The sequence below is a fragment of the Setaria viridis genome, chromosome 3 (assembly GCF_005286985.2).
Source record: "Setaria viridis chromosome 3, Setaria_viridis_v4.0, whole genome shotgun sequence".
Lineage (NCBI taxonomy): Eukaryota > Viridiplantae > Streptophyta > Magnoliopsida > Poales > Poaceae > Setaria > Setaria viridis.
Window position 1 is genome coordinate 27,267,672 of NC_048265.2, and position 72,089 is coordinate 27,339,760.

General features: G+C 43.1%; 2 protein-coding genes and 1 pseudogene across 3 annotated transcripts; 1 reads left to right on the forward strand and 2 right to left on the reverse strand.

Annotated features, from left to right (window-relative positions):
* Positions 1-18,765: 18,765 nt before the first annotated feature.
* On the reverse strand, positions 18,766-31,990 carry LOC117849192 (uncharacterized; annotated as a pseudogene).
* Positions 31,991-37,445: 5,455 nt separating this feature from the next.
* Positions 37,446-48,325, forward strand: LOC117849711 (uncharacterized). Of its 2 annotated transcripts, none has more exons than XM_034731356.2 (15): positions 37,446-37,724; positions 40,065-40,192; positions 40,279-40,411; positions 41,352-41,508; positions 41,598-41,676; positions 41,897-41,937; positions 42,093-42,209; positions 42,332-42,412; positions 43,678-43,740; positions 43,862-43,913; positions 44,094-44,174; positions 44,780-44,827; positions 46,965-47,000; positions 47,473-47,547; positions 47,874-48,325. In XM_034731356.2, exons 1-15 carry the CDS (start codon positions 37,565-37,567, stop codon positions 47,940-47,942), a joined length of 1,320 nt encoding a protein of 439 aa, XP_034587247.1. In that variant the 5' UTR covers positions 37,446-37,564; the 3' UTR covers positions 47,943-48,325. The 2 variants fall into 2 exon arrangements, with proteins under 2 accessions (XP_034587247.1, XP_034587248.1); XM_034731357.2 differs by having other exon boundaries at positions 44,094-44,168.
* An 822-nt stretch (positions 48,326-49,147) lies between these two features.
* LOC117849710 (leucine-rich repeat receptor protein kinase HPCA1) lies at positions 49,148-54,917 on the reverse strand. Its single transcript, XM_034731355.2, has 19 exons — positions 54,557-54,917; positions 53,558-53,684; positions 53,399-53,470; positions 53,194-53,265; positions 53,026-53,097; positions 52,761-52,922; positions 52,601-52,675; positions 52,461-52,532; positions 52,303-52,371; positions 52,147-52,215; positions 51,988-52,062; positions 51,829-51,900; positions 51,611-51,748; positions 51,106-51,527; positions 50,898-51,029; positions 50,669-50,808; positions 50,355-50,574; positions 49,965-50,200; positions 49,148-49,829 (listed from the first exon to the last, which is right to left on the reverse strand). The coding sequence occupies exons 1-19, from the start codon at positions 54,654-54,656 to the stop codon at positions 49,311-49,313; spliced, it is 2,844 nt and encodes a 947-aa protein (XP_034587246.1). The 5' UTR covers positions 54,657-54,917; the 3' UTR covers positions 49,148-49,310.
* Between the last annotated feature and the right edge of the window lie 17,172 nt (positions 54,918-72,089).

Genomic DNA, 72,089 nt, shown 5'->3' on the forward strand with positions numbered 1-72,089 from the left:
CAAAAACCATTTTTGAAATGAAAAATCTCTTGAAAAAATTATATGATGAAATAAAGTGACGGCCAGCATTTTGGGATCCATGCCACTTGAATTATGAATTCTAGCAAAACATTTTTTGAAGCGTGGATGTGGACAACTAACCTTGAGGGCAACAATGAAAGCTTTTTCAAAACTCTTTAGCATCTCTAGAGAATTTGTTGTCCACTAACATTTTGCAGGGAATAAAATGATAACTAAGGAGCAGAATACAATAACTCCAACACTTCTACATATGCCCCTTGGCCCAATAGGGAGAAAGATGCACGAGGAACCAAGCAGAATAAATGCAAAGCTGTATTGCAATCTTAACTTTTGGACTCTGTTCTGAGCTTGGGAAGATCTGTCACATAAGTATCCCAAACCTTATGCATCCTTTCCCCATGTTTTCACCCTGCTAAGTTACCCACCATGCTCAGTTGGCCATGATAAAAAGAAAATAAAAATAAATAAAATAAAGACAAATTTAACAAAAAGAAATTTAGGCGCTTCAAACACTTCATGTGCCTTTATTCAATAAAATTTGGACTACCTGGTATTTAAAACCAGCAGAGTTGCTTGTTTCCACCTTTGTTCTTTTGTTGAATAAAAACAGTTACAAGAATAAGTGTGGGGGAAATCTCTCAAGCTACCAAACTCAAACTTATTCAAGATCTCCCACCAACATGTGCACAAACATCAGATGGTCCAGCGAGCAGAAGAGTAAGACATATGGATTTAAAGAGGATCGGTCAAACCTCTGGATCAACCGACCCATCTCTGACTCCCCTCGTCTGCCTCTTCATCCTAAAATGATGGTTTGTGCAACACTACCCTCAAACTTCCTAAGTTCTTGAGTTTAAACAAATTTTATATCGCTCTATAAAATTAAAATTAATGAACCTTGCTATATCCTCATGTTGAACATGCCTTTCCTATGGTTGGCCTGCATATTCTTTATTCCTCGCCTATATTCCTTATACTTGTGAACAATTTATCGTAAGGAAAGCATCTCATCTAAGTAGTTGATGAATGAGATATGGTATGATGAAAGAAACCTTTGCTTCTTCAAGCAAAATGCTTGGGACTTTTATCTTACAAATATATATATATATATGTATATATATCTTGGCTCCTCAATGATTTGATAAATTCCTACCAAAGCCATATGTTGATCTCATTGAAAACCTTATACATATGCTACTTGTTTTTGCTTTGAGCTCTACCAAACTATTGTGACCTGTGTGAGAAACTTTTCATACATTTATGATCAAGATCACGTACACTCCACCTTCATATGCCGACTTCTACACTAGAAGTTGCACAAAACATGCCATCCATCCATCCATCAAATAAATACTCTGTATGTATTATGACTCATTCCAATTACCTTTGCAAAAAGATACGGGCTATGCAAAAAGAAGAAAAGAAAAAAAAGTACATGCTCAAAAAGCATGAGTTGAAAAGAAAAAAAAGAGTTGGACATATGAAGGTCCAAGCTAAAGAAAAAGAAAATAAAGATAGCCCATATTCAAAAAGATATAAAACCAAAGAGAGAGTTGTGCAAAAGGGGGTTCAAACCAAAAGTCCACAAATTTTCACACACTTGCACATCTTGATCAGATTGTATGATTTGCTTCTCCTTGGATCCGGTTTTCACTTTGTAATATATGTTATACAAGTATGCTTCCTTTTCATCCCCTACCTTGAGCTCCACAAAAACCTTATTAGAAGTAGGAAGAAAAGAGGCAAACCAACACCTTGGTAAGGAACCATACACATTGAGCCATCTGAGAGAATCATTCGAGGAGCAAGGCTATGTTTTGATTTGAAAAACTTTCAAAAACCCAAGTTATCTGCACAGGAGAAGTTAAGGCAACTTGATTCCAATCCATTCCATTTTTCAACCACCCAAAATAGTGTGGTAGACACTTCAAAGTTCGCAAGTACACGTGAGGCTTGGAATAACTTATATGCAAGCGCTATACCAGATGAGGAGATGTTCCACCTTAGTCCTTCAACCTTTACTCGAGGACAAGCAAAGGGCAAAGTGTGGGGGTGTTTTTGATGATCCTTATTACCAAAATATAACCATCAACTCCTATAAAGAACAGTTGGATAACAAACACCAAAATAGAGATAGGGGTTTAATTCTAACTATTTTCACAAGCTTTGGTGAATCACTGTATATAGGAGATCACATATGCACACGGGGATAAACATGCTCAAAACACACTCAAGGTGCAAAGAAACACACCCTTGACAAATCAGAGGGAAGCACACGGACCAAGGGCCCACAAATAGGGGGAAATCAACATAAGTTCGCACCAAACCCTATGAACCCACTTGAGGGCCCACAAGACAATGTCTCAGATGAAAGGCAATACAAGGGGCAACCCCGGGGGTTCGGCTGAACCCCCAGTTCGGCCAAACCACTCTAGGCTCGTTCCGCGCCCATCCTCCTCATGTCGCTCCCTCTGAATCTCCCTATGGAGGTTGCGTGGGGTTGGCGCGTTGAATATGTACTGGACCGGGAAGGAGGGAATAGAGGAGAATATTCCCTAGGATCATGAGGAGGTCCTCGACTACCCCAAGGCACCTCTCCACTATATAAGGACCCTTCTCCTCCATTCACCACCCACAACACACCAAGACACACAAGAGAAGAGAGGGCCTCCACCACAAGAGCTACTTCGGTAGCATAGGATTGGGAGTGGTTGAGGATGTAGTCCGAAGGAGTCCCGGATTTGTCGGCAACCTTCCTAGATTTGTACCTTGTTGGATACGATCCACTTGAGTAAGTATCCAAGTTCGTCTATGGTGGTGAGTTCCTTGGAAAGACTACACTTTCATTATTATTCACTTGCGGGTTCATTGTTCATCCATACGGCGGATGCACTAGTAGAGGACTCCTGATAAAGATGGTTAATCCGGTACAACGGTAGAGTAGTAATCGATAGCATAGATGTGGTGTTTAGGCTAGAGGTTACCTTTGTTTGCTACCTTTCCCCACAGTTTGAGAGTTAGGCAGCAGGTGGTGACAGCCCTGTCCGTCCTTTGTATCCCTCCACGTTCGGGTTCGGTGTAGGGCTAAAGGCCGGAGGCACTTGGCAGACTAGGTGTAAACTGCTGCTCCGAAGTAATCGTGTAGTTTCTAAGGTTACGCTTCCATGATCTCTATCCTTATACAACCTCGCTACCTAGGCCATTCTACCTCTTGTCATCTTTGGGTTGAACTAGCTAGAAGACCTGTACACTTCCGTTCCCTATGAAAATACAATACCCTAAATACTCAAGTGTGAAGTGCTACAACGATATATCCGTGTGCTTGTAAATTTATTTGTGAACATTAAGAAATACCAACACCAAGCAGGTAATAATAATGGTAATTATAATTCAAATTACAATTCAAACCAACCTTCATTAAAAGACCTTGTTCTTGGCCAAGCTAAAATCAATGAATCTTTTTCTAGTAACCTTGCTGCCAATGATAAAACTTTGGAAAGCATCAGAGTAAAAATGTAAAGTCTTTCCTCTACTTTGAAAAATCAAGTGAGCTTTAACAAAATGATAGAAACACAACTAGCCCAAATTGCTGTTGTTGTTCTTATTTTTGAACTTGGGAAAATCCCGGGGCAACCAGAAAATGTGAGTGTGGTTATCGTTAGATGGGGCAACCCATCTTGGAACCCACTCTTTACTAACCATGCAGGAAGACCCAGACATCAATGAAGAAACTCATGGAGGAACCAGTAGCCAAGAACGAAGAACTAGGGTACCTGACTATCAGCTGCTCAATATGGGACTTCCATGTTGAACGAGCCCTCTGTGACCTTGGTGCAAGTGTCAACATCATGCCTAAGGTTATGTTTGACACAATAAACTACCGCACTCTTTCTCCTACCATGATACGCTTGCAGCTAGCTGATTCAATGATTCGCTACCCCGAAGGGATAGTAGAGAACCACTCAGTAAGAATCCAAGGTTCTATTGTCCCCGTGGACTTTGTGGTCCTTGATACGGCTAGTGACTTGGGAATGCCGCTCATCCTTGGGTGACCATTCCTACACGCTGCCAAGGCAAGGATCAATGTCGGGTCCAAAGTAATCTAGCTCCAGATTGGAAGGAAAGACAAGGTATTCAGGTTCCAAACCACGGTAGGGGAATGCTACCAAATCGACCTCAGTCTGCATCCTAGTAGCCGAGAAACAACAAAGAGACACAAGGGGAAGGTGAAAGCACAAACCCCTACTTCTGAGAAGGCACCAGCCACACCTCCAGCCGCAACTCCAAAGAAAACCCAGAAGGCATGGAAGCTAATGGACGAACAATCATCCGTGTCTTCTTCTCCTGGACTGAATGCCCCATCCATGAGCTAAAATGCTACAGAGAAGGTCTCACTCAAAGGACTTAAAATGGTGATCACATGCCAAAGGTAAATTGGTAGTTCTCTCATATTTTAATTCTCAAAATTTTGATTCACTAATATTTGATTTTTCAAATGGCATATTTGATTTCCAAAACTTGCATTTGCATGCTAGAATTTATTCTAGCTAGTTTTCTTTTTTCAATAAAATTTTCTAAAAATCCAAAACCAATAAAAACTATCTGAAAAATCATTTTTGAGAAAAATTTCAAAGCACCTTTGGCTGAGCCCCTCTGTATGAGTCATATAGCCGTTGGGGGGCCTACTGCCAAAGGGGAGGACCAGCGGACCTACCTAGGGGTCAGCCGACCCAACAGTTTGACGAAACCCAGAGGGCCATTGCTCGGGCCCACCTTCCTCCAACGGCTAGTAGCTATTGCTCCCGGTCCAAAATTGACCATTTGAGAGCTGCTGGCTATAAATAGGGGTCAAAGATGTGAATCTCTGCACTCACACTCCACTCCTTTCTTCCTCTCTCAAAACTCTTGCTCAAACCTTTCTCTCAAAATTTTCACAAAGTTTTCAAGCGCAAGAAGCCTCTCTCTCTCTCTCTCTCTCAATTTCTTTGCTGCAAGAATCAACCAACCTTGGAGGAGCAACTCACAATTAAGAGCTCATTTTGATTTCGTTAACCCCGTGTGCATGCTTTTTGCTCCATCCACCATGAAAGGAGTTGGATGGAAGCTCTTTGGCACATTCTGGAAGGTTACGGGATCAAGCTCAAGTTGTCCCCACGGAAGCGCAAGGACGCACCACTCCACGCCAAGTCTAATGCGGGAGGAGGACGTGCCACAAGAGGATCAATCCGGACCACTAGCCATGGAGGTAAAAGGGCCACCACTCGACCTACATCAAGATCGGGAATTGCAAGCCTACGCACTCATCAAGGACCGAGTCTTATCCCACGCACAAGAATTCGACTCAGAGCTCATTGAGAGGACAGGTATGGACGTCGACTTCACTACTGTTTGGCATACAATTGGATGGGATAATTTCATGCCCATTTCTGAGGAAGGTTCCCACCTCCTCAGCATCCAATTCCTATGCACCTTGAAAGAACCAAATGATGGTATATCCTTTCATTTCTTTGGAAGGGAATACTAACTTTGTTGGATAAATCTTAGTCTACTTCTTGGGTTTCATAGAAAATGTGTAGTCAACTTTGACAAAGCTGTCTGCGATTTCAATCGTCATTCCTTTTGGACAAGCATTTCTGGTCAAGTCGTTGTTTGCAAGTTTGCTCCTCATTGCAAAGATATTCATAATCCTACTTTGAGTTTGATGCATAAGTGGCTTGCTTTATCACTTTTCCCTATGGAAGATGTTAGGCTTGTTCATAATGATGAGCTTAAAATTCTTTATGCCATGGTTAAGAAAAATAGTGTTTCTCCTGTTAAGCCTATGATTGCTCAGTGCTTAGAACATTTCAAGATGACCTGTCCTATTGAGTGTATCTCTTTGATTACTCGCATTGCTTCAAAAGTTTGGGCGTTAGATGGCATACCTATTCCATTCATTCAAATGCCCCACCCTATCATTGATGAAGCATATCTTATTCAAGGTCACACTCTTAAGCATGATGCGAACCAGTCTCTTGTGTTTTTCTTCCGCGATTATTCAAGGTCACACTCTTAAGCATGATGCGAACCAGTCTCTTGTGTTTTTCTTCCGCGATTATCCAAATGAAATCCTGTTACCTAACCCAGGACTTTATTTTTATAAGTGTTCGGAGATAACCCTTCCTCTTGCACCATAAGAGTAAGCTTGTAGGAGTAATGTATCTAGCAGGGTAACTCGGAGTAGGTCCAAGAATGAAGCCACTACTACCTCATAGTACCAGCCCCCACAGTCCCAGCACATCATGCAGCAGATGCACAGAACCTGAGAAGACGCACGGGACTCAAAGGTCACCTCTTGAATGATTCACCACCTGACCTTCCACCTTCCAACATGGAGAGTTTAGTTCATACCTATCTAGGAGGGTTGCTCCTAGTATAAATAACCCCTATGTACTACTAGAAAAAAAAGTTGAATTTTGATGAATAGATAATCTCATATGGTTTTGCAGCCGAGCTACTAAGTGCCTTGCACATCGTTGTTCTTCCTTGTTCTTCAAGGACTTGTGAAGAAGATCTCTCTGAGGTCCCCTAATGCCTCCTCTATGGCTTCCAGTTAGGCTGCACCATTTGGTGTGGATTAGTCCCAGATTGTGGTTCTACGGTCATTCGGTGATCGAGTCAAAGTCTTCAAGGTTTCGGTGCCTCTCACCTCGTCGCTTGGTCGCATCCACTCAGAGCAGCCCGATTCATGCCACTGCTCCCGCGAGGGACCGCACGCCGTGGGTTTAGCCTGCCCTGCCAGGGCCTCGCCCTTGCCGGGGCAGCGCGCCACCGCCGAGGACCAATCCACGCGGGCGGCGGCCGCCGCCGCCATAGTCGCTTCCTGGTCCGGCGTCACCAGATCTGCCTCCCACAGGCGTGGTCTGCCCTCCCCGGGGTAGTGCAGGGGTTGTGCCACCGCCGCAGGTCGCCACCGCTCCCTCTCCCCCGCCTCGTCACCTGTAGGGTCCATCAGATACGATGGCCTGTGGCGGGCAATTGCGGGGATTTTCAGCCGGGGCAGCGCAAGCTCCAAAGTTGTTCCTTTCTCTTCCTTCTACCCCTCCACCCCTCACGCCACCTCACTTGAGTCATGCTCCGGTTGCTCATCCAGAACGATCCGAGGGTGACCCACTTGCCGCTGGTGCCTCCCACCCTGCCGTTGTGGGTCGCTCGCTCTTAGGTTGGTCGCTCTTTGTCTGATGGTTGTTGCTCGTGGGGCCATACCTCCTCCAGTCATCTTCTTCGGTGCCATGGATGGGAGGATGGGTCTTCGTCCTTCCCATGGTGCTTTGGGTTGCCGCCACACCACGATGGCTGCTGCTACTACGGATCATCCCCAATCTTCATCGTCAAGTATTGCTGGGAGGAGGGATGGCTTCGGCTCCACTCGTCTTCCCCTTGGTCGTATTTTGGTCACCATGGTTGCCCCTGGATGTCTTTTGGGTTGTCATGATGGCGGTCGCTAGCCTACGGATGTTCCTCATTGTCGTCGCCATGGATTGCTCATTGTTATCCCATCGATTTGGCTCTCATGCAGGCCTTGGCGATCTGCTACGTGGAGTTGGTTTTGGGGGCCTTAGTGAAAGCTTTGCCTGGCATTCGCTAGTGCCGATAATGGTTGCGTTCCTTCACGTAGCTTACCTCGCTGGGGCATTGTTGCAACCAACAAATCCATTTGGTTTTTTCGTAAGTGAAGACTTGGGCTGCTCCTCCATGGACAGACGCGTGTTGGCGTCGCTTCCCCCTTGGAGGCATCGTTTTGCATGAAATCCTCGCTCTACCTCCACTGGCTCTTGGTTGTTAGGCAATCGGTGATGTGCGTGTGTTTATAGCTTTCCTTATCTCCTAAAGGTCTCAGTCGTCTTAGGTCGTGTTTAGTGTGGTGGTGGTGCTATGGCTTCCTATTTTGTTGTTGTGTTTCTGTTGCTGGTCGCAGGTGGTGATTATTGTAACTCTACACTTTGGAGTCGCTCCTGAAGTTGCATTGTTGTAACTCTCTTCTTCTTAATGAAAAACATGCTACGCACATCCTAAAAAAATTCATGGGCATATCACAACCACTAAAACAATAGAGCAACTAATTCTCGGAATGAATTAAAATTCAAGTACCCATGTTGCATTTAGTCAAAAACTCAAATTTGGATTGACATAGTCCACTACATAAATGCAACTAATTGAACTAATTAGCATGTTGATTGCATGGACACTAGGAATTTAATGTACCTACACTATTCACAAATGTTGTTGATATACCTAATTTGTCACCGTTGTTCAACTTTTTACCGATATATATGCTTGATGATTTAAGAAAACATCTACATCCTACGACGATTCTTACTATAACCCGCTGACACAGATGCCCACATACACGCATGCACACACACTTAACCCTATGAATACACACATGCACCCACTATAAGAAATCTTCAAAACTATCACGCAAATTTTATGACAAATATCAAAACATCATAAATTTATGACTTTTTTCCTTGGAATGTCATAAAATATTGCATCTGAGCAAATTTAGTGACAAAGATACTAAACATCATAAAAGTTGCTACTAAAGTCAAAACAAAAATGTCACTTACTGTTATATAGTAGTTTTGTGATGATATAAGGTCTCTGAAAACATCGTAAACCGTCCAGGGTCATCTCACATGTAAGACAGGCGACCCGAGAGGCCACCGCACCTTGCCACTACTAGGCCCGCCTCCCCTACTTCCTGCCTCCGCTGCCGCTAGAGCCACGAGCCGGAAGCCCAGTGAGCGGTAAGGTGGCTGCTGGCGGGGCCACCTCTATCTCCTAAATCCCCCAACCCCCAATCCTAGATCCCGTGGCCGTTGCCACCACCGCTGGGGCTTGGAGCATTGCTCCCCCCTCCTCCGCGCCATCGACTTTTCCCTGCTGTGCCACGGCTTCGGCCCTACTGCCTGGACGCCTCCCCCGAATCCCGGTCGCACGGGCTAACATCGCTCCGCCACCGCCAACACGGCGGCATGTGTTGGACGCGGGTAGGTGTGGCGGCTCGGGCAGCTGCCACTAGGTCCACCACCCCCGCTCCATGCCTCCTCTGCCGCCAGAGCTGAGGCTTCGACGGGCCATGCTAGGGGTTGGCGGTGGGCCGAGGGTCATGTCGAGGGTCGTGTGGACGACATGCTATGGACTCGGGAACCCATACACCGCTGCGGCCGCCTATGCCGCGGCGCGCTCCCTCCAACTGGCCCTGGATCTGGCCAGGGAAGGTTGACTCCTGCCAAAGGCTCATCCTTTTCTCGAGCACCGTCACAGGGTGGCCACGGGGGTCGCCACTAGTGGAGGTCACAGGGGTCTCCGGGTGGCGACCGCATGCAGGCGTGGAGGCAACACCCTTGGTGGGGTCATGCTCCACTCCTAGTTCTAGTGCCACGGGGCTCGTTCACATGGCCAACCTGGACAATGTGCTTGTCGGTGGAAGACATCCCTCACCCTACTCCATGGTCGTTGGTCGCTCTTCGCCAGCTTGGGCTCCTCTGGCGGGTACCTTCCCGAATCCATGCTCCCCGAGCCATTAGGTGCCAACGGTGGCGCCGATGCCAGCAGCCGCGCATGATCCTAACCCCTTCCCACCTACCCTTCCCTTCCTCTTCCCCATCCTCCCTTCACCCCATCTCACCCCAGTCATGCCCCGATTGCTCATCAAGGATGGCCTGTGGGTGACCCGCTTGCCGCCGGTGCCTCCTGCCCTACCGCAGTGGGTCGCTCGCTCTTCTGCTGGTGGTTGTCGCTCGTGGTGTCTGTAACAATCCTATCTAAATTAGCCTTGCTTAAACTTGGATAGGATGGTTAGGCACTAATGTAGTACATGAAAGGTTAAAATTGCCCTTTAAGAGCTTATTTTGGGGTCAATTCAAAACTTGAAATTTTACATAGCAACTTGAATTTTTGTCAATCTAAGAGTTGTAGAACTTTGTAATACAAACAACCTTGCTTTTGTACTTTGGCTAATCAAGAGAGGAAGAGGTTCAAAAACTAGATTTAAATTCAGTAGCAATTCAAACACATCTCCAAAATCACTAAGTCCTGAAAATACAGCTGATTAGAGTAGTTTAGCTTCGGTTATGTAAGATTCTAGGCTTAGTCTTAAGCTGGAGATTTTACAAAGGTTGTAGAGTACACTTTGGAGAACAAGTTTGTTAATTGGAGCTGGAGCTTGGGCTAAATCACCCCAGAACCCTTTCAACTTCTAGCCTAAACTCAGGATTAACTTCTAATTCAGCACATCAGCTCTAAGTCTAAAACAGTGAAAGTCTTCAACCTGGCATGATGATTTCTCCTAAATTTGAGACTGAACTCAAGCTGAACCTGTTATAAAAGTTGGAGTATGCAACCTAAACTACAACTTCACCCAGTAGGTCTTGGCCAAAATCTCAACAGAACCTGTTCAAAATTTGATCCAAAGTCGGCTAAAACCTTCAGATCAGCGCCAAATTGAAAATAGCTAAGTCTGGCAAACCGGCATTCCCAAGAACTTTGGCATCAAATAACCTCCAATTCAGCACAAATTACCGAATGTCTTTCTAGGATTTGTAGAGTGCAGTTTGAACTACAAGTTTTATAGTTGGAGTTGGTAGAGTTTAAATTGAAAAACTTGCACAATTTTCACTCAAACCTCATCCTCTCGCGCTGCACTTGTGCCAGATGGGGCAAATCGCACCCGGCGTGTCACCTTGCTCCGCGTGGCACTGCCCGATAGGCATCCGTGCCTTGCCCAACTGCGGCCAGGATAAGAGCATACGGGCACCGCAGCTAGCCAACCGTGCGGCGAGCACATCCCTATCCTCTGCACGCTATCTCCCCTGCCCGGTTGCGCGTCGTGCCTTTGCCCCTCGCGCACGCCGTTGCGCTCCATGTCGCCTTCACCCACCAGAGTGCTCCGCCTTGCCCAACCGCAGTCCAGACGTGACAACTCATGCCCGAAGCTTGCCCAATGCACGCGCAAGGCAAACCGCTCTCGCAGCCTTCCTATCTCGCGCGCCCAATCACCGAAGGATCGTCCGGAGCTCCCGCATCCCCTCTCGCCAACCATGGCTGCCAGCCAATGGCGCCACCCGGCTCTCCTCGCCCAGTCCCCTCCGGCCACACCTCTCACGCTTGCTGGCTCCACCCCGCTCCCCGCACGCTCCCCGGCCTATATACGGCGCGTTTGAGCTGCTAGAGAGCTCCCTCCCTACGCGACCGTTCCTCTACTTCACCGCCGGCGCGCACCTTGCCATCGACAACTCGATTTCGCGCAACACCACTGCCCGCAAGTGCCCCCTTTCACCTCCGTGCAACCCTGCGAAGCTTCCTGAGCCGCTTGTTTCCCACAAGAATCCTCACCGGCGCCAGAACGGGAAAGCTCTTCATCGCCGCTGCGGTTTTCATCCCCACCGCTGTTGTTTGTCAACGAACCCGCTCCATCACCACCACCAGCACCGAACTTGCTCCAGGTGAGCTCACACACGCGCCTAAGCCATTCGTTCCCTCGATTGCGCAGTAGTTTGCCGAAATCTCGCCGGACTTGCCACCGGCCGCCGCGAGGGCATTTCTACGAACCTTTAGTTTTGTCCAAGGACCTCTGCGTTAGTTTCAGGGACCTATCTACGAGTGTTTGAAAAACTTTAGGGGCCTCAAGAAAAAGTGCCATGCCTTTTATGTTTTAAATCTTGAATGAATAACCTGAACTTTGAAAATGCATAACTTATTATAGAAAAATTAGAAAAAATGTCAAACCAGTTTTATTGGAATCCTTAGGATGTGCAGTTTCACAGAAAAATATTTGTAGACATGTCTCTGTTGTATTTTGCTCCCTAAGATTTATTTCTTGTTTCAGCCATTAAATGCATAGTAAACCAACGAAAAATGCTAAAATAGCAAAACAACTTTTGCTAGGTTTGTATCAGTGAGCATGAGCTTAGAAAAATGATTTGGACCCTAGTTAGATGTTTAGAATACTGTTTGAGAATAAACTTTGAAATCCTAGGAAGAATCTTACTTTTTGCGTAATAAATGGAATAAGACAGAGAAAAATATGAAACCACTTTTGTTGGGTCACAAATGCAATACACTCTCTAGGAAAAATAATGGTTACTGCAGGAGACCAAGTGAAACATGCTTAACTTTTTGCAAATGTAAGTCATAGGAAAATATGGAGAATAGATGTCCTTCACCAAAAATCATGGAAAAATTTCTGGAACCTCTATTGCACTTGCATAGCTCATTGTTAAATTTTCAGTGCCATATCTCACTGTTTGCATGCAGAAATAAATTTAAACCAGGAATAAATGAATAAAAACAAATTAAGTAATAGTAAGGGTAATATGGAAAATATTGGAAGAGGTAAAAAAACATTTAGGATAACTTTCCAAATGAATCTTGAGCAACCCTAGAGTGACCCCACCTTTCTTTGTGAAGTCTAAATTGTAAAACATTATATGTGTACACAATCAGCATCAAAGTCAACTCCGGATTTTATATCATAGCACACCTTACTTCATGAAGATAATGAAAGTTTAGAACCTTGTTTAGGTGAATGTGGTCGAAATGCAAATTACACTTCAGCAATATTTCATGATTTGCATCCTGCATGTGAAAGCATGGAAACTTGAACTATTGCATATGCATCTCGTGTAGAAGCGAACCTCGCAGACGGAACGTATGAGCTGACGCCTACTAAGGAGGAAGTATCTGCTGAGCTGCACCACATTAAAGCCGAGCAGGAGATTTCCGAAGCTTCCAACGACCCGCTAACTAACATAGTTCAGGAAGGCAAGCCTCGAAGCATAACCTAGTTTTCTAAATTTATGCACTACTTATGTTGCTTATGTTTGTGCATTTAAGTTCATAGGAGTTGATTGAAACCTTATGTTGCTTATGTTTGTGCATTTATGTTTGTGCACTACTTATGTTGCTTATGTTTGTGCATTTATGTTTGTGCACTACTTATGTTGCTTATGTTAAGTCGAGTAGTTGCAATGCTTACTAGGGACCCGGTAAAAGTCGAGTGATTTCCTGTCACTCGCGAGCTATAGGAGTTGCCTGTTTACTTACGCTGCAACCATAAAGATGATGGACAGGGATGGGCTTTGGTTTTCGGTGGAATTTTTCCCCGTCTGTCTAGGAAATGATGTTAAGGTTGAAATGTGTTTAGAGCTGTAGTCAAGTGTTTGAAAGTACTAATCTCATACCTAGTATGGGATAGGGAAGCCTAGTACCTGATTAAATCGGGACATGGGCATACTCCCCGCTCTCTCTGGAACGGAGTTCCCTTGATGCATCATGTGGGTACAAGTGCAGTCATGGTATGGCGATGTTCCGGGACCATGTGGCCTTGTATCAAAGGGAAGTGGACCCTGGCCACGTGCCTGGGAATTGATGGGGACGGCTGACATGTGTGGACCCGTTGTGGAACGCAATGTCGTGGTATTAGCTTCACCTTGCAAGGTTAAGAAACTTGATTCGAATCGTCTACGTCTCACGGTTTGAGACTGTTTGACCCACTTCTACGCTGAGTAAGAAGAGGAACAAGAATGATGACAAATAGTGATGCTTGAATTAAATTGTTTGCTCCACTTGCTTGCTTAGAACAGGTTGCTTACCTAGAATAAATAATCTACTAGAACCTGCTACTAAAACTTGAAAGTAAGGATCTACTTAGATGCTTTTGGCAAAAATAAACCTCTCAGCCAAAAAGCCTTGCATGTCTAGAAGTCGGTGGAGTAGTTGCCACCCGACGGGTAAATCTTGTTGAGTATTAGAGTGCCTTTGGTTGAGCTTTTCAACCTACTTTTACTTTTGCAAAAGCCAAAAGCCAACCAAAGGGCTTAAAAGCTCTATGTGCTTTTGCCCAAAAGCTGCTTTTGCTCCAATACAAAATCAAAAGCACCTTCCCCCATGCTTTCAAGTGCTTTTGAGGTAAATAATTACCCACATGCCACTGATTATGAAGGTAACGGTTCATCCTCTCCTCCCCCATCTATTTTTTCTCCCAACTCGCGCAGTCCCGTCCGCTCCTCCCCGCGTCAGTGCGCCTCCGTCGCCGGTCCGCCGCCCCCGAACGGCCGCCGCTCGCCGCCCCCAGCCCCCCGCCCCCGGACGGCCTGCCGTGAAGCACAGAAAGCGCCTTTCCAGCTTGCTCCGAAGCAGATAGCCTGCACCTCTCCCCTCCCTAGAACCCTCGTCAATTCGCCGGCGACCTCCGCCTCGCTTCGCCCGGCACCGCCGATGGGAGAGCTCCTGCAGCCAATGTCATTGGTCGCCGTCCTCTCGAGCGATGCCCTCTTCCCCTTCATCCTCCGGTGCCTCTCCCCTGCCAACCTCATCCGCGCCGCGCTCGCCTGCTACAGCTTGTGCTGGCCGCCTCCCTCGATGCCGCCCACGACGGTGACTGCAGCTGGCGCGCGATGCCGCACTCCGAGGAGGTCATTATTGGCTTCGACCCCTTTCTGTTCGACCACCACTGCGTGCACGCCGCCGGGAACATCTACTGGCACATTTGCAACTCCAGCCGCCTGCTCACGCTGGACCCTCGCACGCTCGAGTTCTCATTCCTGTTGGCGCCGGCCAAGCTGGGGAGTCACTTCAAGAAGTATCGTATAGGGGAAATGCCAGGGAACGGACGGCTGTGCATCGCCACTGCTGAGGAGCAGCTGCAGCTCTGGGTGCGTGGGGATGCCATTGGAAACGACAATGGTTGGGTGCGGCAGAGGCAGATGAACTTGCTGGCTCTGTCTATTTGCTATTGCAGGTTTCACTCTATGTCTAACAATACCCAGTTTAACAATTCATATGCTTAACTCCAAATGACAGTACTTATTATACTGAACAGGTTTATGGCTGTAGCTTGGATACTGACGATGATATTAAACAATGCTTATGTTTGCATTTGAATGTTTATTTCTGATGAGAATCACTTGCTGATACAATGTAGGCTATGAGTAAACTATATTGATTTGTTTGGACTTGTCAGCATGGTTCAAACTTGTTAGGACAAGGAAATGTTGTGACAGTATCTATAGGCAGATTTACATGCAAATAAACATGAGCAATTGATTTCAATATTTGGATTATTTTCAATTTGGGACTACTTTCTTTTTAATTCACTACGTTGGTGGATATGTGCTTTGAATATTGTTTTGATATTAATAGACCAATAACTTTGGTGGATCAAGAATATATAAAATTTAGTTTTTTCCTTTCTAAAATAGTCATTTACATGCGAATTAGTGAACACATTATTTTGTTATGAGCAATTTGCATATAAACACACCCACAGACCTTTAGGGGCATTACAGGTATTTCTTAAACAGCCTACAGTTCACAGCTGCTCTAACCAAACGGTCTTCTGCTTTTCCCACAGCAGTTTTCTCGCAGCTACTTTTCCACAGCCCACAGCTCACAGCAGCTTTTCCAAAAGCCACAGTCCAACCAAACACACCCTTAGTATACTCAACCTTGCTTGTGGCCTTGTGAACACTTTATTGGAGTTGTTCATGTAGATGATACTAGATTTTTGTCACTTAAGGAAGCTATTGAGGGTTTACTTGTTAGTCATGGATTGACTATGACTCAAATTAGAGGTCAAGGTTATGATGGGGCCAGTAATATGAAAGGAGATATTAAACGGCTAAAAACATTGATCATGCAAGAATCACCTTCTGCGTATTATATTCATTGCTTTGTAGATCAACTCCAACTAGTTCTTGTTGCTGTTGCCAAGAGAAATACTAATTATAAGAGCTTTTTTGATCAAGTATCTAGCTTATTGAATATTATTGGAGTTTCTTGCAAGTGTCATGGTATGCTTCGAAATGCTAGGTTTGAGAATATTAAGAAAGCACTTGAATGTGGTGAGCTTGAATCAGGGAGTGGATTAAATCAAGAGATGAGTTTGCCTAGGCCTGGTAAAACTCGATGGGGGCTCTCATTACAAAACTATATGCAACATCATTACTATGTATTCCTCAATCCATGATGTGTTCATTGATCTTGGTGATGATATTTCACATAAGGATGATTGGACAAAGATACATTTTGTGCTTGGAGCATTTGAAACCTTTGAGTTCGTTTTCTTTGTGCACTTAATGTATGTTATTCTTGGATACACAAATGAGTTATCCGAGTGTTTGCAGAGAAGGGATCAAGATATTCTTCATGCAATCTCCCTTGTTAATGTGGCAAAGAAAAAAATACAACAGTTGAGGTCTGATGGTTGGGCCCACTTCTTTGAGAGGGTCATTTCTTTTTGCATTTAACATGATGTTGAAATTCCTACTATGGATGGTGATTATGTGCCGTATGGAAAATCAACAAGGTATGCCCGTGCCTGAAACCAAACAAATGATGACCATTTTAGAAAAGAAGTATATATTGGTGTCATTGATCAAATTAGTCAAGAGCTTAATAATCGGTTTGATGAGATCAATACGGAGCTACTTTCTTGTATGTTAGCCTTCAATTCTTCCAATTCATTTGCTTCGTTTGATGCACAGAAGCTACGTAGATTGGCTGAATTTTATCCTAAGGACTTCTCCGATAATGATTTGCTAAAACTTGAATTGCAACTTGATAATTATATTGATGACATGCGATGAGATGATAGCCTCAAGGGTCTAGACAACTTCGTTGATCTCTCAGTTAAGCTTGTTCAAACATGGAGGCACAAAATGTATGATATGGTTTACTTGCTTCTCAAATTGATATTGCTTTTACCAATGGCAATAGCGAGTGTTGAAAAGATATTTTCTGCATTGGTTAAAGTGAAAACAAAGTCAAGGAATAAGCTAGGTGATACTGTTTTGGATGATTGTCTAGTCACATTCATTGAGCAGGATATTTTCTTCCAAGTGAATGAAGATGATATAATGAAGACATTCATGTCATTCAAAAAGCGGCGGGTAAACAACGCAGACAAGTAATATTGTAAGTTTCTTTTATGCTATATTTTGAACTATTTGTATTTCATTTGAACTATTTATATTGTGATTTGTTATTTTTTTAGCTTAATCTTTGAATTTAAGACTTATCATGTTATTTAGTGCATGTGGTTTACCGAATTAGAATATGATTTTAGCATGAGTAACTTAAAATGTTCGATTCGTACCTCCACAGAAGTACCGTTGTAGGAATGTAAATGAATGGAGAGGTAGTAATGGTGATGCAACTAATGCACTAAAGATACATGTGCCCGCCATATCCCCACATACCGTGCTTTGAACTTGATTCATCAAGAAAAATAAATTAATTTGCTATATGTGTGTTGTGCCAACCCAGTCTAATTTCTCTCCTGGCAGTCGACTGAACCAAAACCTCCGATGAAGTGATATGGATCGACCATTTTAGAACCAACAAAATTTATAATAATAGTGAGGCACCAATGAGAAACAATATCTGCATTTGTTGCGACCAGATGATAGTTGCTAACTGACACGCACACCAATGCATGTTCTCTAGTACATTCCATGAAGCATCTTGAGAATTGTTACATGTACCTGCAAAATAAATAATTGAGAACCATTAAAGAAAATCAATGGAACAGACAAAACACTGTATGTGCTATTTTCTAAAAGAAATTTGGCAAGACAATTGCTTTGACAATTCAGAATATTCTCACTGATACAAGACAAGGATACCATTCACTTGGCAAATGGTAAAAAAGAAAACCTCTTTAGGTTGCATTCAACATGGTGAACGGACTACACATATTAAATATATAAATTTCTCTCACACTAGAAATATTTCTTTCGCACAAAAGAATAATGATGGTCATCTTGTATACAAGCATAGTGCAGACAGTCACAGAACCATGGGATGGATCTTAATGGCTCCTTTTCAAGATGAAGTACATTAAGGAGTCCAGATTCCACTAGTATTAAGGAGAACCCTACAATTGATACATGCGCCAAATGCTAAAGCAAGAAAACAAACCCAAGCAGCACAACTTTTCAGTATTCATTCAAGTTATTTGCAATAATCTACTGTCAACTTATAAACGAAATACATATTTGGTTGCCACAAATAAATTAATTCTATATCAGTTCTAAACTTTGTTAAATATCAACCGAGTCCTCTGCTAGCAGGGAATCGGGTACGTAATACTCACAGATGAAGCAATGAACACAAAGTAACACAAACCTAAGTAGCATAAGAACAGGAACACCAGTGCAGAAAGCAAATTTCAGTATAACTGCACAAGGATCCAGGAGTAGTGTCTCATGACATCTCACCTTGTCCTGCAATATTAAGAGTCGTGGGTGGATTGAACGAGCTCCATGGTGTAACTGGCCTCTATTACCATATCCGTGGAGGAACAACCTTGCTAGGTGTTGGAACTAGCCCATAAAGGGGTTCCAAGAGATAAAGCAGGAGGCTCCATGTAACAATCATTTGCTCTTTATTTAACATCTTGAATCTAGAAAAGCAAAGGCCTCATAATTTTCAATAACGATTCAATTTTCATGCTTCCAGTGATAGGAGGTTGCAATTAGGCAGAGAGTACCATCTGTAGAGCTTGAGTCTTTGGGATGCTTCTTTTTCATTTATTTTTACAGCATGGTGTCCCACCACATGGTAGGCTGCTATTTTTCCTTTCGTTCTTCTGTTTCTTTTATTTCACAATCTGTACTCCGACATTCCTCCTTTCACAATAAATTGGAGAGATCCTCCCTTTCACTTCAGGAAGAAAAGGCAGCATGCTTCTGTTGCGTGCTACACCAGATCAAGGTTTGGAACATATCCCTGAAGTCTCATCTCATCTACAAGTATGTCTATAAGTTGATACATATCTTCTGCACCATGCTGTGGTTCAGCGCTTGCATAGAACTCAAGGACTTTGCCTTTAACCTCAACCAAGCTGCAACCTGGAGTCTTGCTGACACCCCTCTCCCTCATTAATCCTATCATCCTTGCTGAGTCATCCATTCTATCCGAGGTTGCATATATTTTGGATGACACCACATAGTTCCAGGAGTTTGATGGCTCCAGCTCCATAATCCTATTGATGACCCTCTCACCAACCTCAACATTCTTGCATTTCCGACAAGCAGCAAGCAAAGCACCCAACATCACAACATCTGCCTTGCCAGAGATTTTCTCAGCAAAATCCCATGCTTCTTCCAAATGCCCAGCACGTGCCAACAAATCAACCATGCAGGAGTAGTGCTCAATCTTGGGTATGATCTTAAACACAGGTGTCAAGGAATTGAATAAAGAGCGACCATATTTAAGGAGCCCTGCGTGCACACAAGCAGAAAGCACTAAATGACATACGAATTGTATTGTAGGATGGAAAAATGCTTGTAATATACAGATTTTTTTTTTGATGAAACAGGAGGGGATGATCATCCCCTGCTGGATATATATTTAAGAGAGAACAAAAGTTGTATAATTACAAATCAAGAAACAAAGAAGGAGAGAAAGAAAATCAGAAAAACTACAATGAGTGCTCTAGCCATTCAAACATTGGTTGTTTCCAAGCCTCTTTTACTCGTAGAACAACTTGAGTAAAAACAGTCCTAAACCTCCTCGTAGCATCCTGGATGGAGGGAGTAATATTTCTGAAAATCCAATCATTTCTTGCCATCCATATACACCACCTCATGAGCACAATGATTTCCATAAAAAACGGAACTTGCAGCTGAGTTTTAAAGCTGGTAAGAATTGTGTAAGGTTCATCTTCCAGGTTAGCAAAAAGACTGATATTGATCCAACACTCTTGGGCAAAGGGACATTGCAGTAAAAGATGGAACAAGGTTTCCTCACTATCGTGCGGACACAAGACACAAGAATAAGATATACAGATTTTTTAGATGACTACTACTAGATTACACTCGATATGACTGCTGCTATCTACTATTGTATGTTCATACTAGATTACAGTTAATAAGACTGTTGCTATCTTCTGTTGCTCGTAATGTTCTGTACCATTCTATGATTGTACTAATATGTTGGGTGAGTGCTGTTGCAGTTGACTTGTTACAGGAAGAACTGCTCTAGTTTTGTGTTTTTGAAATCCTACAGTTCTAATAGCTGTACAAAGGATAGGATAATTTACCGATGATATAGCCTTGTTTCTATGAACAATGAAATACTCTTCGAGGGCTACAACTAACAATGACATGTAACGATTTACTTCCTAAGCATAGAAGTGTAGAACTACAGTTTATGGCCATGCCTCAAAATCCGATAATAATCTTTCTTGATGATGAATATGTCCTTCGTTTATTAGGTGAACACCCCAGCCACTGCAGATGTTGTTGACTGCAGCAATCCAAAAAATTCAAAATACTATGTTGTTGTTGTTCAGGTAAGCTTTAAGATACCAGAATACCATTCTGAATTTATGACCTTGTATTTATCTTGAGAAAATGAATATCCAGAAGAAGTTTCAGGTAGCAGTGGAGAAGAGATGGCCGGAGAAGCTTAAGGTAGTGGTAGTGAAGAGATGGCTTCATTCAGAATTCGGACATCCCTTCTCAATCTGCTGCGGAGCCTGAACAAGCAGAGGATATGCCTTGCAGCAAGATGTTCAGTCTGAGGACTCTGAGGGTGATCATGCTGATGGCAAGGAGGATCAGGAAGCCCATCAGGGTGATCAGCAAGATGTTTTGGAAAAAAATAATAGAGGATGGAGGATTGCATTGTTCTGTTAGGCCACAGTGAACCCAACATATTGCTCTGTGAAATCTAGGTGTGAACCTGTACTTGAGACGAACATGAGTAATCTATTGAGTCTTTATGACTAATATATTGAATCTTTCTTATATTATCATATTATGTATTGTGAAGATCAATTATTATAAATATATATTAATTTATGCTTCTATGTCAAATTCATGTGTCCATAATATGAGGTAGCATGCATTGCATTGAGTGAACAAGCAACAAAATGACATACATAGATCATATTTATACCTAATCCCCTTAATTTGAATGAATTAAATAACTTGCAGATAATTTAAATATTAAATCATTGTACAAACTGTCGGTTTCACTGTTTATATGTGACTTACAGACGGCAGCCATCTAAACCGTTGTGCATGCCCTTAGATAACTACAATTTATTTTCCTAGAAAATAAGAAGATCGAATTAAAAGTGATATTGAAACTATCGAAATTAGCCGGAATAACCGGTACAGCTAGTCAATTATGTTCGAAGGCAGAACTCGATTAGACGCCAAGGCAAAACAGAAACGGAAGGCAGCGGCATATTCCCGCCCCCGCCGACCCACCACCTGCCCCTTTTTCTCCCGTCACCACCCTGTAGGCTGTAGCTGTAGGTGACCGTCCCCTACACCTTTCTTTTTCTTTTCCATTTGGTAGTTGATTCAACGCATGCTCAATGGATTAATCAAGTCTCAACAAAACCGTAGAGGACGGAGCTAGTGACGGCTGCCTCTAGTGATGCGAGATAATATTTTCTTGAATGGAGATTAAACTTTGGATCTACGGGTCACGATGGCTCCTTTCGTATTATTTAATTAAAGATTGTTGTACGGTACTCTATAAGGTATTGAAAAGCCTACTTTTCTAATACTAAATCGTTGTCGTCGAAAAAAAATACTAAACCGTTGGTTAACTCTAAACTACCGGATTAAAATAATCGTTCATTCATGATATTCTACTCTCTGAAATTGGAAAAGTAATACAAATTGCTGAAAGCGGTGCATACAAGTAGGGTCTATTTGGGAAAATAATATAAAGTGCTAATATAATTGTTCATTGATGTTACACTTTCATAATCTAACTTGTGATCCAAACTTTTTTGCTTATCTTTATCAAAAAGGAACTTTAATGCTTATGATCAAGCTTTTTACGATCTATCGACCCTAAATTATAAAATCCCATAGGCGGCCTTGACTTAGTTTGGACCAGCTTATGGACAACGAAAGACTAGACTATTCATTGTTACTTGAAACTTCTAAAAAACCACTATTGTCGGTGTTGACTAAAATGTGTATTTTGATATTTTGAAATTATGGAAGAATCGTTCACTAGTTGCTAATATTTTCCCTTTGTTCACTAGGCTCCATTCAACGGAAGGTCTTAAACGACTCACAACAAAGAGAATATAGTAGGTGATCATGATTACACATTTAATCTAACCTGATACTATATACACTACTCCCTCCATTCCAAATTGTAGGTCGTTTTGGTTTTTCTAGGTTCATACATATTATTATGCATTTAGACATACACTATATCTAGATGCATATTATGCATCTAAAAAGTCAAAACGACCTACAATTTAGAACGGAAGGAGTATAAACTATATAAAGGCATTACGTAGTTTTTGTGTGGCATGTCTATTTTGATTTTGGCCATTCATATGATAATCATATGGTCCACGGATCTTGGACAGTTGATGGTTAACATGCACTGTAGTATTTGTTGATATATTCCCTCTGTTCCAAATTGTAGGTCGTTTTGACTTTTCTAGGTTCATAGATATTATTACATACTTAGACATACAATATATTTATAATTAAAAAAGCTAAAATGACATACAATTTGGAACGTTTGGCCAGTAGAAATGACATGTTTTTTAATAAAAAGAGGTTATATTGTTATTTGCATGTCATTTACAAGGCTACATATATACTAGGCACGGTGTTTGTCCATTCTACAGAAAAAGGAGAGTACCGTGGCAAGAATAAAGTAGGTATGTCATATGTTGGAGATTGGAGCAGTGGATATCTTCATCAAGCATCGCTGGATGTCTTCTAATGATTTTTGTGCTTTAATTTGTCATTTTAGTTACATGTGGCAAATACTCCGTAGCTCCCTACAGCTGCGGTGCATACTCCACCCGTATGGTATTTCTTATGACAACTTCGTCAGCGCTCCCCCTTCCGGAGTTGTTGGCATCAAAGGCTACATCGAGCGTTGGTTATTAATTTTCCTTCTGGTGTTTTTTTTCCCATCCTCGACCCAATTTCGCTTTAATTTTGGTTTCTTCATAGACATCATGTATTCATGTAGTTGGTTGTCAGCGCCAAAATGGACGTCGCTGCTATGAATGGAGACTAAATATTCTATCCATGAACAAACTATCTTCTCTCGCACAAAATATACCATCCTCCCATTAGCACTAGCTCTACAAAATCCAACATTATTCGATTGAGGTAATGTCCCTCCTATTCGACTCCTCTACCAATACTGATCCATAGTAACCAATGTTTAACATTTTCTCTTTTTTTTAAAAAAAATGTTTAACATTTCTTTGATATTCAAACAGTCCCAAGCATATCCACACTTCTTGTGCTCGATCATACATAAACTTTATGTGCTTAATATCTTCACATCCAGAGGGACAATTAGGGATCAATCCAAAATGATCGTTTCTACGAAAAGGCCTCTAGCCTAGTGGTTGGAGCACATGAGAAGTTCTTAGCAGGTCTGAATTTGACTCCCCATACAAGCAAATTAAATGGGTTTGGAATAAAAATAAAAAAAAGTTAGGGATTTTCCCTGCTTGACTCGAAGAATCCGCCAACTAAATTTTCCTTCTTTCTTGGGATGTCAAGCTTCCACAATTTATCTCACAACTCCACTTGCAATATGTGGATCTGGCCGTAAAGATACCATTCCGAGTTTGGCATCATGGTGTCAAAGCAATGCAAATCTTGAAGGCTCATGCCTCCTTTCTGGCTTGGACAGTTCGGCGGGGGTGAGGTCAGCTAATTAGCGCGCGCCATATGTACTTCCAACCATCGATTCCCGACGGTCCCGAATTTTTCATTTTCGGTAATGCTCTGGAGCGGACGTCCGACGCATCGGATGCTCTAATCCCCGTCACCTTTATGTTGTTAGTTAATTAAATTAGAACAGTATAAAATGATGTGGCCTAACTTGCACCACATATTTTTCTACTTTCATTCTTTATCTCTCCCAACTGCTCTCTCTCTCCAATTTCCAACCATTCAGCTCGATGAGACTCCGACGAGCTCAGCGGCTGCATGGGGCCAACGACATTGGGGCAGCGCTCGGACGGGCGAGGAATAAGCAGCACGCCATGGCACTCCGACTAGCGTGGCAGCGAGAAGTGGTGTCAGTGTGGTGAGCGCGACAGCAACACGGGCAGCACTCCGACGAGCAAGGCAGCGGATTGTCGTGATTTTGCCCGTTTCCTGTGAGCTTATGGATTCTGTGGGGCAAGACCGTGGTCGATCTACGCACATTGCCGGAGCCTGGGAAGGGCGTCGGGTGCTACTCGAGCGTCGGGGGCGTGGGCCGCCACTCCCCCGCGGCCAGGGGGCGAGCCACGCTGGCCGCTAAAGGAGTTGCTCCTCCCACAATGAGCTTGGCCGTCTGGGAGATTCACGAGGAAGGTTGTCGGGCGCTGGGGCGCTGGCGGGCGCGGGCTGCAGGTCCCCCGCGGCTAGGGACGAGCCGCGCCGGCTGCCGCCATCCTCCTCCAGCACCATTTCCTAGCGCCCGATCCCGTTGTACAGTGCTCCTCCTGCTAAGGTTTGCTTCATGTTGCAAGAGTATGTTTCAATTGTTTTAGAAGAATGTTGCAAGTGTTTCATGTGGATGTTGCAAAGTAAATCTAGATGTTGCATATGTTTCACACATGTTTTATCTAGATGTTGCATTTTCAATAAAATATTTGAATGTTCCATGCAACATGAAACAGATGTTGTGGCGGGTTTTTTCCTCATCATCAACGGATAGCCCCCCGACTGCCATGTTGTAATAGGTATCTCACGATGTTGCAGTAGGGATTCTTGGATGTTGCAAGCGCTGTAGATGTGCACGGGTGTTGCGGATGAACGTATCATCTGATGTTGCACGATTGATTTTCTGAGATGTTTCGATGTTGCAATAGTTGGCTTTTGTTGTTTCATCTATCAATTTTTCATGTTGCAATATTTCTTCCGTACGAGCTCAACCCCAACTCAACATATTATGATTTTTTAGAAATATTGCATGAAACATGTGTTCAATATTGCGGTGGGAATTTTCCCTCACAAATATTATGTTTACATTGAGCTATTTTTTTCGCATCTTTTTCATGTTGCAACCATAGATTTTCGATGTTGCAGCTATTTTGTTTTGATGTTGTAACGGAATGTCGGATCTGTAGCCGTCAGATTTAAAACGGATGGTGATACATGTGTCCAACGGGAGTTGCTCCCGCCGGACGTCCGGGCGCTAGCAAGCCCCTTTCATTTTTTAAAGTTTTAATTCTCTCAACTTTCCAATTCTAAGTATCATGACTTATACATATAGCTTAGACAGGCAATTTTGTTCTAAGAACTTCTTATAAGATAATTTTTCAGCACAACTTTGATAGCTTACACAACTTATATGTACAAGTTCTACGCACAATTTCTAAAAGATAACTTTGAATTTTTATTTTTAGAAATTTATAACTTCTACACACGATTTATACGTATAAGTTTTTCCTAATAACAACCTACATGATAAATTTTGTACTACAACTTTTGTAATATATATAACTTATACGCATAATGTTTACTACAATATTACGTTACTACAATATTACGATAATGTTGTTAGATAATTTATTCACATCACAATAATTGAATAGGGAAAAATAAAGACAAAACGCACCATCAGCGCCACGATCAGCCGGAGGCAGCAGCAGCCCATCACATCGGCGTTGCAGGTGTGTGATGGCCCAGCTCTATACACCCCTGCAACTTGCTGCCTCGCCTCGCTAGGAAACGTGCTGGAGCGTGAGGGTGGAATCAGCTTCACGCAGCTGGGGTTCCTATAGGCTAAGCAACGTATCTTTAAAGTTCATGGAAAACATTTTCTTTAACATTTCTATATATCCATCAATATTTGTTAACATTCATCAACGTTTTTTCTAAATCTATCTAATTGCAACCAACATTTCTTGATATTGACCAACCCTTTATATATGTACCAATAAGTTTCTTTAACTTTTTTTACATTCAATAACATTTTTGCACAGCATTTTTTTACATGCACCAACTTTTTTGCACACATTATTTTTGCTCAATATTTTTTGACATTCACCAACTTTTTTACGTTAAAAAATGTGAGATAGTTCATCTAAAATGTTGATTTTTAAAAATACAACAAAACATAGTGATCTCATTGTGCTACATTAACTCTCAATTCTCAAGAACATAGTAGTTTAAATGGAATCCAAAACATATTTATGATTTTAGAGAAAAATGAGATCAAAGTTTTAAATTCAAAAGGATTCTCTCCTGATATGCACACGCCTATGCAACGCGTGTAGCAAGTTGTGTGGCCCGATCTTCTCGTAGGATCCGCGAACTTGATAACTTGTTGCTGCATGACCTGGTGAAGAGGCAGTGCACCATGAGGCTGTCCACGCGACGAACTACCGAGACAATCACCCTTCCACGTACCGACGAAACAACCCACGCAATCACGCCCTATAGACGTGAAGGCACGAACTGGATGAACCGCAGTTCAGCGTTCTACAACTCCCTCAGGAATCGAAAGAACAAGTGTTGCAAGCCTCTCAAGACTCACGCATAAACAAAACTCCACGAGTTTGTGTATTCTGAATTTAGTCAATCAAGATCTGACCTTTCATTGTCTAGTACAAGTTACATATAGAGATAGGGGCGTTCAGCTTGGAGTAAATGGCAGCATGCGCATGCACTAGTGGATTTCGTGGCTGATTCGCGCGTCTTTCAGCTTCTGGCAGCAGTTACTAAAATGAGCATAACTCTTTATTGGGAAGTCCAAATAATGAACCATTTGATGGAGTGGAAAATAGACTTGAAGACGCTTCCATCCACATATATAACACTGTCTAACTCCTTGTATTCTGTCCACGGTGATGCTTGGAATTTGTACCATGTGTCAGTCATCTAGCTTCTGGTTGCATTCCCATGCAAAGGTGATGAACCACCATTTTATTCATGCACACCATAGGCTTCTTGGTTCAAATGTCCAGAGGCTTGAATCCATCTTCATCCCATGCTGGTTCATACACTCCATCATTCCTAAGGACATTGGAACAAGAACTCAAAAGCATAGGCTCATTCAACATAAACTGATTATTAAACATAAGGTTAGCATTCACCTGAGAATGAATTTCCTTCTCCAATTGTTTAGCTCTACTTCTTGTAATTGGACCAGCTATATCAAGTGGAGTTTCATGTGAAGATGAGTGAATGCTAGGATGTCCTCATTAGCCTCCCCCTCTTGAGAAGGAGTCGTCCTCGACTCTGGCTCACCAACAAATGGAAGCAAGTCTTTGACATTAAATGTTGTACTCACATTGGAATATTCAGGTGGCAGCTCAATTTTGTAAGCATTATCATTTATCTTTTGGAGAACCTTGAACGGACCATCACCCCTAGGAGATAACTTAGTCTTGCAATGTTGGGGAAAACGATCCTTGCGTAGATGTAACCACACAAGGTCCCCCGGCTGGAATGTAACCTTCTTCTTACCTTTGTTCGCCTGCTTTGCATATTGTGCTGATTTCTTCTCAATATTTTTCCTTGTCTCATCATGTAGTTTCTTGATAAAGTCTGATCTCTTTTATGCATCCATGTTAACTTGTTCCTGCAATGGTAAAGGCAAAAGATCCATGGGAGTATGCGGTTTAAACCCATAAACAATTTCAAATGGACAAAAGTTTGTTGTGGAATGGACTGCCCTGTTATAAGCAAATTCAACATGTGGAAGGCAGTCTTCCCACTGCTTCAAATTCTTTTTCAACACAGCACGCAACATGGTGGACAAGGTACGGTTGACAACTTCAGTTTGCCCATCGGTTTGCGGATGACAAGTGGTGGAAAATAACAACTTCGTACCAAGCTTAGCCCATAATGTCTTCCAAAAATAGCTTAGAAATTTTGTATCCCGGTCTGAAACAATAGTCCTTGGCACTCCATGTAAATGAACGATCTCCCTGAAAAACAAATCAGCAACGTGTGAAGCATCGTCATTCTTATGACATGGAATAAAATGTGCCATTTTAGAAAATCGGTCAACAACAACAAAGATAGAATCCCTCCCCCTCTGAGACCGAGGTAACCCCAAAATAAAATCCATGGATATATCTTCCCAAGGTACATTTGGAACTGGTAATGGAGTATAAAGACCATGGGGATTAAGGCGGGACTTAGCTTTCAAGCAGATTATGCAACGTGCAACATGTCGCTGGACATCACGTCGCATATGTGGCCAAAAGAAATGATCGGAGAGCATGTCCAATGTCTTTTTGACGCCAAAATGACCAGCTAAGCCACCAGCATGTGCTTCTTGCAAAAGAACTTGACGAATCGAGCAGGCTGGAATGCATAGTTTGTTAGTCCGAAATAAAAACCCATCATACACATAATACTTGTCCCAGCCTTTTCCAGCAATGCAATGAGAGAAAGGTTCTTTAAAATCAGAATCAGCTGCATAGAGTGTTTTAATGGATTCCAAACCAAGCACTTTTGTATCTAATTGTGTAACCAAACCACATCTCCGTGATAAAGCATCGGCAACAATGTTATCTTTTCCACGCTTATGTTTTACAACATAGGGAAATGTTTCAATGAACTCAATCCATTTAGCATGTCTACGGTTCAGTTTGCCTTGACTTTTCAGATATTTCAAAGCTTCATGATCAGAATGTATGACAAATTCTTTAGGTAACAAATAATGTTGCCAAACTTCCAAAACTCGAACTAAGGCATAAAGCTCTTTATCATAGACAGAATAATTCAGATGTGGACCATTCAACTTTTCAGAAAAGTAGGCAACAGGTTTACCTTCTTGAAGTAGTACACCTCCTATGCCAATACCACTTGCATCACATTCGATCTCAAATGTCTTATCAAAATCAGGAAGTTGTAGCAGCGGTGCTTCACAAAGCTTTGCTTTCAGCTCATTGAAGGCTTGATCTTGTTCATCACCCCACTTGAATGGAACATCCTTATTTGTCAAATTGTTGAGGGGTGCAGCGATGGTGCTGAAATCTTTAACAAAACGCCTGTAAAAACCTGCAAGACCATGAAAACTTCTAACTTGACTCACATTTGTAGGTGTAGGCTAATCCTTTATTGCTTTAATCTTTTCTTCATCAACTTGAATTCCATCTGCAGAAACAACAAATCCAAGAAAAACAACATGGTCTGTGCAAAATGTGCACTTAGCAATGTTTCCATACAATTTGTCATCTCTCAAAACAGAAAGAACTTGACGGATATGATCAAGGTGTTCATCAAATGATTTGCTATAGATCAGGATATCATCAAAATAAACAACAACAAATTTGCCAATGAAAGCTCTTAACACATGATTCATCAAACGCATAAAAGTTGAAGGAGCATTCGTCAAACCAAAGGGCATCACAAGCCATTCATAGAGACCAAATTTAGTTTTAAATGCTGTTTTCCATTCATCACCTATTTTCATTCGAATTTGATGATAACCACTACGTAAATCAATCTTGGTGAAAATAGTTGAACCACTCAGTTCATCTAACATGTCATCAAGCCTTGGAATGGGATGTCGATATCGAACAGTTATAGCATTGATAGCACGACAATCAACACACATACGCCAAGAGCCATCTTTCTTTGGAACTAACAAAACAGGAACAGCACATGGTGATAAGGATTCACGAACATACCCTTTGTCCAAAAGCTCTTTTACCTGTTGCTGAATTTCCTTTGTCTCTTCGGGATTGGTGCGGTAGGCTGGACGATTTGGAAGAGAAGCACCTGGTACCAAATCAATTTGATGCTCAATTCCGCGTAGTGGAGGAAGTCCAGCTGGTACCTCATCGGGAAAAACATCTTTGAAGTCATGTAAGAGATCAAGAACAACACTAGGCAGCGATGAAGGTAAATCGGTAGTTGAAAGTAGGACCTCCTTGTGCAAGAGCACAAAGAATGGGGCTGTGGTGTTCTTCACTTCTCTCAAAGCACTCCTGCTCACAAATAAGAACTCCTGCTCACAAATAAGCACTCATTTTGGCGTAGCTGTTTTGAAGTGGAATGAGGCTTTATATGGCTGGATGGCGTAGGAGTCTCTCCCTTACTAGTGTTGGGGGCCTCACTCAATTTTCTTTTCTCAGATTCTTCTCTTTTCATGCGAGCCACATCTGAAGCATGTATCTCCTCTGGAGATAAAGGAACAAGAACCACCTTCTTGTCATTGGCAATGAAAGTGTATTTGTTAGACCGTCCAAAATGCACCGAATCCACATCAAATTGCCAGGGCCGACCAAGCAGCAAATGGCATGCTTGCATGGGGACAATATCACAATCAACCTCTCCATGATAATCACCAATGGAAAATGACAAACGAATCATGGCTGAAACCTTAACTGTCCCGGAATTATTCAACCATTGCATATGGTATGGATGTGGATGGCGACGTGGCTGCAAACCAAGCTTTTCAACAAGCAAAGCACTAACAATATTATTGCAGCTCCCACCATCTATGATGAAACGGCACACTTGTCCTTTCACTTTGCATCGGGACTGAAACAAATTATGGCGTTGTCCTTGTTCAGCAGCAACAAACTGAGTGGAAAGAACTCTCCTAACCACCAAAGAAGGAGATGGTGTATTCATTGTAGAAGGCTCCAAATCAGGAAAATCAGCAAGCAACTCATCAAAATCAGCACTAGTAATCTCATCAGAAGATGGAGAAATAACATCTTGTAACATGTCATTGTGAGCAAAAGTTGGAATAGTTTGAATGGCTAAACAATTCAGACCTAGCTCAAATGTACCATCCTCAGCTGAATACTCACAAGTATCAAGATTTAGGTCTGCAAATACATTGTTAAACTCTTCATCCTCTTCACTTTGAGAATCATAAGAACCATCAGCAAGTGCAATAATGGTACGCCGATTGGGACATTCAGCTTGTTTATGACCATGACCACCACACTTAAAACATTCAATCTTGCTTGTCTTGCGTTGGGTGGCTTTAGAAGAAGAATTGGAGTGATTTGAATTAACAGCTTTACCTTTCACATCCAATTGTTTGGAAGAAGTTGAAGCAGATCTAGTATCTCCACGAAAGGAAGATTTGGACGTCGCAGCTCCTTGCTGCTGTGATTGAGGCCATGAAGTAGAATTTTTAGGAGAAAAGGAAGCATTATGTTTGTAAGACATAGCAAGTTGCCTTTCAGCCCTCTTTGCAAAATGAACCAATTCTGTGAGAGTTGTGTAATTGGTCATATCCACCTTATCAGCAATGGGCTTATTGAGACCAACCAAAAACCTAGCCATAGTTGATTCCTCATCCTCAGTTATCCCTGTATGAAGTAAGCACATTTCCAATTCCTGAAAATATTCATCAACACTGCGAGTACCTTGCACAAGACGTTTCAGCTTCAAATGTAGATCATGAGAATAATATGCAGGAACAAAACGACGTCTCATTTCCCTCTTCATGTCTTCCCAAGTTATACGGTCATGCCCAACTCTATGATATTCAGTACGGATCTGATTCCACCAAGTTATGGCATAGCCTTTGAACTCAATAGCTGCAAGCTTTGCCTTCTTTTCAGCAGGGTATTCATACAAATCAAATATTTGCTCCACTTTGGTTTCCCATTCAAAATAATCATCAGCATTCTCCTTGCCGCTGAATGGAGGAATGGACACTTTAACCTTGCTCAAACCATCATCATTGTGATGTCGTTCATGATGACGCCGACGGTGATCACCATAACGACCACGGGCTCCAAAACGGCCAAAGTTGTCACCACCATGATCATCATATCCACCACGGCGACCATAAGGAGCACCTCCATGTTCAGCACTATAATTTGAAAGCATTTCAGCATCAAAATTAGTAGGATCACCAACAGGAACACGTCGTGCACGACCAAAACCAGCAGCAAATTATCGGCCACGGCCACCTGCAAAGTTATCAAAACCAGCAGCAAATCCTCGGCCACGGCCACCACCACGGCCACCAGCACCACCACCGCCATGGTGATCATCATCCTCATTATCATGAGGTGGAGGTTCCCCACGTTGTTGCTGAATGGATTGCTGAAGTTGTTGCATTCCTTGCATCAATTGACGCATTTGTTCACGCACCTCCTGAAGCTCTTGAGCAGAAACAGTATGGGAAAAAGAGTCTTCATTACCAGCCATGTTAGTAACAAGGAGACAAAAAATAATAGAACAATGAATATGTGGAATCACTCCCTCACCACTTACAACGCGTGTAGCAAGTTGTGTGGCCCGATCTTCTCGTAGGATCCGCGAACTTGATAACTTGTCGCTGCGTGACCTGGTGAAGAGGCAGTGCACCACGAGGCTGTCCACGCGACGAACTACCGAGACAATCACCCTTCCACGTACCGACGAAACAGCCCACGCAATCACGCCCTATAGACGTGAAGGCACGAACTGGATGAACCGCAGTTCGGCGTTCTACAACTCCCTCAGGAATCGAAAGAACAAGTGTTGCAAGCCTCTCAAGACTCACGCATAAACAAAACTCCACGAGTTTGTGTATTCTGAATTTAGTCAATCAAGATCTGACCTTTCATTGTCTAGTACAAGTTACATATAGAGATAGGGGCGTTCAGCTTGGAGTAAATGGCAGCATGCGCATGCACTAGTGGATTTCGTAGCTGGTTCGCGCGTCTTTCAGCTTCTGGCAGCAGTTACTAAAATGAGCATAACTCTTTATTGGGAAGTCCAAATAATGAACCATTTGATGGAGTGGAAAATAGACTTGAAGACGCTTCCATCCACATATATAACACTGTCTAACTCCTTGTATTCTGTCCACGGTGATGCTTGGAATTTGTACCATGTGTCAGTCATCTAGCTTCTGGTTGCATTCCCATGCAAAGGTGATGAACCACCATTTTATTCATGCACACCATAGGCTTCTTGGTTCAAATGTCCAGAGGCTTGAATCCATCTTCATCCCATGCTGGTTCATACACTCCATCATTCCTAAGGACATTGGAACAAGAACTCAAAAGCATAGGCTCATTCAACATAAACTGATTATTAAACATAAGGTTAGCGTTCACCTGAGAATGAATTTCCTTCTCCAATTGTTTAGCTCTACTTCTTGTAATTGGACCAGCTATATCAAGTGGAGTTTCATGTGAAGATGAGTGAATGCTAGGAATGTCCTCATTATCTCCCTTCCACCCCTACAAAAGAGCAAACCGCATAGCAACACGTGTCTAGGTCCACCCCCAAAAGCCATGCGAACTCTTAGTGCTCTTCCCCTCAGCTCCAATCTCAACCATTGGTTGAAGTTTGCACCAATCTTAAACAGTGGAAGGTGAGTTGAATTCCCAGTGTTCTCCTATACCCACGAGATATATAGGATTCCCGATGTTCTCCTACATGGCCATTTAGTCCATTTACACGCCGTACCTAGACGTATCAGTATAATCACCTGTTTAGCCCTTTTAATGGCTGTTTAACCCGTTTTGTTAGTCGTTTAGTTAAAATAAAAAGATAAACGGTAGGTGACCGACTATTTAGTCTTTAGGTTAACATTAGCTTTGGTATGCATAACTTCCACCATGCTTTTCCGGAAATCTTCTTATGATCATCTTCACCAACCTACCAGAATTGAGAGATGATATCAGAAGTTCCTTTACATATTCTTTTTTTTTTAGAATTTTGAATACTATCGTAGCATTGGTTGGTAGCTTGAGTGATGGACTTCGATTTGTACTTCCTCCCTTACCCCATGTTTAGCATCTTCTCCTTCCAACCCTTTGTTATTTCTTGAACTCTGTCAATCAGATGGGAAAATTAATCACTGCTATCAGCTCCTCCAAAGGGTTATTGGTGTTTGCGCTGAAAAAAAAAACTTGATTTCACTCACTTATCTTCTGAGGTGAACTTGCAAAATATCTATCGGGTATTGTTTTCGGCTTTTCTCCATTGCGCATATCTACAAGCATTAAAATTAGAGAACCGTTTGCAAATAAAAAATAAAAGATGTGATACTTCTGGTGCGTCTTGGCAAACCTTATCTCCTCCGCATCTCCTACAAGTATTGTTTAGAAAAGCGATATACAATTTGAAACTCAGAGAGTAATTTTTTTCTCCCTGCGACATACACGACATGGCTTTTGCTACTGGCAAAAATAAGTTTCCTCCAACTCTCCTGTATTTTAGTTTCTGAATAGAAATCATTTTCTTTACTGTGCGGTAAGTGCGGCGAGCAATCTCTCAACCATGAAACTCAAAAAAACCATACTCCCTCCATTTTAAAATCTATACATAATATTAAAGTGCGGTTATTTCTTCCAACCGTCTCAGTTGTGTTGCAAAAAGTACCTCAACTTTTTCATAATCAACCCTCAGTCGGTTGTAGTTCTTTGACGATTTGCAAAAAGTCCCTCGCCTTTTTTAATCATCCCGTTATCCCATGAGTTAAACAGGCCGCAGTTCTTTCTTCCTCGCCTACCGTGCGTGTCTGCAACCACCGACGCATCCGCGGTGCACCCCTCCGTCATCCTCATGAACCAGTCTGTTGTCACGACTTGCCTTTTTCGTAATCAACCCGTTATCCTGTGAGTTAAATTGACCGTAATTCTTTCTTCCTCGCCTTCCATGCGTGTCCGCGGCCACCGACACCCCCGCGGCATGCGCCCTCTCCGCCGTCCCAACGAACATGTCTGTCATCGCGACGTGCCCTCTGCCTACACCGGTAAAACCTGAAGTGCCGCCGACCGTCCCTGTGCTAACTTCCACTCGCACGCATTTGCGTCAGGTTTGGCGCTAGTAGATCTCCTGCAGCCACCGGTGTGAGAAGCATGGGGAGGCTAGCCACTACGACGTAAACTCCACATTTATCACTACTAGCACCAGCTTCCCCTCCTTCTCCGCGGCATCACATGATTTATCATGCGTTCGCACTAGCATCACCAATGGCAGATGCTCGATGGATGGCTGCACCCTATTTGCAGGAAGAGGGAAGGAAGTGGAGCGGGATGCTGAGGAGGAGCTCAACGAGGAGGCTTGGTGGCAGGCAGCTTGGAAGCGGCGGAGGGAAGTAGAGGCACCACTCCAACTGAGTGTGGATCTTTAGGCTCTAGCTATACCACGCGTGTCACTATTGTGGTTGTTTTGCTGCTATTGCGTCCCATTGCAACGCATGGGCAAATTTCCTAGTATAATATTAGAGTGTGGTTATTTCTTCCAACTATCATGATTGTTTTGAAAAAAGGTTTCTCAATTTTTTCCCCGCAACCCTATGAGTTCTGCCTCCTAAAGCCTGGCTTTAGTACGTCCGTGGGCCTTGAGCAATTAACAGCTTAAACTTAGTGTGTCACTCTGTCTCCTACTCGTTCTTCCTATCTACTTGAAAAAACACCCGTTCTTCCTGTCATCGCCCTAGCCTTCCATAAGTTCGTGATCGAGTCGTGTACGGCTGTTGCAAAGTATAAATCCACACAACAGTAGTCCGAGCAAAAGAATCCCGTCGAGGCCTTTGCATGCTCACGCTAGCCCTATAGGCCGAGCGACGAGACGCACCACCCCACCCACGTCGTACTAGACACCACGCCGCTCCTCGGCGCGCTGAGCCGAGCGCTACGCCACGGCATGGCCCCACGTATCCCAGCATCACTGAATCATCGCAATCACCGGAAGTAGCCGCCATCGTCGAGGTGTTGATCCGTGTGCATTCGTGGCCTTCGCCGCACCACACCTCGAAGTGCTGCTTTGCAATGAGCAGTGTCGGACTGGACGTGATGCCGCCCCTCGCATGCTGAGTCGAGTGCCGTGCTATCCTTGCCGCGTTAGGCAGGTTGCTGCAACGAGAGCTGAGACGTGCAGCCCTCACCGCGTCGGATCAGACGCCCCGCAAGGCCAAGCGAGCGCCTTGTTGAGCACCGCATTGTGGCTCAACAGTCACCACGTGCGATCGAGGCGAAGATCTTGCCGGACGTTGTGCTGCAGAGATAGAAGTAGAGATTACTGAGAGAGGGAGCACATACATGAGACAATCAAGAGAGATGAGGGCCTCACGTTCATGGGAGGAACCGTTGAGGGGAGATAAGGGGCACTCTGGTCCACGGCATCTGGTGATCGCAACTACACACTAATCCTAAAGAACACAAGAGGCAGTGAGAAAGAGACCAATATGCACAACTATCTCAGCATAAAAAGGATAAATTACTAAAGAAGCATCTCGTCAGCAAAAGAAAGTTACCACCGGCATTATTGATGTGTAACACAATGGTCAGATGGGGTATACGCAATTTGTGCAAGAAAATCTATAATGCACCTCTGAGCCGCATATGGTAGGACATGTTACGTAAATGTGAAACTCGATCGAGCTGAGATAGGCGATTTGCCGATATGTGCTCATCAGAGGTTGCTCTAACTATGAAAATATGACGTGTGAATGAAAACTTGCAAAGAGAAATCGTGAAAAACACGGTGTACAATACGAGGCAACACTCATCGCTATGAAGAATCATTTATATAACTCATCACATTGAGATTGGAAGGTAATTCTAGAGAATATGTTTGTTTTCAACATTCAAAGCGTGATGTGAGATTGAGACTATATCAAGTTCCATTGTTTTGTTTTATCTAAGGGGGCGTTTGGTTCCCTTTGCTTATTTTTAGCACGTGTCACATCGAATGTTTAGATACTAATTAGGAGTATTAAACGTAGACTATTTACAAAACCCATTACATAAGTGGAGGCTAAACGGCGAGACGAATCATTAAGTCTAATTAATCCATCATTAGCAAATGTTTACTGTAGCAACATATTGTCAAATCATGGACTAATTAGGCTTAATAGATTCATCTCGCCGTTTAGCCTCCACTTATATAATGGGTTTTGTAAATAGTCTACGTTTAATATTCTTAATTAGTATCTAAACATTCGATGTGACGGGTGCTAAAAATAAGTCGGTGGAACCAGACACCCCTTAAATATGTCTACACAAGTTATGGTACAATCTCATGATCCCATATCGCTCAAAAGAAAAACGATACTTGATCTTGGCAATATGTGCTTCTATTTTTGGCTTTGCTCTTATGTAGCTAAATTAATAAGTTTGGTTTGTGCATGAATTCAAGATCCATTTTGAAAAATAATAAGTCATCGTCTAGTTGAGCAAGGAGGTGTGAGGATTTTTGGGCATGTGTTGCCATGCACGGGCATGTTTGGGTAGATTATTTCAGGTATCTAGAAAAACTAAAACTATTTCCATTTTGAAAATGGAGGGAGTAGAAATTTTTAATATTGTGAATTCCAATTAGCAAAACTCTCCCCGGTCCCCACCGGTGAGCCCCGTCCAGCGCGGCAGCAACTACCGGTCGGTGCGGCGGCCCAGCCACGCCACCGGCACCGGCACGGCGACGCACCAAACCCCTTTGCTTCTTCGTCCTCCCTCTTAAACCCCACCGCCCGGTGACCGCACCGCTCCCGTTTCTCCCCAACCATAGCAGCACGTTCATTTCACGTGCCCCCTTCTCCCTTCCCCTTACCCCCACGCCACCTCCCACCTCCATTCGCCGCCGCCAGCCGACCAGCTCTCCCGCCGCGCCGGAAGATGGCGACGACGGAGGGTCTCGTGCCCATCACGCGGGCCTACCTCGCGCGCTACTACGACAAGTACCCGCTGCCCCCGCTGCCCGACGCCGCCACGGACCTCGCCGCCCGGCTCCGCGCTCTCTCCGCCGACCTCGCCGCCGTTGCTCCCATCACCCCCGGTGAGCGCCTGCGCCCTCTCTCGCTGATCTCACCCGCGATCCGCTTCTCCCTTCCCCTAGGCGGCGTATAATCTCGATCTCTTCACCACTTTTTTCAACTGTTCAAACCGGAGTTCGGTTTCTCCCGTCCGGGATTAGACTTAGTATTTGCTTCTACGGGCGGGTAGCTTTGTGGAATCTGGTGGCTATTAGCAAATTACTTGCTCGGGTTGCTGAGAGCAGCTCAAAATTGCTTCTTGATGAAGCGTAAGAATGTGAGAAAGCTCATCCCAGTAGTTTTATGAGCTTTTTTTTTTTCTGTTTAGGTAATTTTTGTACAATCCTGTATAGACTAACGAATCTGTAGCTTCAGTTCAATGGTTACTGGATGAATGACTAGAAAATAAAAGGCTTTTCAAGCCAAAATAGTCAACAAGCTATGATCCTGTTTAACTACTGTTTAGTGTGTTCATTCTTTGCACGACCATAGTGGTATATAGCTGTTTGAGATCCACCAGTTGCTATAGATGTACAAGTGACCACAGCTTGGTTAAAGTTGTGGCTTGGTTGATCAAACTATTCTTGCTGCTGGATGTTGTCATTGTTTTGAAGAGTGTTGCATACGAAGTTGTGGCATCCTTATGGTTGCAGTTGCAGCTGTCTCTTACGATGGATGGTGACCTGCGCTTACCTGGTCCAAACAGGATCCTCAATTTAAACATTGCAAACTCTGCAATGAGCCATCTAATGAATTAGAGGGTGTATCATATTTGTCAATTTTGACCATGGGATGCTACTGTTGCCAGTTTTCCTTTATCAAATGGGCGATGAACTTATAATATCTTATATTTATTGGACTACTCAGGTCTGAGTTTACATGTTAACTGCCATACTCTACATTAACCCTGATGTGCCTGCCACCCTCAGCTACCATCAGTTGCTGGCGGAGCTGCTTCTTGTGCAGTTTTGCTTCCACTAAATGCTTGTGAACTTTCCAGCTAAGTACTCAATTTAGAAATTGAGTGAACCCCACATTGATGGCTTTTGGTAGGTAAAATAGTATTCTAAGAGCCCATTTTTATCTTGTAATCACTATAGCTGAATTCTGGAAAAAAAATAGGTGTTCTCATGGGTTGTTTGCACTTGGTTAAAACTCAGCTTCCTGGAACTACTTGAAAAGTTGAATTGTGACTAGGCCCAGAATGGTTTTAAGAGGCTTTGTCTGGATCACATAAATATACATTCTACAATAATAGTCAATTACTTAGTATATTCTTGCAGCTTTACCCATTCACAGTGGTAAACTGCATGCAATTTGTCTGCAAGACACTAAGATCTTCTTGCGCAAAGAAGATCAAAAACATGACAACTGATTTTGCTTAATGCATGTCACCCACCTGCTCTCAATACAGCAAGTGACTCTCTCTCACAAGACAGAAAGATTACCGATTCATCCCATTTGATCAGAAGTGAGTTCATTGTTGTTGTATAGCGAAACCTTTCCTCGACAAAACCATTCTCAGCTAATAGAAGCCGAGCTATCTATCCAGATCAGGGTTGAACGAAGCGAATTGAAAAGCCAAAGAAAACATAAATCCACTGCGATTAGAAACCTGTGACTCTACAGCCAGGGCTCGATGGCGATGTAAGATAGAAAGAATTGGGAGTTAGGGCTTCAGTTTCCTCTGTGGCCAGTTTAAATTCCAAATCATTTGCCAACATGCGGACTCACTTCTCTTTTATGGGATGAAAGCCCTTATCCCAGTTGTCTATTTACGTTGGTGAATCAAGTACAACAAGTCAGGTCAGAGCTTGTGGTAGAAGATTGGGCTCTGCTACGCAGATCCACTCAACTAGGAAAGAACACAATCAAGGGTAATTAAAACACAATCAACCTATCGGGCACTGCAATTTATTTTTCTTTTCATCTAAAAATGAGTGTTCTACAGACAAAATCATGGAAATGTAGTATGCCCTAGACGAATTTCCCCAATTTCTTAGGTTATTGTGCTCCTATGCAACCAAAAGTTTACTGATGGGAAAATAGGGCTTGCGAGAAGATAGAAGGGTCACTTCAAAAGTGCTTATATACTCTTCAATTTTGGAAAAAAAAATAAACAAATGAAAATGCATGACAAGAAAAGATGAGGAAAGTAATTATTTCATGAAAAATAAGAAGTCTGTGTACCGGGAGCAGGGATTACATGAACACTGATGAGCTTACATTTCTAGGTAGTACAAAGATGCCTTCTGCATAAGTAACCAAAGGCAGCTTTCTGGACCTTTAAACATTATATAATCTTTTTCGGAAAAAAAATCACATTTATAATATAACTATTTCATCCATCTTGCATGTGAAAGATGAGGAGCTCTTGAAACAAGAAGCAGCTGGCATACCTGCCCACAAAATTGATGAGAATATGTGGAAGAACAGAGAACAAATGGAAGAAATTCTGTTTTTGCTCAATACATCCCGTCGTCCTGTGGCAGTAAGTCTAGCCTTTTAGCTACATCTATGTATGAATTCTGCCTTTGCTTTGTTAGTAGTCAACATTTGTCATTTGCATGTAAGCAGCTTCAACAGAAGTCCACTCCAGAAGACACTGAGATAGTTTCTAAACTTGATGATATTGAAGCTAAATTGAAGGACATGTTGAAGAAGTTAGAACAATTTCAGTTGAAAAATGCTGACAATGTTTTCAATACAGGTTGATTTTTTGTTACTTTGTTTTTTCTTTTCCTGTGTTGCACTTCATTAATAGCAAACTAAACGTGAATACTTATTAATAAATCTTAATTCTTATATTGTGACTAAGCCATTGGATATTTATACAATTAAGCAGTTGATGGTTTTGTGCTGTTTACCATTTCAGTTATGGTATAGATGGTTTGGATATCATCTGATAGATTGCTGGACTGATCCACATTGTTTCTGCAATTTATTTTTTGATTCTTAAGATTGATGTTCCCAGATCTACTCAATGCAAGTCATAATATGACATGTTTCATACTTCCATTATATACTGAATACATCATCAAAAACATGAAACAAGTCCTTGGCATGCATTCCATTATGTACTGAGTACATCAGCACAAACATGAAGTGGGTCCTTGCCATGCCACTTTCTGCTGATTATTTGAAAGTATTTGTTTTTTTTTATATCAGGACTGCAAATTTGATGGTAATAACAATGTTTCTGCTTAACCATAGATAGTTCATCCCTTGTATCTACAATTGAGTACAATTACAGCTTCTTAGGGGGCGTTTGGATACCAGGGGCTAAACTTTAGCCCTGTCACATCGGATGTTCGGATGCTAATTAGGAGGACTAAACATGAGCTAATTATAAAACTAATATTAGAACCCCTAGGCTAAATCGCGAGGCGAATCTATTAAGCCTAATTAATCCATCATTAGCGAATGGTTACTGTAGCACCACATTGTCAAATCATGGACTAATTAGGCTTAATAGATTCATCTCGCGATTTAGCCTAGGGGTTGTGCAATTAGTTTTGTAATTAGCCTATGTTTAGTACTCCTAATTAGTGTCCAAACATCCGATGTGACAGGGGCTAAAGTTTAGCCCCTGTCTTCCAAACACCCCCTTAGTAATTGACATTCAATCATTTGTCTATAATATTATGCAGTTATGACATATATGCCCCAAGATTTTCGGGGTACTCTAATCAGGCAACAGAGAGAACGCTCAGAGAGGAATAAGCAAGCGGAGGTAGATGCTTTAGCTAGTGCTGGCGGAAGCATTCGTGATCGATATGCATTGTTATGGAAACAGCAGATGGAAAGGTTGCCTACCTGCAATAATTTCACTTATAAGTCTGCATTTGTTATCAATAATTTTTTTATATTTTCCTTTCCATAATTATAATCTGTAGGAGGGTGCAATTAGCACAGCTTGGTTCTGCGACAGGTGTATATAAGACTCTTGTTAGGTATTTGGTTGGTGTTCCACAGGTTAGTAAACTAGAATCATTCACCATTTCATTCTTGCAAGTATTATTTTTATTTGCTAAAGCTTGGTGTTTTTTATTAGGTTAGATACTCGGATTGCTGCAACTTCTTTATTTTGATATATCTTTACCAAAATAATATACCTAATTAAATATTTACTGTGTCTTTCAGCATTCTGTGTTAAACAGTGATATAATTTGACATTTAGTTTCTTCTACCTCAGGTTTTATTGGATTTTATTCGACAAATAAATGATGACAATGGGTATGTATGCATATCTTTCCATTGAAAAAATGAAATGAATTTTAGCAAATCGTGCCATGCATATCTAAAATTGAGTATGTGAAGTAACTGCATGCATAATGCTGAACTGCTGATGTTGCAACTGTCTTATCTTTCAATCTCAAATTTCTTTCCAGACCTATGGAAGAGCAAAGAGAACGTTACGGCCCAGCTCTATACACCCTTACAAAATTGGTGCTCGCAATTCGGTTGTATCTGCATGTCTCTTTGGCACGATATGGACAAAGGAAAATGTGAGAAGTTCTCATTTGGACTGTTTCTTTTAGTGCTCAGAAAAAGACTGTAGGGACTTACTCTTTTTTAGGTGCAAGAGGATCCTTCTAATTCTTAATTATCTTCCACTAAAAATTAACAGAGACAAGGATGACATTGCTGTGCTGCAGCATGCTGTAATTATATACACCGAGGAGTTTGTGAAGTTCACTGAATTCATTGGGTAATTATAATTTCAGCATTAAATGTACAGTTTCATTCTATATTTATGGCATACTGATATGCGTTGTTCCCATCATCGATGCTCTAGGGCTTCAAAAATTATACATTTCAAACTTCAGTGCTAATATTTAGCTTGTAGAGAAGAACTATGTAAGACCATATACTCTAGTGATTATTTTCCTTTTGCCACTTCCTGTAGTTCTATCCTGGTAGTATTCCCACTTCTACCATTGCAAAACACCCTTGTCTCATTTTCCATTATTCTTCCAATGTCTATTTCCTTACCACTTTGTTATCTCAAAACAGTTTGACTGTAGATAATTGAGAAAACTCAATAGAAAGTCCATGACTATCAAGGTACATATCATAAAATTGTAGATTTTGTTAAAAGAGTAAAGAAAAGGGTCATAAAACCATAAACATGAACATAAGTTTTAATTTTGAAGCAGATTTTGCTCAAATTGCTCTGAGGCTGAAATGTTTTTCCAAAATGACAAGATTTTATATTGTTGAGAAAATTTCAGAACTATTTTTTCAAAATGACCATTAAAATTGCATTTTATGTTTTTCCTTATTTTATGAACTTTGTTTGGATCAAAATATATTTCGTGAAGGGGCATTTTACAATCGTAGAAAGAAGATTAGACATCGAAGTAGTGGCAAAAAAATGTCTCATTATAAAAAACGATTGTTAGTTTAAAAACTCAAAGTAGATCCCAAAATAGTAACAAAACCCTTGGAATGTATTCTGAAGTGCACAAGTCAAGCTTTTCTTAAATTTCCAATGAAGTAATTCATTCCTATGGCTTCAAGAAAAAAAAAGGAGTTCCTGCCTTTCTTTCACTTCGGTTTGCATGTAAATAATTATTAATTGTTGTATTTGTTTTCTCTTTCATTTTTAGCTTTTCAACATGAGTTGTTATCTAACTTAATATAGGTTCCATTTTGAGGAGAATCTCAGATGATTTCTTGTTAATTACCATTACTCTTTCTGTCCAAAATCGTGGCTGTTATTTCTATTTTTGGTAGTTAAGGCAGTGATAATCAATATAGTTAATTACAGTTTCAACCTGGTAGCCAAAGGCAACGTGTAAATAGCATAGCATGTCCAGCGTTCATTTTTCTGTTTACAATTACTTTATAATAGGTAATTAGATGTCAATGTGATGCAGGTTCAGCTCGCTAACTAGCATTAATTATTTGTTGTGTATAAATTTTATAAACTATTTTCATGATTTTTTCAACTAATGAGTCAACACTCTGCAGCGAGGTTTTTGTGAATGCACCATTCTTTATATCTGCTGAGGATGCAGGTGCTGCAGATGCAAGGTAATTTCTCCATTTAGCAGTAATCTCATGCACTTTGCCACTAAGCAATTTAGCTTAGTACGAAGAAGTACAAGAGAGGTTTGCAGAACTGAAATACCTTTTCCACCTACTTTTTTGGTAGGAAAAGTGATGAATACAAAGAAACTATTATTCCAGCTGGAAAGACTCATGAGGTACATATCTAGTTGACCTTTGCTTTATTTATTGGTAAATAAGATATCTTTTGCGCTCGTTGGCATTTCCCTGTTCAATCTATCATCAAGTCCCGGAGCAGTCATCTGGACTGTTAAGTAGTTGATGTTTTATTGATGGGTGGCCTAATTTGCTTAAGTTTTGTCATTCACATTGTTCAGGTCATCTTGAGTGTTGAAGCCATAAACTCATACATTGCATGGGACTTCTCCTTGCAACAAGGGGCCCTCAACATGGTATTGGTACTACGCTGATTCCCTACTCTATGCAACAGAAGATGACTCTAGTTATGTATTTCGTTTTTCTAACTATGCAAACACATTTTTATTGTTTAGAAGGCTTCAATGGTTCTTCTTACTTATGAGATATTTGTGGTTTATGTGAAAGAGATTAATAAAAGATGGGACGAGATATTTGGCTGAAATGAAAAAAAATAGTAAAGCCTAGAACGCTGATGTCACTGTGATAACTATCTTAATTATAATCCTGATGATAATATATGGTAGTGTCTTTAGCTACTCCCTCCGTCCCAAATTACTATTTGTTTTGGCTTTTCTAGATGCAAAACTTTTGCTATGTATCTAGACATAGTATTTATCTAGGCACATATCAAAAGCTATGTATCTAGAAAAGCCAAAATGAATAGTAATTTGGGATAGAGGGAATACTAAAAGAGAAATGTTTCATACTACTGTTGAAATAGAAGTGCTGGATAATGATTCATGTTTCTTGAACCAAAGAAGCAACGTCATCTGTAATTTCAACTAGGATTGTACAGCCTTTGTAATGGTTTAGTAGTTAATCGATTTTTTCATAATTCCTTATGAGAAAGATTTGATGTTGGCAGGACATTGGATTTCATGTGGAGTACATTAGCCCTTCAGGGGAAAAAACTGTAAGTTTCTTGTTTAATAGGATTTTTTTTTGGGGAAGTTGTTCACTAGGATTTGATACTCAGTTCATAAATGAAACTGAGATATCCAGAAGACATCTTCTCTGTTCATGGACGTTGATAGGATTAATCCATTTTTTATAGCACTGTGTATAGTTTTGTGGTTTTACAAAAATGGTTTGATTGTTATGAGGGGTCTCTTGTCATTTTTACTGCACAGCAAGTATGTGTTTGCCTTTGGTGTTCTATCGTATTTCCATCACTTGGAGCATTCTCTTGTTTCTGATAAGCCACTATGGAAGATCTGTTGATGGCATTGGCACAAAACACTTTCTCATGTTCAAGTTGCAGTCTTGCAGAGTCCCATGGTTAGGGCTATTTTTTTAGGAAAAAGTTCATTTTACTCCCCTCACCTATTTACTTTGTCCGCTTAACCCTCTAAGCAAAATTTAGGCTCACTTTACTCCCCCGAACTATTTTATTTGGAAAAATCTACCCCTTAAATATATTTCTCTTTTTTGTTTCTTCGGATGCAAGTTGAGTTTTTATTTCAGATTTTGTCACTTGACTTATAACTTGATGCTCTACATTAGAAAAATACTTCAGATATTTTTCATAATCACTTTTCATAAATTTTGTATATCTAAGATCAATTTCATATTAAATATTCCTAACCTATGAAAATAACCATAAAAAATTCTTAGTATAATTTTTTTTACATAAGGCATCATGTTTTATATCTTTCACAAAATTTGAACTCAAAATTCAACTTATACATGGAGAAACAAGAAAAGAAAAATCTAATTAGGGGTTGATTGAACCAAATGAAATAGTTCAGGGGAGGGGAGTAAGGTGAGCCTAAATTTTGTTCGTGGGGTTAAACGGACAAAGTGAATAGGTGAGGGGGGTAAAATAGCCTTTTCCTTTTTTTATATGTTGTGTCCAATCTATTTAACCATGTTTGGCTATATGTTATCCAATTGTACTAGTGAAAGAATTGCATTGAGAGACACCTTTTATTTCTGCATAGTGTGAGTGGGTGGGTGTGTTTGTGTGACTACTCATGTGCTCTGGTTCCCTTAGGGTTAGGATAAGTTAAGATAGGACCAATTGGAGATATGTTTAGATATGGTTGGATAGGATTAGACTGGATCCTGCTTACGGGTCAGAGTCATCCTCTTTATGTAAAGGGAGGAGTTGTACCAATCACAATCAAGCAATGAAGAATGACTGCCCATAACAGTAACAGAAGAGCGGTAAAAATAAACAGAACAAACTTTCAGTGCAAAGTGAAACAAGGCCATCTATTAAAAAACTCAGACGGTGGGGAAAGGCCATCCCACGGTATTTCACTAAGAAGCTCTCAGTCAACCGACCGAGAGGAGGACCCAAACCCCGGCTTCACCCTGGTCACACCTTTACCTTGGCTGGCGACCACTGCCACTACACCTGTAGGGCTGCAATGTTACCACAGGCCAGCGCCCTGCCAGCGAGGGAACTTTTCTTGGTGCCACCAGGGTTTGCTGGCAGCTCCCTCACTTGGGGTGTTAAATCCTACATTATAAAAGGGATGGCTAAAAGAGACCATCTGTTAGTGGAAAAAAACAAACTAAATTTGTAAAGCATTCCCAATATTGTTCCACACAAAATCATTGGGAACTGCCTTATAATGGAGTTTGTTTTACTTGGACCAACATTTTGTTTATTGTAACACCCCATCCTACAAAGCCGCACTGCCTAGACCTTCCAATGGGCGAGCCCGCATACACGTAACACCCTACTTACACTTTCTCGCTCGCTTCGTGTAAAAGGGTCAACCCGAATGTGCTATAGTTGGAGGACAAAGGTTTGTAAGTTGGCTCCACCCTTGCTTAACTAGCAAGGTGGTACTTAAATAAACATGCGCACTTGCGCTCATGGGCCATTACTGGGCCTTATCCGAATTGGGTTGGGTGTCACATTTACCTCTGACCTGTGTTATTTCCTCTGGTTTTACAGAACTATGTTGTGTCTATTATTTTATTAGATACCTACAGTTCACAAGATGGCATGATCTCTTCTTTTTTCATGGCTGCTTCTCAAAAAGATCTCATTAGTTCATAGTGTCAATTATCGTCTAATGGAACTGTATGTATTGTAGCTAATTCTTCCCTACCGACGGTATGAAGCTGACCAAGTAAGTTTTCTTTCCTGGTTGCGCCTTTTCTTGGTTCAGATATTCCATTCATGGATTGACAAAATGGGTCCAATGGATAATGTTTGAATTGGTGGGATGTGCCAAAAGCTTTTCGTCGAAAACTGAAAAAAGTAGATACATCCTGAGCATCATTGTTTTCATTAATAGAAGACTGTCATGCATACCCAGATGCTGCCTATAGATAACATTACATATTAGAATTCTGAAATGTATGGTCTGTTATTGTTGAATATGTTTAAGTTGTCGAAATAGTCGAGAAGGATGCAGTGAGGTTAACCTTCACTATGTCTCGTTGTTGATGCCTACACTAGTTGCCAGTGACTCCCAAGGATGGTTTTAAGTTCCCCTAAAGTCAAAGTTTCTCCACTCAATACTACGCTTGATCAGCCCACAGTTGAACACCTCTGCACTTCTTCTAATGTTTCACATGCATTTGGTTTGTCCTACACAGGGTAATTTTTGCACTGTTTCAGCGGGATCATACAAACTTGTATGGGACAACTCATATTCGTCATTCTTCAAAAAGGTATATCACAAATGATTCCCTGCGTATATCGTCGCAGTTAATGTCATGTTTAAAGCCTCTTTTCCAGTGGATAATTACTCCCTCTTTACGCTGGAAACATTTTCGATTATCTATGATGATTCATCTCCAATACTCCTAGTGTTTATACCTGAATTAATAAACAAACTCGAGCATTTCCTTGTTAATGACCACAAACTCAAGTATCTTATGTCATGACTGCATTGAACTAACATCAATGGATTGTTAAAGTCCACAAACTCAAGTATCTTATGTCATGGCTGCACTTCTGTTCTAGTGATGATTCATCTAATTTTTCCTCTTGACAGAGCCTCCGGTACAAGGTGGATGCTGTGCCACCGGTTGTCGAGCCGGCCGTGCCCGCCTTGGAGCCCTGATGAGGCCTATCTTAGTGTAACGCGATGAGGGCTGATTACTGTTATGGATTAGATGTGCAGATGCATCGGAAGCCCCACACGGTGTTGTAACCAATTCTTTTATCGTAATCGCAGGGTTCTGGCGATTCATACACGTAGCTTTCACAGTGTGAGTGCAAGATATGTACTCTGTGCACATGGTTACGGTCACTTTGCCCACTGATGAATGCCTAATTCTATACCAGAAAAGAAAAGTGTTTACTGTAGCTACGATTGAAAGCATCCGTGTCTCATTGGAAGTTATGGAGGTGCTCAACTGTGCAACATATGCATCTGATTTGGCTACCAGTAATTGAATTAAATTCATGAAATTGGAGTCAAATTCATATTTTGGTGGGACTTAATTGTGGTTCTGATTCTGATTCCGGTTATCTGTTTAGTTATCATTTTGGATAGAATCTGTTGTACAATGAGGGTGCAAATTGTGTTTTGCAGTTGCCCCTTGCATCAAGTAGTAACTCTCCGTAAGATATTTGTTGCAGGCAATTCAGCTAGCTATGGAGCTACTTTTAGCATCTTATTAGTGTACGGTGTACCAACTGTATATATGGCCATGCCACAGTTTGATATAAAAATTTAAGGAAAACACCTTGCTGTTTACAATAAAACTTCGTGAGATCGGCTGAGATTTTTTGGGGATTAATTACAACTTACAACAGATAGGAGTCTCCATCTTATAAGTTTTTTTTAGTGCTTTGGAGATCCATTTTTGAAAGAAGACTTGGGAGGAAAAATCATATTAGTACCTTCGAAGTTACAATTAGCGTATCTCACAATATCTATCCAAAAATAGAAAAAGTAACATTTATTATCCTATATAGCTAACCGAAATTTCGTGTGAAAATTCAGACGCTACATATGTTCTGTGCATAGATAATGGATATGTCATCATATTTCCTTCACAATCCAATTCAGCTCTATATATATTTATCTCATATTTCCTTCACAATCCAATTCAGCTCTATATATATTTATCTCAAAATCATATAGTATTTCAGTCCAGCCTTAGGAGCCCTCCAATTTTCTAAGCCAAATTAAAGGATCTTTTACCACCCCTACTTGCAACACGCCAAGAATTGTAAAGGAAAAAACTGCTATGATTTATCATTGACGGGGAGATTGAAGTTACGAAGTTACATGTTATAGACGTCTCTGTTCCAAAAAAAAAAAAAAAAAAAACGATAGGTCCCCTTTTTCTCTCGACGGCGAAAAGAATCGTCATAAGTTTATGGATTCTGTACAGTCCTACTGAAACCTATGAATAATGTACACTAGGGATAAACTGCTGCCCCTTACCAAGCTTTCCTTCCATCCTGTACATCTAGGGATTCATGACTTCAAGCTGCCATCAGAAGAAGGGAACACCCCACTGTACTCAAAAGCCCTGCTGTTCATATCAAACGTCGAGGACGACGTCGATGCGCTGGAGTACGGGAGCTTAGGCCCGACCTTCATCGTTCTCGACTCGATGCTGAAGGAAGAGCTCGCCGACATGGAGTCCGGTGTGAGCCCGTTGTCCTCCATTATCCCTTCAATCTCCCTCACAATGGCGTTCATCGAGGGCCGGCCGGTTCCCACCTCTTCGACGCATTGCAGAGCCAGTTTTAGGAACCGTGGGAAGCCGAGGAGGCTCCCCATTTTCTCAAGGACTGGGTCCATCACATCCTTGAGCCCGCAGTGCTTGCGGTCCTCCATGTCTAGCGCCATCTTCACCTCGCGGACGATGTACTTGTTGTCGTGTATCGGTGGCTTGGCCACTATGAGCTCTAGCAGCACCACACCGAAGCTGTAGACATCGCTCTTCGCCGTGAGCTGCTGCGTCATGTAGTACTCAGGGTCTAGGTAGCCCTGCAGTTTTGTAAAGAGTTTGAAGTGATGACTGGTGAGTATGTGCTCCAATGAAATGGCAAAGCATGTTACGTATGCCATATATAAGCAAGAGACATTTTTGTGCTAATACAGGGACACAAAGTGCAAGCTTACCAGTGTTCCCTTCACATTGGTGCACAGATGGCCTTCCTCGCTGTCGGATACCAGCAATGACAGGCCAAAATCCGCAACCTTTGCGGTCATCTTCTCATCAAGGAGGATGTTGGTGGACTTCACATCCCTGTGAATGATTGGAGGATTGGCGTGGTCATGGAGGTAAGCTAGCCCTCTAGCTGAATCCAGAGCTATCTTGAGCCTCCTGCTCCAGTCCAATTGTATTCCTTTCATACCTACATAAACCAGTTGGGATTAGTTCTGGCAGATCACGTATGGTTCACAGATATTGTAGCCTGATACTTTTTACTTCATGATTCTTACAGTTAATCAACAAGATGCACACCTTCTGTAACCAAATGTAACTAATAAAATGATGGAAAAACTTACCATATAGAGCCTCACTTAGCGTTCCATTGGGTATGAACTCGTAAACAAGCATCTTTTCGCCCTTCTCGAAGCAGAAACCAACTAGTCCAACCAAGTTCTTGTGATGAACCCTGGAAAGGAGTTCTATTTCTGTCTTGAACTCAAGGCCACCCTGCATGGACCCTTCCTTGGATCTCTTGATTGCTACTAACTGCCCATCCGGAAGTTTTCCTCGATACACCTGTTATATTGCAATTGAAAAAAACTTGTAAATCTGTAGTAAAGACAAGAAAAGCATACCGCACTTTCAGTTTGCAGAGGAATTGTTTCTTTACCCTTCCATAGCCTCCTGCCCCAATCACATTGATTTCTCGGAAATAATTGGTGCACAATTTGAGTTCTTCCAATGTGAAGAATCTAGCACTTTTCAGTTTTGGTGCTTCACCAATATCTTCTCCCATTGATCCCCATGATGCTGAAAATTTAAACAGAGACGTTTATGGCAAAGTAACATTAGATTGCAGAATAAAAATATAAGTGAAACTCTCGAGTAGAGTACATTACCAAATGGATTATTGACGGACACAAGCCTCTGCGCCTGCTTCTTTTGTTGCACAGCGTAAAATCCAACCAGAGTTAGCCCCACGATCAGGAGAACAGATCCGGTCACAATGCCAATCAACACTGCTCGAGAAGCTGCACACCAGCGATTACGTTTTAGCCTAGTACATATGATAGTATCAGAAACAACCAAGAAGAACTGAATAGTTACTTTTGTCATGGAACGGGTAAGGATCCGCTTTCACATAGTAAGGTCCAAACTTCTCCGGTGGCTTGTAAGTCTGAAGGGTCAGGTTGAAGCAGTTTAACACTTGCGAGTAGTTGAATTTCTTCTGGTTTACTGGGCATGCCTTGATTGCCACCTTAAGGTACCCACCTTCATTGAAGTAAGGTTTTAAGCCTAGCCGGTTCGGGGTACAGCTGCTCAGTTGACCAGATAAGTTCTTCTCCAGCTGAGGAAGGTACTCGATTACATTGGCGAAGGAAGGAGCTCTGAAGATGATAGTTTCAATAAAAGGATTTGCACACTGGACATCAAAGGGAACAGGCTGAGGTGGGGCTTCAGTTTGCAGGCCCGTGCATGGCGTTGTGTCTGACAGAAGAGAATCATTGCAGAGTGGGTTTCCTTCAAGCCTTTGAGAGAATGAAATAATTTGATGAGAAATGAATGTACTGCTGTCAGGAAACTACGTATTGAAATAAGCAGAAATACGCACTTGAGGTTTTCAACATTGAAGCTGTTGTACACTGTAACTGAGGAGATTTTGTTGTTTCGAATATCAAAAACATCCAGATGTGTTCTTATATTGTTGCCCATGTCAAGCGTGCCATTCAGTTCATTATCATTTAGTACTCTGCAGGATGCTTGACAAGTAAGTGTATTTTGATAACATAAACAATGCTAGAGAGGTCCTATGATTTTAACATGTCTTACAGATGTCGCAATTGAGGAAAACTGAAAAGCTTCTGCGGCAGTTGCCCAGAAAGCCCGACTGACTGCATTGTACTGCAAGAAAAAAAGAGACTTCGATCATGCGATTGCTCCAAAAACTGCAACTTTACTGACTAAGCTCAGATGAGATTTGTGATTTACAGGGTCATTATGCTCTTCAAATCTGAGAACCAGCTTGGAACGTTAGAAGGATCAAAGCTGTTGTTGCTGATGTCCCTGTGGACAGTGATAAATCATGTGTTAATAGTAAGAGAGCAAGTTTCTAGCAATATGTGGCTTGAGCTTGCAGGAAGTTCTTACACATTTTCCAGAGAGCCCATCCCCGTCAAGTTAGGAATTGGTCCACTTAGCTTGTTATTTGAAAGCATTCTGGTTGATTTTTTTAAAAGAATGTTACAAGTGGAACAACACAAAGCTTATCCTAATAAAGTAAAATATTCGAATTGGACAACTTACAGAACGTGGAGCTTAGTCAGGTTGTTGAAAGCAGGAACTTTACCCGTGAAACCGTTGTTATTTAGACGACTGTATTCAGAGAGCACATCAAGATAATCAGCTTCCCGAACTAATACTAACCGCCATCCAACCGTAGAGCAAGTTTTATGAACACTTACAGTACTTCAAGGTATGGAATTACACCAATGGATGTTGGAATGGGTCCAGTAAATCTGTTTATATCAAAAAGTCTGGACAAAAGAAATCATAGTTAGAAAAATCCTAATGAATGAGGCAAAAGTTAAATCTTTGAGCTTACATATGCTTGAGGTGCATGCTGGAGTTGAAGAGATTTGTTGGGATAGAACCTTCCAGCATGTTTCCATTGAAATGGCTAGAAAGAACAGAAAAAAACATATTTATGAGTGATAGCCTCATAAAGAATAAGCAACAAAACTGATGTCATTTATGACACTAACAAGTGCTCTGCCTTGACAAGCTGGTCCAATCCAGTTCCATTGTCCTTGGAATTTGGGAGTGATCCTGTCAACATGTTATCGGCAAGGTCCAGCCAGATGACATTCGAGAGCTTGCCTAATGAGGGTGGAATGCTGCCCGTTAATTTGTTTGAGTTCAGAGCACTATGCAAAAACATCAAATTAAGAAACAAAATTAGTATCCTGCTGATATGGATACATTCTAACAATACGGAAAAAATGTTGATAGGAAGAACAGTAGCCTTACAAGAATTTTAGTTGAGACAGGTTGCCTAGTTCGCTTGGAACAGGACCGGTGAAACCGCAACCTATCAATGCCCTGCAATATATTTGAGTAAAAAAGATGTTAATCAATAAAGTGTAGAAAGAAGATGAGCACTGGTTCCTCAGTTCAGTAACTTAGCTGACAACTTACAGATATTCAAGCTTAACCAACTTGCCAATAACAGCTGGCAATGGCCCATCAAGACTGTTTGAGGATAGATCCCTGCAGAACATCGATCAGACATAGTGCATCAGTGTCCTAACATTCCACAGCCCTGTAATCATAAAACAGTCCAAGCATAGAGGCATCCACAACATTTTTGGGAAAATAATGTAACATGATGGCAACCACTCACAGGATCCTTAGTTCAGTCAGGCTTCCTATATCATCACTCAGAGTGCCACTCATGCTCATACCAAACAGATTCCTGCGATGCGAAGAGCGTTAAATCAAGGGAGAACGAAAAATCAGGATCTTGAGCAGCTGCTGACATGCTGGGAACAGCTTTACTCACAGTGATGTGACCCTTCCATTTCCGTCGCACAAAATACCGTCCCATTTTGCGCCACAAGGATCATTGTATTTCCCCCAGCTAGCAGGCACATTTTTCCACTTCTTCATCAAGGATCTGAGAGCAGCCGCTGCAAGAGGGAGGAGGGTGACAACAACTAGTCAACCAACTTTTGGACATTTGATTTCATTACTATATTGCGGCAGGTATGAATTAAACTAGTAGGTTGGGATTGGCTCTATTGGAACAACCTTATGCAAATTCTTTGGTTATAGATCCTTTACTAAATAACATATCTGAAAAAGATTGGAGCATCAAAAGTTTCATTATCTGGCACCATGAAACTGGAAGAATCACATCAACCGTGGTCAAGCATATGTATGGAAACAGCGTTTAGTAGATATAAATTAATGCGAAACACAGATGATGTGAAATTAGAAACTGGCTGAACAATGGCACCAAAGAACTGTTTCCGAAGAAAAGCAAGAGAGAAGCAATTTTGCTACCAATAAACCTTAAAGTAGGCCGCTCCCAACATAAAACTGGAAGAATGATATAGAAAAGTTATATTATCTGGCACGAACGGGAAGAACATGGTCAGGCGTATGTATCAAAGCTGAGTTTAATAGAGAAAGATGAACACAAAGCGCAGGAAAGGTGAAACTATATGCAGGAAAGAAAGCAATTTTCTTTTCTTTTTTCTTTTTTACTTTTTGCCATTTCCACCCTCATCCAATCCGAGGAAACTAAAAAGTCCAGCGAAACAAACGAATCACCAAATCAGAACTGAATATCTCCAATTTCTAGACAAACTAAACACATAGTATTACCAAATTGAACTCCCAAATTTTTGCTGCTGCCCTTCAATTGGTAATACTTGACAATTAATTACTGTTGAAACAGGCAAAACTCTTCAGCCTTCCTCTACTGAAACGCATAACCCGCAATTTTTTTTTCTTCCCACTCCTAAAATTCCACGAATTGCAAAAAAAAAAAGCTTACCATCTTGCGGGTTAGTGTCGGCGGAGGCAATTCTTAATCCGGTTGCGCACAAGACGAAGAGCAGCAAGAGGAGCTGCTGCCTCCCCCTCATCATCACCATCAGCTCCACCGTGCCCGAGCCAGAACTACCAGAAGAATGCCTTCTCCGATCTTAATTCCCAAAGGTCCTCCTCCCAAATCCCTCGTCCTTGCGGAAGAGGTTGTGCAGCAGCAAGGGAGCAAACCTCTAAGGTGGGAAGAGGAAGAAGGCGAGAAGCGAAGCTCGGCGATGCCGAAGTGGTCGTGCCTGAAATAAGTCTTGCTCCCCGAACTTTTGGTTGTATACTCGGTCCAACTGCCTGACATTTTCATAAGCTTGGAGCCTTCTCTTTTGCTTGCATTCTATTCTGGCCCTTCAGAGCTTGTCAGGTTTGACCCTCTCCTTGAGAACTACTACAGTTACTGTTGAAAGCGAAAATCATTTTACAGGTGTTAACAAAATACTCCCTCCATTTCAAATTGTAGATCGATTTATCTTTTCTAGATTAATAGATATTGTTATGCACTTAGATAAAGTATATGTCTAGATGAATAATAATATTAATGAATTAAAAAAGTTAAAACAACCTACAATTTAGAACGGAAGGAGTATCACTGATTGTTTTTCTATAGGAAGTATCATTGATTGTTTTCCTCTATAAAAAAACAGAGTGTTTGAGAATAGCTACTGCCACTAGCTGAAAGGGATCTCATTTATGTCCCTGAATGCAATTCATTGAATCTCCGTTTAAGCGATAACGTGGTTTGAACCGGATCTACTCCGTATTTCTGTCACTTGCAGTTTTCCCTACTACAATTTGCACTTCAATTTGATGATGATTATGGCAGATAAAGTGATTCTTAATGAAACTTAGTAGTACCTAGGAGTTGAATTCTGGTATTTTTTTAACCATTCTTGGGCTGGAAGAGAAGGGTGGAAACCTAAGAATTGGTGAGGATGAAGACCTGGTCAACCAAAAAAAAACACGTTGCCACCGTAGGGGCACATGATGCCGAATGGTCAAACAATTGGGATTTAAATAAGGATCATCACTTGGGGTACCCACTCATGTACCACGATGCTATGTTTCCATAGTTGATTTCGTTGATGTCTTCATGGTACAGGGGACAAATATATAAGTGGCCTTGAATTGCAAGCAGTCAAATCATGTATGAATCATTTGTCGACACGTAGGGGTTGGCACATATACTAGCACTATTCGACTCTAACGGTTACCTGTACGGAGTATTTCAGTAACAATATAACAACAATAATTTATGGATCGCAAAAATATAGTAAAATTTTAGCAACTATAGTAACGACATGGATTGTGAAGTTTCCCCAAGCAAATTATGAATGCAAGTTTACTTCGTATCCGATTGGATATCAGGTAGAGTCTACAAAGTGTTCATGCACACCTCGGTGGCCCTAGCAAAAGCTACCCACACATGATTATCTTCCTTCCCACCATCCTCCTTAACTAATTGAGAACTAGGTGCAGCCGTGCAGGCTTCTCAGCAGCAGCAGCAGCTCCATCCATAGTTTATGGCATGTCGACGGTGTCCATCACGCAGTCAAGCCTGTGTCGTCCTATTCGCTCCTTTCGGCATCTCAACTTCTTGGAACCTACCACTCATGCCAAATTAGAAATATCTTGGAAGGAATCCAGAACAAATGGGCAATATACTATGTTACAAGCCCTACCAACCTTCAAAATTTTCAAATTAGACTTGAATTACTTTTGGTTTTGTGACGGTCTTTTTGATGAAGAACGTGTAGACCGTGTCGACGTACCGTAGGTCGTTTTGCATGTACGGTTTTCCAAACGTCACCTATGATGAAATCATGAATGAAAGCGTGTTTAGTTAAATTCTGCTATGACGCGTACTTGAATTGCTAGGCTATATATGGTCAAACGTAAATTACCTGAAATATTCAGCGTGCGCAAAAGAAAAGGAATCACGAGGCTTCCAAATGTAGTCTTCGCTGCGCAAGTATCTGGCACAACAACAATTATAATGATTGGAGAAAAAAATGAGAGCTGTCCTGTAACGACCGACCCCTAATCCTTCCCAGTTAGTCTTGATCTCAGCCCTTAACCTTAGTTATCTGTCTTGCTTAAACGTGCCTAAGTGCCCAGTTTTCCGCCGATCCCGACCCCTGAGATCCGACCCCTACCTGCTTCGCTCCTCTTCCGACCCCGGCGAGCTCAGTCCCCCGTCGGATCTTGCTGATCTTCCTCACCCGTCCGATCTATCCACCGGTGGACCCGCGAGATCTTTCTCCAGATCCCCCGCGCCAGCCGCACTCGAGTTGCATGGCCGCCTCAGAGTTTTCCTGCCGCGTGGCTCGTTTTCTCCGACGCCATCGCCCAGTTTTGTCTCTGGCAAGCAACAGAGTGGGTTCCCGCGCCCCTTTTCCCCAATAGCAGCGGAAGCCCTCTGCACCCTTTTCTACAGAACCTCGTCTCCCGCGCCCATCATCACGCCACCAGATCCCGGCCCCAGAGCCCGATGTCGCCCGTCTTTTCCGTCCCTTCCAGCCACAGTTGCGCCGCCCGGTCGTCGCTACACGACGATTCCTCCACCGCCAACCCCGACCGCAGCCGCGACAGTTCCTTTTCCCCGCTCTGTCAGACGCCGCCCGACAATCTGTTGTTCCGCGCTCTCCCCCGCGCCCGCGCCCGCCTGTCTTCTCACCTGTGCGCCCTCGATTCTAGCGCCGTTTAACCGGTCGCTTCCATCGCCTCTTCCGCACGACGACGCCCGCTCTCCGCCAAATCTCAACCACCAGTCTACCCGCCCCTACGCCGCCCTGATGGCAGAACGCAATGATCGCTGGCGTCACCCCCGGAGTTCTGCGCCACCGCCCTCTTCGCTCAATCGCCGCCCCGGCAGAGCACTCCATTGCTTCTCCCCGGCCTTCGCGCCGCTCCCCTTTTCTCTCTCCGCGCCGTTTCCGTTCCTCTGCTCCAGCAGCTATAAAAGGGATGCCCCCGTCGCCGGAGTTCCCTCCACCTCTGTTGCCTTCAGCTTCCTCTAGCTTCCTGCTCAAGCTCCTAGCGCCACCTACCTAGTTCTTGAGGAGTTCTTCTCCCGGTTCCCTCTCAGTTCCTCCAAGTCACCCAGCAGCTTGCTCCCCCGTGCTGCGTAAGAGCTCTCTTGTGTCCCGCAAGAAGCAGCGCCGCCGCCGGAGCATTGCCAGTCTTAGCCCTTGCTCGAAGCTTTAGTCCCTCTGCCCAAGTCTACCTCTTCCCGACCCCAAGCTTTCCTTTCAAGAAGAAGGTGAGTTGCCGACCCCCAGTCCGCCTCGCCTGACCCCTCCTATCCACCCGACCTCAGTTCCGTCTCGCCCGACCCTATCTGTTCTGCCGACCCTTGTCCACCTCGCCCGAGGGCTTGGCTGTGATCTTTTTCTTCAACTCGAGGGTGTATGTGTAAAACTTGGGAACCCTTCAGCGCTTGCGTCTAAGGACCCTTGGTTTCTCACATCCTCTAGTTCAAGGATCAGACCACTAGTTCCTTCCTACCCTTACCTTTTGATCACCATCAGCTCTTGAACTACCATCACCACCTGCTCGTTGTCGCGAGTTTCTGGGCTCAGGCGAGCCAGTGTTGCTGTTGAACTAACCGTCTAAGCTAACCCTTGCATTGCATTCGTGTAGAGCTGCACCTCGCCGACGGTTTCTACGAGCTTCACCCGGCGCCCGAAGAAGAAGCTGTAGCCGAGCTCCTGCCCTCCGAAGCCGAAGTCGCCCCCGAAGCCGAGCAGTTTCCGTCCTCCTTGCTTGAAGGCAAGCCCCGGTTGCATCAAAATCCTACGTGTTTTACCAGACTTGTGCATGCCTTCTGTAACATGCTTGTGCATTTACGTATAGGAGTTGTGTGAAACCCTAGATGCATGACTCAGTGACCCATGATCTGAGCACTAGCCGTTGGACCGAGTAGCTACATTGCTTAACTAGGAAAACGGTAAAAGTCGAGTGATTCCCTGTCACTCGCGAGTTATAGGAGTTGCATGTTGACTCTCCTGTTATAACTATAAGGACGATGGACGGGGCGGGGTTTTGGGTAACTCTTTGGTGGTCGGATGGTCACCCCGTCTATCTATGAAAATTTGCTAAGGCCCGACAGTGGTGGTGTTCGTGATCAAGTGTTTGAAAGTACTAGCCTCATACTTAGTATGGGATGAGGAAGCCTAGTACCGGATTGAACCTAGACGTGAGCGGTCGCCCCATTGTTCTTGGAATGGAGTTTCCCCTGCTAGTTGTCACACGTGGTGGCAATGTGTGGTCACAGGACGGCAGAGGCCGAGTCTGTGGAACCTTGCACCAAAGGAAATGGGCCCGACACGGGTTAGGGGATTGATGGGGAAGGCCGACACAGGAAGCGACCTCCAGGTGCGCGGATGTCGTGAGGCTAGGTTCACCATGCATGGTTAAAGAACTCGAATCGATTCGTCTGCCTCTCACAGTTTGAGATTGCTTGATCGCTATGTCACCCTGAGTAATTGAGGAATCTGATGATGGCAATGTTGCTTGTTATATATTCACCTCTTGTTTGGCTCTGTGATTGCTTAGAATAGGTTGCACAACCTAGAATGGTAAGTGAACCTAGAACCGGAGCTAAAACTTAAAGTAGGATTACTTAGTGCTTTTGGCAAACAAACCCCTCAGCCAAACAGCTTGCATGTCTAGAAGGAGGAGTAGTCCTTACTCCTATCGGTTAAGTCTTGTTGAGCTTAGTAGCTCAGCCTTGTTGTGGCTTCTGTTTTCAGGTGAAGTTGCCACGTCCAACCCCTCTCTGGTTGGTGCTTGGCCGCCCCAGCTCCCGCCAGGCTGGACGGTCGAGTGGGACCCCTCCTCGGACGGCGAGGAGAGGACTCAGTGATGTTCTGGCTGGCCTCGCCCGGACATCCAACCCCGATGAAGTCTTCCGCTAGTGTTTTTCTCTGTTGTTCTTTTGTTTCAGAAAACTCTGATGTTGGATTTTATGGTTGAACTAAAATAGGTAAAACTTATTTAACTCAGTGGACTTGTTGTATTCTCTGTAACCGCTCACCTTCGTGTGGGTTTGCTAAACTCGATCCTGTTAAGTGGTTAAATCGGATGAAATCCGACGGCACCCCGTGTTAGCTCAGTTTAAGCAGAAGTGTCGCATGTTAGGCGACTTAATCTTGCTTAATCAAGCTAATCCGAGGTGGTTCCGCCACATGTCCATCTAGAAAAATTGAGCGGTGGAATGATATGAAGTACCTAGAGGTACTTAGAGAAAAGTAAAAAGTACCAAATAGGTGGGACAAGTAAAAATAGTGGGTCCAGTATTAATTTAATTTTTTTTTAATTACAATCCTGAGATCAACGGTCATAAAAAATTTAAAGAAAAATGGATGTGCTAACGCCCGGACGTTCGATGGGAAAACTTTCCATCGGACGCTCCGGTAGTTCGTTGCAACATTCAAAAATAGCGTCTACAACATAGAAAATCAACATTTGTAACATCGAAAATCAACGTTTGCAACATCAAAGAACGTGTAAAAAACTTCTTAGTGATTCGTTGATGATGGAAAAAAACCCGCTGCAACATCTGTATCATGTTGCGTGCGATATTCAATCTCGCATCGGAAAAAATGCAACACCCAACACTAACTATTGCAACATCATAAAATATATTGTGCAACATCCAAAGTAACATATCGAAACATCATGAAAAACAAACCATTCAACATCAAACTGTCGATGCATGAAACATCTCATCCCAATCAAATCACAGATGCAACATCGCAGATCACAGGGGAAACATCACAAAAGTCATTGTTGAAACATCACAAAAATCATGTTGCAACATCACAAAAATCTCACGTCCGCCGCGATCCCGCTCCCCGGTGAATGAGAACGACAGCCTGTACACGAACTCTGAGTCGTGGCCAAGGCCTTCACCGTCGGGAGCCGCCTCCCCAACCTTACGTGGCGCCAGGGAGGTGGCGGCGGCGGGTGGGGAGCGGAGCGTGTGGGAGAGAGAGAAGTCACCGAGGCGGGGCTTCAGCCAGAGGAAGAAGGCCGGCGTGGAAAGGTCGGGGGATAGGAGGTTGAACTCAGCGACGAGTGTGAAGGGCGCGCGCTGGGGAGCCGAGCGGGCCGAGCCCCGCACGAACGGTGAGCACAAACAGGAGGCCGGGGTTGTCTGTCGTTGGGGTGGTACGAGAGGCGGAGCGACGGGCATGACGCGAAGGTCGTGGAGAGGTTGAAGCGGAGCTCTCACAGGTCGCCTCCCGCCGCGAGCCCCGACTGGAACGGCAGCCCTCCGTAGTTTCGGGGCGGCGGCGCCAGCGAGACGGCAGAGGAGAGGTGGGGATCGATTGGATTGGGAATGGATGGAAGAGGTGGGGTGGGCTGCCCATCGGTGGAAACAAATACGTGGACGAGAATGTTTCATCTGACAGGTCGGCCTGCGCGGGCTAGCATTTCCGAAAGAAAAAAAAGTACCGAAAGTAACTATTTATACTTAACCATCATTGTAACAAAGCCCTATAAAAAACAGGACTACTTTATAAGGGAATAATTAACGGCTATCCCACACAAGTAATTCCACGGAGAGATGGTAAATGGATTTCTAACAAAAGGGAGAAGGAGCATTGGTCGTATTCATTCTTCCACAAATCAAAATTTGATCTAGAACTATTTCTTTATATTTTTTGCGAGGAAACAATTTCTTTTTATAAAGCACGTGTTTAATTTTGGGGCACCTGCCATGGTTTAATTTTAAACTCCTTTGGCAGGGCTCCGGCTCCGACCCCGCGTGCTTACCGAAGCACGGAGGAGCCGGAGCTGCACCAAATGGCATCGACTGCGAAGCCTTTTTTGTGGCACATTTAGGAGGAGCTGGAGCCGTTTTAGGCCTGCATGGCGGAGCCCAAAAAATGGCTCCATGGCTCCGGCTCCGGCTCCGCACAAGGAGCCCCTTGCGAGGAGCCCTGCCAAAGAAGCCCTTTGTTCTTTGAAAGCTTCGTATAGTTGCAGCCAAAGTTCCAATCATTTGGCATTTTCATCCGTTGTTTAATGAGAGAGATTATCCGGAACTCAAGCCACTGCTTGCTGTGTTTCGTGGGAACGCCATGGACAGCTACTTCCCAATAGAAGGCTGCTTGGCTTCATCTATGCATGCGAGCTGACAATAAGGTTTGTTTGGTTGGGCTCTGAGCTATAAAAAATTGCTATGGGCTGTGAGATGTGGAAAAAGCTAGTGTGAGCTGTGAGAAAGTTGTTGGAACAGTTGTGAAACTGAAGGTTTGTAAGAAATATCTGTAATGTCACTAAAGGCCTGAGAGATTGTTGATATTCAAATTAATTGTAAAATACTGTGTTGGTCATCAATTCGCATGCAAATTACCCTTTTAGAAAGGGAAATCTATATTTTATTTTTTTTGAAAGGACCTAAGATGTCGACTAGAGGGGGTGAATAGTCGAACCTGAAAATTTTCAATAACTTTGAACAAGTTTATCAGAAACTTCCAAAGTTTTCAGAGATTGTTCCGAAAATTCCGCAACTCCGGAGAAATCTATGGATTCTCCGAAGATTTACGAGATTGCACTAAAACATTATGAAATGCTTGACCAAAAGTAAATCGTTGAATATAGGTTATGCAACAGGGTATACTGAGCCTTAGGGACAAGATGAAAGAGCTAGCAACCTTCTAGAAAACTAGATCGAGCACAAACCCTAGAAATATGTTCTATGCTTTAATATTAATGAAATGAAGAACAACATGCACAAGAGACACAAGGATTTGTTTGCCGAAGTTTAACTCCACACTTGAAGCCTACGTTTCCATTGAAGAACCCACAAAGGGTGGACTTTTCACACCTAAGCCATTTTCCTCACTCTAGCGACGACAAAGATCGAGGTCGAGTCACTCAATCGTCAGGGTAATACAAACTTCCCATAGGTAGCCACAAGCTTGGATGCTACACGGGCAACGTCTAGCCAGCTTAACGTAGAAAGGTGCTTAAGAGATGGAAATCAGCTCATTAGTACTCTCCCTTACTCTTCCTAGAATCCCTTCTTAAATCCCCCATCAAATCTTCACCTAGGGGCCAAGAGGGAGTAAAGAGGGGCTTTGAATGTTTTTGAAGTTAGGTCAAGAGGGTTATTGTGGGAGGGGGTGAGCGGGTATTTATACCCCTTCACCAAAAACTAGTCATTGGGATGGCAAGTTCTGGAGTTTTCTGGAACTTTCTCGGGAAACTCTGGAACCTCCGGACTATTCTGGAACTTTCTTCGGAATACTTCGGAGCTCTCAGATTAGCACCATTCTAAGTATACCCATGTGAAGTGCAGGTGCAAAGGTGTCTCTCATAGGTTGGTTAGGTCATGTGAGCACCTTTCTCAATGTAAAGTCCACTGATTACGTATCCCTCTTAATAGTGCGGCACTCGTAAACTCAAATTCACACCAAAAATAAATTTAGCCTTCACGGTATGCCTTATCCACCATTCATTTTCTTTTTTAGGGTCATCACAAGTGCTACATGTCAACCAATCTTTCAATACCTACTCATGCACTCAAAGGTTCATTAGACACTTAAACTTGAGTCATTAATTCACCAAAACCCACTAGGAGAGCCAAGATACTCCTTAATCTCCTCATTTTTAGTGATTGATGACAACATGCTTAAGTCTTACAAATAAGATGATAATGTATCTCAATATGAATCTAGACCATGTGCAACTCCCTCTTAATGTGTGCCATGAGAATTGAATTTCGAAAAGACCTTTAAAATGTCAATTTGCACAGCATATGTGAAACCAAGAGAGAAACACATGTCCTAGTGGGGTGCAAAGAGTGTACTAAACCATATACTTGTGATGCTCATGATAGATCATACACTCAACAATAGAAAATGAGAGAAAAGTGATAGAATATCCAGAGATTCCGTAAGTTACAAAATTTTTGGAAAAATTTCCGGAATCTCCATACATTCTGCCATACTCAAATAACAATCATCACATAAATTTTTCATACTAACACACATGCATCCTTAAATAAATAAGAGCAGTTCTAAAGCATCCACATCACCCATTACATCATGCTCACATAGTCTTACACACCATAGGAAATTTAAAACTTAGTTCGATACAAATGAGATACATAAGTCCATCCATTTTCGCTCCCCCTTTGGCATCAAGTGCCAAAAAGGAAATGAAACACAACAGCAGCTACTCATCGTCGTTGTCATCATCCTCGTCCTCGTCCTCCTCCTCTTCTCTTCCTCCTCCTCATCTTCTTCCGCGTCCACTTCCTCTTCTTCCTCAGCATAGCTAGCACGTGTGGAGCGGCTACGACGAGAAGAGCTAACAGGTGCAGCTGGGATAGGAGATGGAGTAGCAGCAGCGGTGTCGGTGGCATCCATGGTGAGGGATATGAGTACCCCATGGGTCCCCACCGAACAGGATATTGGTCGGTCCTGACAAGTCAAGGACATGAAGATACTTGGAGCACAAGTCAAGGAGGCCGGGTGATTCAAATCAGCTCGGATATTGCGGGATACATGTGGTAATCCAACTCAGATTGTTTCCCATGAACAATCGACTAGATTAGATTCAAATTGACTTGTAACCCTAAGTTGTCAACCTATATAAGGTAGCCAAGGGCACCTCTCGAGGGCAACCCAACACATCAACAATTTCACGCACCAGCGCAAAGCAATACAAACTAGAATACAGGATGTAGGGTATTACTCTCTAGATGCCCGAACCTATCTAAAACCTTGTGTTCTCGTGATCACCTTTGAGTTCTTGGTCTCGCAATCCTCTCTGCCTACAAATAAACCACTTGGGTTAACCCCCTGGTGGACTGCCGGGCTACAAAATTTGATAGTTGGCGTGCCAGGTAGGAGTGATTGTGAGATCCTCCCCAGCGAGCTCGATGGAATCTCGCCTCGACGTCATCTTTCCTGAGAACATGAAGGACTTCCTCGCCAATCTGATCCAGCTCCGCTTCAGGAGCATGCCGGTGGACTCTGACTCCACTGCCTTCTTCGATGACTCGGCATCTGCCACCAGCTCAGCATCCGTTGGATCTACTTTGATGGAGCAAGGTCTTCACCCGAGGATCATCATGCCACTTGCCCAGCAGGTCGGCGATCTCTCCCTTTCCGAGAGGATTCCCAACATCCTTGCTGCGACCCACCCACCCATGCCCTCCTACCTGATCACGGGGCTAGATCGCATCAACAACACCATTGCTGAGTGCATTGATCTCTCCAAGGCAGCACTATGCTCAACAAGGTTGGTGCAGGGTCCTTCCCATGTCCCCTTTGGTCTGAGGAACTCAGCTGGTGTGTATTCCGTGAAACTCATGTGGTCTTTTCAGATCCAATCCGGAGACCCACTCGTACCTACCCGGTTTTGGGACAATGGTGAGTTCCAGATCCCCCGCATTATCCTGACTCCGAACCCTTACGGAGACGACCTCAAGAGCAACTCCACCATGCCAGATCAGAAAGCCTTCGTGGTCTCTGTCAACGATCCACCTAGGGATGGCAAAACCTCTTCTTAGGAAGCAGGTCGCAATGCCAAGAACTAGGAGCGTGCAGTACGGTGCCAACAGGAGCAAGCCAATGCCCAACAACGCCAACAACCTGCAGCTAATGCAGAGGCAGCAGGCGACCAGCGCCGACCACCATGCGACGATGGTGACAACACCGACTAGGATGGTGCCCGGGGCAGACGTAGGCGCCCTATACCCGCTTGCAATCTACAAGTAGACCTTGAGGAGGTGGTCACAACATCTTCACCACACCCTAGGGCAACCTAAGGGCTACCTTCGCTAACCTGGAAAACCTTTTAGACTCGGAGCCATTCCGGCGGATCCGGGCCTGTATCCGTATCGCCAACGCCCAGATCGAAGAGCGGGCCTACAGCTGGTCAGCATACTCCCGGTCCACAGCTACCGACACTCCCGAAGCCGATCCACTCATAGTAGATCCAACCACAGCTGAGGCGACCACGATAACCGCGCGGGAGGTTGGCTGAAGCCCATCCGTGAAGAGGTGGAGCAGCCCGCCAACCCACCTACCGACAACGCCCATCAACACGACAACCACGACAACCGCCGCCGTGGTAGGAGAGGCGATGGAGAGGATCGCGGTAGATAAGGTCGGCAACATGACCTTTGTGAAGAATTACGCGACCACCGCGACCTCTGCACCGACCTCAACAACCGCCACCAAGAGCGCGAAGAGGTCGAGCTCCTCCACCGCGCCGAGTACAACCATGACTATGGCGACCCTAGACCAAACCGCGACACGGAACGCGAGGACCGCTGATGATAAGAAGATGAGATACGTCGCGGTGCTGACTACGACCGCATATACGGCTCACTTCTGCGGATGGCTCCTCCTTAGCTGCCGAAAGTAGCTCGTAGGTACCGTCGACGAGATTTGCTTCTACACAAGATGCATATGCAAGAGTTCAAAATTCATGCTTTTACGTGCAGGTTGCATTTCATGGATTATTGCAGAAGCATAGATTGCATTTCGACCACATTCACCTAGACGAGATTTTGAACTTTTCTTTCTTCGTAAAGTAAAGTGTGTTGCGATTTAAAACTTGGGCTTGACTTGATGGTGATTGCGTACACATATAAGGTTTTAACATCTTAGATATCACAAAGAAAGGTGGGGTTCATTTTGGAGTTGCTCAACATTCATTTGGAAAGTTATCTTGTTTCTGAATTTTAAACGAACCAACTTAGCATTTAAGCATTTTACTGTTCTACCCTTTCTAATCAACAATTGTTATTACTCATTTAATTAGCTATTAAACTCGAAGAAACATTTCTGGGAGCATCTGATAAGATTTGGTTCTGAAAGTTTTAGAAAAGCTTTAATATTACACAAGTGATCTATTGTAAAAATTTGAGATGCACTTGACTTCTACAGAATTTAATAAAGCCAAACAATATTAAATTGCAAAACACGAAGAAAGTTTTTTAACTAGAGTTTCATCATTAGTCTGGATCCACAAATTTTATAGAAGCGTTACCAAAACTAACAAAGGCTACTGTAAATTTTCTAGGATTTATTGAGCATAAAAACTATTTATCAAATAAAAAGTACATTGAACCACATGTAGTTATTTAAGCAAGGTTAAACCCATATCTCACATTAGCAAGTATTTTTCCTAGTCCGACATGTGCATCAGGAGTCTAACAAAATTGTTTCCACATTTTTAGAATTTTTCTACCTTTTCCTACACATTTTCAAAGTTTCAGCCATTTTATTCATTTAAAAATAGAAAAGGTTATAAGCGCTTCGCGAGTAAGCCCCTAGGCCTTTTGAAATCTTATAACGATACCCCTACACTTTGCGCTAAGGACCCTAAAAAGAAAAAGGGGATTGCAATGTGCTCCCTAGGCTCGGCCGCCGGCGCTCCGACGCGATTCCAGCGAGCTCTGGCGACGGGGGTGTGAGGTGAGGGCTTGGGCATGATGAGGGGCTCACCTAGGGTCTGTGGCTGTGGAAGTCACGGGCTGGGGAGGTGTGGCGGCGGTGCTTGACAGCGAGATCTCGGGAGTGGCGAAATGGCTTCTTCTCCGGTGATGACGGTGGCGGAGGAAGCTAGGGAGCTGCTATGGAGGCTCGAGTGAGGCACGTGTGGTGCTAGGGAGGGGGATGATGGCTCTGGCGAGCTCTGGGAGGGGGAGGTCGATGGTGGGGTGCTCTGGTGGTGCTTCGGTGCGGAGGGAGTGGCGAGGCAGCGACGGCGATGAGGCTTGGCGTCCATTATAGTGGCTGCGGGGCAAGGGGAGAATAAGGATGCCGTGGGAAGCTCTGGTGGCAATTGGAGGAGCATGGGCGCGGCCAGCGACTAGTGGGCAGGCGTGCCAGCACGGTGGTTGGCCACGGCGGTGAGCGTGTGTGGGCTAGCGGCTACTACTTCCCGGGCAATATCTTCACGTGGAGGAGCTGGTTTGCCACGCATGCGGAGTGGCTGAGGCGGGGTGCTCGTCAGGTCTCGTCACTGGTGGCATTGGCCTGACGACGATGGTCGTTGGTAGGTGGTGACGTGATGGTAGGCTTCTGCTAGCGGGCGTGGGTGTGCGCTGGTGCATTGGTTAGGGCAGATGCGGCGGTTAGGAGGGGAGATGGCGCGTGCGCTAGTTTGGCAACGCCAAGGATGTTTGGTCTTGTCGCTGGTGAGCATTGGCTGACGGCGCTGTGCCAAGGGACCATCGAGACATGGCACACTTCGACACGCTGTGCACGATCACCCCCTAATCGCGTGCATGTGCATTCGCGGTGGCGTGCACAGGCAGCATGTTTGGAGCGATTTTGCTTATGGAATTTGTAGATTGAACTATATACTTCAACTTCTACAAAGGGTGATGGGTGAAAAAGTCAACATAATTGGAGATAAAATTGTTGAAACATTGGTAGCATGCCAGCTTGGCTGATTTTTTTGAATTTGCCCCAAATTTGGCTGAACTTTGATTCAAACTTTGAAAGCCTTCCGCTCAAAATCAAAGAAAGCTCAAATAACGAAAGTTGCTTGTTTAAAAAGTTCTACAACTTCTATATTTTTCAAAAGTTAAGTTCTTATATAAAATTTGTTTTTAAAACCTACCCAATGAAAGTGCCTTTAAGTGGTGTTTTTCACACTTAGATCAATTGAAGTGCATTTGAATTGGACAAGTGGCAATTTGAGTTCAGTTGTGATTTGTTTGCTTAATCACTGTGATTACTCTTGATTTATCTTGCTAATTACTAGGGATGTTACAGCCTACCCCGCATAAAAAGAATCTTGTCCTAGGGTGATGAAAAACTAGTGTGGCTGTGCACGAACCTCCCTGTTCGAATAGGAAACCGCGGAAATTTTTGTTGAGATATTCTTTGGTTTCCCATGTGGCTTCATCCTCTGTATGATGGCTCCACTAAATCTTAAACATTCTCACCACTTGCCTCCGAGTTCTTCTTTCCTTGCGATTGAGAATCTTAATTGGAAACTCCCCTTAGGAAAGATCAAGTCTACCCATACTTCCTCTTGTTCGATAATCTCAGTTGGAACTCGAACACATTTCTTGAGTTGAGATACATGGAAGATGTCATGGATAGCGGAGAGTCTGGGTGGAAGTTTTACTCGGTAGGCAACAGGTCCACAAATTTTCGTGATTTCATATGGAACAATATAGCAAGGAGCTAGTTTTCATTTTACTCCAAACCTTTGTACACTCTTGGTTGGTGAAACCTGAAGGTATACATGGTCACCAACTTTGAATTGCAATGGTTTCCTCCTCTTGTCGAAATAGCTCTTTTGCTTTGATTGGGTGACTTTAACATTTTCTCTTATTATCCTGACTTTCTCTTCTGCCTCAATTACCAAATCTGGCCCATATACCTTTCGCTCTCCGGCCCGGGACCAACTCAACGGAGTTCAACACCTATGACCATACAAGGCCTCAAATGGTGCCATCTTTAAGCTAGCTTGATAGTTGTTGTTATAAGAAAACTCCGCTGGAGGTAAGCATTTGTCCCAATTTTTGTTATAATGAATGACACAAGCTCGAAGCATATCCTCAAGAATTTGATTTAACCTCTCAGTTTGCCCATCTGCCTGAGGATGATAAGTCAAGTTGCAGATTAGCTTAGTGCCGAGAGAAGCGTGCCCCAAATTGAGTACCTCGATCGGATATGATCGTTTTGGGCACTCCATGCAGGCAAACGATGCGATCCAAATACAGTTTGGCATATTTTTGGGTTGAGTAGGTTGTATGAACGGGGATGAAATGTGCCATCTTAGTGAGCCTATCCACTATGACCCATATGGAATCATGTTTCTGAGAGGTGTTGGGCAAACCAACGATGAAATCCATGCTTATATCCTCCCATTTCTATGAGGGTATAGGTAGCGGTTGAAGAGTATCGGCTACCTTTAAGTGGCTAGCCTTTACCCTTTGGCATGTGTTGCATCCCGACACATATCTAGCAATCTCCAGTTTCATCCCAGTCCACCAAAAATTTTGTCTGAGGTCATGGTACATTTTGGTGCTACCTGGGTGAATAGACGATTTGGAGAGATGTGCCTCATCCAAGATTTGCTTCCAGAGATCGGGACTGGCTGGAACAACTAACCGGTCATGGTACCATACAACTCCTTTCCAGTCCTACTGAAAATGCTTATAGCCTTCATGTCTTTGTGCAAGCTTTTTCTTGATGAGTTTTATTTCTTCATCCTCTAGTTGTGCCAGGATGATTTGATTGTGCAAGAGATGTGGCTCAGTGTGCCTTGAGGAATAATTTCCAAATTAAGCTTTCTCATCTCATGACACAAAGTTTCTATGTAGTTTTTGCTAAAAGGAAATTGCAATGGGCCTTGCGGCTTAGAGCATCTGCGACCACATTTGCTTTCCCTAGGTGATAATGCACCTCTAGATCATAATCCTTTATTAGTTCCAACCATCTTCTTTGACGCATGTTCAAATCATCTTGAGTGAAGATGTACTTGAGACTTTTATGATCGGTGTAAATATTGCAATGAGCACCCATCAAATAATATCTCCAGATCTTCAGAGCATGAATCACCGCTGCTAGCTCAAGGTCATGCGTCGGGTAATTCTGCTTGTGAGGCCATAGTGCATGTGGATCATAAGCAATGATTCGATTGTTTTTCATAAGAAAACATCCGAGTCTAGTGCTAGAAGCATCATTGTAGACGTCAAAGGGTTTGGTGTTGTCTGGTTAGGCTAAGACTGGTGCGGAGGTCAATAATTTTCGCAAGGTGTGGAATGCTTCTTCACATTTTTCGCTCCACACAAACTTGACCCCTTTGTTTAGCAACTCGTCATTGGCTTGGCTATCTTTGAGATGTCTGGAATGAAACGCCGGTAATAGCCTACTAGGCCAAGAAAGCTTCTGATTTGATGAACTGAAGTGGGTGGCGTCCAGTCCATTACTTCCTGCACTTTGCTTGGATCAACTGCTATGCCTTCGCTGGATATAGTGTGCCCCAAGAATTTTACACTATCCAGCCAGAATTCGCACTTGGAGAACTTGGCATAAAGCTGATGATCTCTAAGGTGTTGAAGAATAATGCGGAGGTGTTGAGCATGTTCTTCTTCATTCTTGGAGTATACGAGGATGTCGTCGATGAAAACCACGACGAACTTGTCAAGCTCGGGCATAAACACCGAATTCATGAGATACATGAAATAGGCTGTAGCATTTGTGAGCTTGAAGGACATGACCAAAAACTCGTATAGTCCATACCACGTGGAGAAGGCGGTCTTAGGGATGTCACATGGCCGGATCTTAATTTGATGATAGCCAGAGCGGAGAACAATCTTGGAGAAAACTCTAGTTCCAGCAAGTTGAACGAAAAGAACGTCAATGCGGGGCAAGGGATACTTATTCTTGATAGTCACTGCATTGAGAGGTCGGTAGTCTATACACATCCTCAGACAATCATCCTTCTTCTTCACAAAGAGAGCTGAGCAGCCCCAAGGAGATGTTATTGGGCAAATAAAACCCTTATCTAACAGCTCTTGAAGCTGGGTTTTAATCTCTGCCAGTTCTACTGGCGGCATTCGATAAGGCCTCTTCAATATCGGTGCCGTACCTAGTTGTAGCTCAATGGCAAATTCAATATCCCTACCTGGTGGCATTCCTGGCAAGTCATCTAGAAAAACATCGGCATACTCGCATACCACGGGGATATTCTCCAGCTGGGACTCTATTGCCGGATAAGTGCACGAATTTATGCACTCTCAGGCAGGCAAGTAAAGTGTGGAAGATCCATGTGTAGGTGAATTTATTTGGATGACCCGTGCTATAATGTCTATCATGACCTTATGCTGAGTCATCTAGTTCATCCCTAAAATTATATCAATGCCTTCGAAACCCAAGATGATGAGGTTGATTTTGAAAACTTTTCTACCCAACTTGATGGGTACACCACGTGTTATTTGGTAGGAAGAAATTTTACCACCAGGTGTTGAGATCATGTAAGAACCTTTGGTGTGACAAAAACCCAATCCACATTTAGCACTGAATCTTGTCTCGATAAAGCTATGCGATGCATCAGAATCAAATAATATATGGGCAGGCTGGTTATGGATAGAGAAAATACCCGTCATGACCGGTGTACCCTTAGGAAATCGGTGAGAGTGGTGAAGTTAAGCCTTTCCTGCCTAACCTGAACCTTTGGCCTCTTGCCTTTATTCTGGTTCGAGCTTTGTCCCTGGTTTTGGGCCTTGTTTTGCAGATAGTCTTTGGTGAAGTGATTCGGGCTCCCACAAGTGAAGCAGCGATTTCCACTGCCAGGGTGGAGTGGCAGTGGAGCATTTGGCCTTAGGCCCTGCTGTTGAAAACCGGGGAAGCGAGGAACTCCCTACTGCTGTGGTAGTCTGATGACCCATCTCCCAGGCTGCGGAGTCTTCTAGGGAACTCGGGGTGGAACCAGTTGGAACTTCTGGGTCGGGGCACTGGGTGATGGCATTGGGGCCTTCCTTTTCTTGTCTG

What these genes read in the sequence shown, in the direction of transcription:
- LOC117849711 (XM_034731356.2), top strand. Translation starts at nt 37,565, where the DNA reads ATGGCGACGACGGAGGGTCTCGTGCCCATCACGCGGGCCTACCTCGCG. An exon ending in CATCCCGTCGTCCTGTGGCA is followed by an intron (nt 40,193 to 40,278) that starts GTAAGTCTAGCC and finishes GCATGTAAGCAG; the next exon opens with CTTCAACAGAAGTCCACTCC. An exon ending in ATTCGTCATTCTTCAAAAAG is followed by an intron (nt 47,548 to 47,873) that starts GTATATCACAAA and finishes TCCTCTTGACAG; the next exon opens with AGCCTCCGGTACAAGGTGGA.
- LOC117849710 (XM_034731355.2), bottom strand. Translation starts at nt 54,656, where the DNA reads ATGGTGATGATGAGGGGGAGGCAGCAGCTCCTCTTGCTGCTCTTCGTC. An exon ending in CTGTCTCAACTAAAATTCTT is followed by an intron (nt 52,923 to 53,025) that starts GTAAGGCTACTG and finishes GTTTTTGCATAG; the next exon opens with TGCTCTGAACTCAAACAAAT. An exon ending in CTGACTAAGCTCCACGTTCT is followed by an intron (nt 52,216 to 52,302) that starts GTAAGTTGTCCA and finishes AAAATCAACCAG; the next exon opens with AATGCTTTCAAATAACAAGC.